The sequence below is a fragment of the Liolophura sinensis genome, chromosome 8 (assembly GCF_032854445.1).
Source record: "Liolophura sinensis isolate JHLJ2023 chromosome 8, CUHK_Ljap_v2, whole genome shotgun sequence".
NCBI classification, from domain to species: domain Eukaryota; kingdom Metazoa; phylum Mollusca; class Polyplacophora; order Chitonida; family Chitonidae; genus Liolophura; species Liolophura sinensis.
The window spans coordinates 30,168,320-30,235,112 of NC_088302.1; the positions used below are offsets into that span (position 1 = coordinate 30,168,320).

General features: G+C 40.4%; 4 protein-coding genes across 4 annotated transcripts in view; 2 read left to right on the forward strand and 2 right to left on the reverse strand.

Annotated features, from left to right (window-relative positions):
• The window catches only part of LOC135473403 (glycine receptor subunit alpha-3-like), a 9,014-nt gene extending 257 nt beyond the window's left edge, over positions 1-8,757 (forward strand). The window contains exons 2-8 of the mRNA XM_064753252.1: positions 2,320-2,414; positions 3,114-3,178; positions 3,623-3,690; positions 5,841-6,070; positions 6,584-6,666; positions 7,074-7,208; positions 8,369-8,757. Of these exons, the coding sequence (XP_064609322.1) occupies positions 2,332-2,414; positions 3,114-3,178; positions 3,623-3,690; positions 5,841-6,070; positions 6,584-6,666; positions 7,074-7,208; positions 8,369-8,757 (1,053 nt within the window). The 5' untranslated portion in view covers positions 2,320-2,331. The remainder of the gene's footprint in view (positions 1-2,319; positions 2,415-3,113; positions 3,179-3,622; positions 3,691-5,840; positions 6,071-6,583; positions 6,667-7,073; positions 7,209-8,368) is intronic.
• A 15,646-nt stretch (positions 8,758-24,403) lies between these two features.
• On the reverse strand, positions 24,404-44,020 carry LOC135473404 (glycine receptor subunit alpha-2-like). The gene is made up of 7 exons (XM_064753254.1): positions 43,953-44,020; positions 30,924-30,988; positions 30,338-30,405; positions 28,250-28,410; positions 27,682-27,764; positions 27,125-27,259; positions 24,404-24,792 (listed from the first exon to the last, which is right to left on the reverse strand). The coding sequence occupies exons 1-7, from the start codon at positions 44,018-44,020 to the stop codon at positions 24,404-24,406; spliced, it is 969 nt and encodes a 322-aa protein (XP_064609324.1).
• On the forward strand, positions 43,960-52,009 carry LOC135473405 (glycine receptor subunit alpha-2-like). Its single transcript, XM_064753255.1, has 7 exons — positions 43,960-44,140; positions 45,314-45,378; positions 45,775-45,842; positions 46,587-46,816; positions 47,284-47,366; positions 47,682-47,816; positions 51,612-52,009. Exons 1-7 carry the CDS (start codon positions 44,019-44,021, stop codon positions 52,007-52,009), a joined length of 1,101 nt encoding a protein of 366 aa, XP_064609325.1. The 5' UTR covers positions 43,960-44,018.
• A 4,571-nt stretch (positions 52,010-56,580) lies between these two features.
• On the reverse strand, positions 56,581-58,893 carry LOC135472615 (uncharacterized). Its single transcript, XM_064752199.1, has 2 exons — positions 58,669-58,893; positions 56,581-58,066 (listed from the first exon to the last, which is right to left on the reverse strand). The coding sequence occupies exons 1-2, from the start codon at positions 58,843-58,845 to the stop codon at positions 56,906-56,908; spliced, it is 1,338 nt and encodes a 445-aa protein (XP_064608269.1). The 5' UTR covers positions 58,846-58,893; the 3' UTR covers positions 56,581-56,905.
• Positions 58,894-66,793: the final 7,900 nt, after the last annotated feature.

Consider the following 66,793-nt stretch of genomic DNA (forward strand, 5'->3'; position numbering starts at 1 on the left):
CTATCGTTGTGGGGAGAATCTCGATTTTGTCGCCAGTATTATTGAATTAATCCAAATGGCATTTCAACGTAGAGTCGTTTATCCAATGATGACCCGTGTTCTGAACAAGAACAGCCGAAAACACTGATTCAGTGGTCTCTTTCATTTACTTAGACAGAGGACCTATATCAAGATCTATCTATCGGCGACCATTTTGTTCCGGTAAAACAGGTTGTATGCCACATGTCTGTGTGTCTGTCGTACACTTTATGGTATGGTGTTATTACTACAGCCGTTGTTACTGGTCTAAAAACATTGGGTTACACATATAACTAAAGCAACCGTTCGACTTTTACATGGATTTTTCATTACATGTAGCATTTCACTCTCAGCATGATAGTAGCCTTCGTTGTCCCAGTAGGATTTTGCGCCGTATTGTTTTTAGTCATTTCACACGGGAATTACTTTTTTCTTGTCTAATGTCGGGGTGAGATCCAGTCTTGCAATATACCATGATATTAATGATGCAATGACCGTCAGTTATCATTGCGAAGTGTCTTGAACGTTAACAGCAAAGTACATTTATATGGAAGATTATATTTCTATTACTTCCCTCCCTAAAGGATTTTTCAAAGAATTGATGTTATGGGTTATTACGGTGTGAATTGGTCATAGGTGTACCCTACCCTGTGTATGTTTCACGAGAATTATAGACATTTTGGAACAAGGTTAGATCTGACACTTAAAGATACATTTTATTAAATGCAGTAAATAGCTCAAAGAAAAACTAGTATTTGAAATATTAAACCATTTATTCATATATTTCTTCATTTGATTAATGTTGTTTATTTTTAAGTCTGACGTACAATATTTCACTTATGATACAACAATCGGTCGTACGTGGGAAGGTCTTCCAGCAACCTGCGTATGGTCGAGGGTTTCCATCGGGCTCTGCCCGGTTTCTTCCCACAATAATGCTGGCCGCCGTCGTATAAGTGAAATATTCTTGAGCATGGTGTAAAACAGCAATCAAATAAATAAATGATTTTTACAGCAATCTGATTTACGAGTGAAGGAAAATGGGCTCGAGGACAATTTAAATAATTTAAATAAATTTAAAATAAATTAAATATCTCTGCTTGAAACCAGCTTTATACCACAAATACCTAAAACACAGAAGGCTGCATGAAACCATCCTTGTAGGCTAACCACAATGCCTGGATATCTGTATGCCATCCTTCTCGACTGACCACATTGTCTGGGTATGCGTATACCACCCTTCTAGACTGACCACATCGTCTGGGTATGCGTATGCCACTCTTCCAGACATACCACATTGTCTGGGTATGCGTATACCATCCTTCTAGACTGACCACATTCTCTGGATATCCGTAAACCATCCCCCCAGACTGACCACATTGTCTGGGTATTCGTATACCATGCTTTCAGACTTAACACATTCTTTGGATATCCGTATACCGTCCTTCCAGACTGACAACGTTTGTAACACCTGGCTTTCTATAAGGAGGTACCTCATCCAACTGCAACATAGGTCATCTGCTTTGCCTCTCATAACTGTCGTATCACGACACTGGGAAGTGTTCTTCGGTACATCCTCTTCAGAGCGATCCATCTATCAACAACTCAGAAACAGCTGTCTGTCGTTCTGTTCGCATTGGAAAAGCAGGATGTTTATAATGTAGATCTGTGTGTTGATATTTTGGATACCATCACTCCGTATTCACTTGCCCATTGATCCCCCATAAACAGGTATAATTCTTTCCAGACTGTTTTCAAGCATTTGCATAAATTCCAGGTCATGAACTTTCATGTTGGATAATCCGTTATAGATAATTAACGAACAATCATCATCAACACGCCATGGATTTATCGAAAGAGGAAATAACCTACCATACAGGAATGCATTAACGTCGAAACAATTTCTTCGATTCACTTTCTCCAAATGGAGCAAGCTATATTAGCAAATATGTGGATAAAAGCTCGCTTGAAGCCATGCACTGCCAACCAGTATTTAATATATTTTCAGGCATATTTGTACAGATAGTTATTGAGTTATATTGTGTTTACGAAATAGCAGTATACGCACCTCATCAAGGGAACAGCTCTAAAGCTCGTACAAGTCAAGGATGTGAGAGAAAAGCCTTACCAATCAAATAAATAAAAATATATACATATTATTTATTTACTTTTTGTGGTATTTATTTAATATTTATTTGTAGGTATAATGTGCTCACCTTATTCACGTTTCCAACGTTGATTGTCTATATACATCGAAATTATTATTGTTATCTCTGTTTCATTCAGCCTTCTGTGTTTTAGGCATTTACGGAGATGTGGGGTGCAGCCACCGTCCTTATCTTACTGGCAATTGTTCGATGCCGGGGCAGCAATGACACAGGAGAGCTCCCTTCCAGGTACTAAGACTTTACGTTGATTGCCTACATGATTCCATGACTTGTTAAATTCTATAAATACCATGGCAAAACATGGGGGTACATTGAAAAGACCATGTGCTTTTTTTCACACAAAAAATTGGATTTACAGTTATGGGGTTAAGATAACAGTTTATGTTATACTCGCCACACATAACGATCAGAGGTAATTTGTACAGTTCACACGTGTATGTAACTTTGGTTCTTGAGAAATTTCGTATTTCGAACTGTGATTTTTTTCTTCAAATTTTCTCCTAATGTGTAGCGAACGAATGTGTGTACAGTGTGTGCATATGTCGAAGGGAGTGGGGTTTGGTTTGTTGGCCTTTATGATATCGCAAAAAAAGAGAGAATTTTATCGAAATGTGCTAGAAAATCTCAAAAGCAAACAATTAATGGAATAAACTGATTCTAGCTGAAGAAATTTGGTATTCGTCTAATGCATTATTGCTCGTGGTATTATTTCGCGACTATATGCGAAAAAATTCCTATGCTTTAAGTGTTCAAAAATATTCAGACTCCTATGTATTTATATTTACTGTGCCAGATCCACAGAAATCTACATCGAGTACAGATGCGATCAGTATTCGTGTATCTCCCTATAACAGGCCCTGATGTAACGGTGAAGAAAGTGTTTTCATACAAAATATTTAATGGCGTCGTTATTGTTTACATTGACAGGAGATTCCTTGTGAAACACATACTAGCGGACTATGACCCTAACGTGGCACCTGGCGATTTGGAGAGTAAGTTATTTTGTTTCAGCCCAGTTTTCATTTAAACCGAAACAATGGAAAGTAACAAAGACGAGAGTCTGTCTTGTTATGTTATCTTGTTATCACCTATACAGAAACAACTTTTTGTTGTTCTTGTTATTACCACAAGTTATTTAAAGTTTGTTTTCACTAGCTAATGTGTATCCATGTTGGCTGGGATTCCTGTGCTGTGCCACCACGATTTGATATTTAACATCCCCAACCAAATTATTATTATTGTGACCTATATAAAGCATACTACCCTGACTACTAATATCAGTCAAGTCCTTATATTATACAAATGACACTGATACATCCTCTTATCCACACAGGTGAGGTGTGCATGGAACTGTTGAGGCTTGACGTCAAGGGTTCTCGCGTGATTCATGTACATTTCCATTCATGCAAACTATGTTTCATTCTTCTTTGCTTCAGTGAAGCCGACTGAAGTGGGAGTGCAGATGTACCTGCGACACCTCGACTCCTTTAACGAGGTAACCATGGTAAGTATCGATGGAAATTGAACCTTAGCGAAGCGACCAGGACGTGGCTGATAATGAAATTTAACGAAACCACCATGGTGAGCATAATACGAAAGTGAAACCTAAGATGACCACCATGATGAGTATAGGTCGAAAGTGAAACCTTGAAACCCACCATGATGAGTAGCGATATAGGTCGAAAATGAAACTTAACGAAGTCACCATGATGAGTGGAACTCAATGAGTTCTAGTTGTGAGTACAGGTAAATGTCGAACGTGGAACCATGATAAGTATGCATCGAAAGTTTAACTTAGCGAAGGCACAGTGGTAAGTATAAGTGAAAGAGAAATTTTACGAAGCCATCTTAGTTGGTTTGTATTTACTTACACCTCAAGTCGTGGCATACAGTAGTGACAAATTGCATACATTAATGAAAAACATAAACAAGTCATGCATTCACAGGCGACATAAACCATTTAGGTGAATTCAGAAATTACGCCCTTCAGCATAATCCCATTATGGCTATCCTACCACATTGATATGACGCTTTTCTTCATGTACCTAAATTTACCGTTTATGATAGCATGGAATTTTAAATTGTTTTTAGTCACGTATGGTTATAAACTGCAATGCAATAATTCAAAAGAATAAAATGGCATAAAATGTAGAAGCTATAGAAGACAACATACTCAGCAGAAATAACCTTCCTTTAACCCCTAAGTTAATAGAAAACACATGCATAAAGCTGCCCAAAATAGGCCGCGGCATGTGACAATTAAAAAATATTTCACAGGCGATCCCTACCTTGCCGCTGTTATTCAAAATGTAAGCAATTCGCTCGGCTTTGTATGGCCGTATATTCGTCTTAATAGCTACATGGTATAATCGAAACCCGCTTTTCTAGACTTTCACTTAAGTTTAAAATTTCGTCACTGGAAATCACCAGAATCTTCTTCAGAATGGGAAACAGGTGAGATTTTAGGCAAAAAATTCGATCAATCCAAATTCAGTCGATTATCTTGCGCTTGCCGAAATAATTACGTTTAACAAAAGATGAACCTCGTCTTTGCACATTGTATCGTTCAAAACCGGTCATGAAAATCGTAAAATTTAAAATGCGACCCACTTTATAACTTTTTCAACCATTGTAACCGGTTTAATATTACAATAATACAGGTATTATAGTATGATAATTTGAGCAATTCTTTGCGAATGGAGCAAATTTGATCTGATTGGCGTATATGACTTTTTCACCAAAATCTAGGCACTTTAAGAATGCGAGCATACGAAGAATGCTCTGAGGCCAACCTTTGGCCATGATTATGAATGAGAAGAAAGGAAAAGGAGAGGACTGACATGAAACTTGTTGGCTAATCTCCACCAGTTAAAGCTGCTAGTACTTTCAATTTGTTTGAATGATCTTTTAAGAGATATCATACTGTTTCACTAATATCGTGTTAAGATTTTAGATCTTTTCATCAGCCCTTCGGGAAGATTACCCTTATTGGCTTCGTTATCATTTGTTATTGCGACAATGTTAATTAACATAAAAAAACATCTGAAGAGGCAATAAATAATGTAAATTCATCTAGAATGGCTACAGAAGGACATTTTGTCAAACATTATTAGTTTTACTAAGTAACTATGACATTCTGAGTGGCCCTTGTTTTAAAGAAGAAGAGACAAGAAAGCATACATGTACCAGCCAATTATCATATTATCAAATATCAACTGGGGGCCTCCGTGGCTCAGTCGGTTAGCGCGCCAGCGCGGCGTAATGACCCAGGAGCCTCTCACCAATGCGGTCGCATAACCAACTGAGCCACGGAGGCCCCACTCCTTCAAACGAAAGAGTGTCATCATGTATGCATGACCATTTGTGTTAAAGAAGAATGTTCTTTATATATATATATATATATATATATATATATATATATATATATATATATATATAGACATAGCGCGAACAGCCTGTAGATATATATATATATATATATATATATATATATATATATATATATAAAAGAAAGGGTAATGGTTGGGGAAGATTGAGGGCAAGGATATGAAGGAATGGATAATAGAGGAAGACCAGATAAATGGGCTACAGGAGAGAACAGTAAGGGAATTGTTAATTACGGTGAGTTACCTTTACTCTTTAATACTATTGTAGGATTTTGACGTGACTTTGTTCTTGCGTCTGATTTGGCTGGATCCTCGCCTAAATTACGGTAACTACAGCCACATCCCTGAGCCCCTGGAGCTGAATGTCAATGTGATGGACAGCTTGTGGGTGCCTGACTTGTTCTTCGCCAATGAGAAGACCGCCATGGTTCATGACGTCACGGTTCCCAACCGATTAATGCACGTGTACAGGAATGGCACAGTTCGATACAGCGTGAGGTGAGAAGTCAAGCCAGAGGTCAAAAACAGGCTGTTCGCGCTATGTTTACAGGAGATGAGTAATGTCTTACAGCATTTTTATAATTCATTTGCTCAGTGCCATTTGACCGTGGTAATGCTAACGCCAGGGAAAATCCTCTGCGCTTATTCAGTTATGAAATTCGATAATGCATTTAATTTCAACACAGTTAGCCATGTTGTCGCATGTTCATCCATATGCAAAATCAGTGGTGTTGGTACCTTCGTGCTTTCAAACGAGAAATACAGCTTTGGTGCTCTGATTTGTCTAAATACATGTTCGTAGTTCTTGGCTTAAACCAGGAAAAAGAAATGACACAATCAATGACTTAATCGATACATAATCAAGGCTCTTGCAGTTGTTTGAATAACAACGTCTATATTCATCACACAATTTGTTTACATTGTCTACTTTCAGGCATCTGCCGAATTTAGACAGTTCTTGGTTTGTAATGTCAATGTATTTATTTTGCCATTACAATTTCTTTCCGTCAGACTTTCCATGAAATTAGGCTGTGAGATGAGTTTACAGTACTACCCATTTGACAGTCAGATATGCCCTGTGGAGGCTGAAAGTTGTGAGTTTCCTACCATCATAACTACCTGTGTCACAATACTTCATGGATACAATTAAATGATCAAAGAAGTTTCAACATAAATGCTTTGTTGTCGCACATAATGTAGATCTTGTTAACGCCGGTTATGCTTCCCATTTTTAAATGATTTAGCTTTTCCTATAATATTCTTGAGCAAATACATGAAATGAATAAGATTTTCTATTCTGTATACTGTATAATGGTTTTGGAAGGAATTTTCCGCCCAAGCCTGTGCCAAAGGTTGCAAATCCGGTACGTGCCTGTTGCATACCCTTGTATTACATGATCCCAGTGTTTAATAGCAAAAATTTGAACAAAAAATTTGTTCTTTATGTTCATCGCGTTTTCTTCTCAGCTCGTTTTATTTCTCAGCCTGATGCTTATTTCAGACGGACACACCACGGATTCTGTGTTATTCTCCTGGTACGGAGACTCTCCTTTTGTTACTCCTGATGATACGCTCGTCGCACAGTTTCATTTATTGAAAGTGGAAACAATCGATTGCACAAAAGGTTATGGGACAGGTAAGTTAAAAGAAAAGACAACAAGTAATATATAAGTTATTCAAGGCGAGGTATGGGAATCAGACCTGAACGGCCACAGCCTTTTTTCTGATGCGGTTGGTAATCTATGAATCAATGTATATGTGATGCACCATATTAAAACAACCGGATATATGATATAACGTCACTTGTACCCCCACGTACTAGGGTGACGTAAGCGGAAATAGCTACGGTCTTGGGTTATTGAGCTAACTTGCACCTGATTCATCAAAATTAGTAACAGGGCGATGCTTTCGATTCTCTCGATGTGTTCGGTTTTGCTTACATTGAACCGCGTATAACATCACAAAGAAAAAAGTTATGTTTTTTTAAGCCTCACGCGGTATACCTTATCAATAGCCGATGTATGTACAGTCAGTGTGGTGTTATCGATTCTTTTAATATGACATGTATACACTCCCGATATTTATTTATTTATTTATTTGATTTGTGTTTTACACCTTGGGCTGGGGAAGAAACCAGCATGAGCTGGACATGAACGCACAATGACCAGTTGCCAGTTGTCACAGTGTCAAGAGACTGTATTTGACAATGTCACAAGGTTGCATTTCAGTGAAAATGTGTGACCAGTTGCCAATTTTCACAATGTCAAGAGATTGTATTTCAGTGATTACGGATGACCAGACGTCAGTTGTCACAATGTCAAGTGGTCGTATACCACTGATAATATGTGACCAGTTGCCAATTGTCACGGTGTCACACGGTCGTATTTCACTGATAATGTGTGACCAGTTGCCAGTTGTCACAATGTCAAGAGGCCGTATTCCACTGATAATATGTGACCAGTTGCCAATTGTCACGGTGTCATGCGGTCGTATTTCAGTGATAATGTGTGACCAGTTGCCAGTTGTCACAATGTCAAAAGGCCATATTCCACTGAAAATGTGTGACCAGTTGTCACGGTGTCAAAAGGTCGTATTTCAGTGATAATGTGTGACCAGTTGCCAGTTGTGACAATGTCGAGAGGCCGTATTTCACTGATTATCAGAATGTTATATGGTCTTATTTCACCTGTTATGTGCGACGGATACCATGAAGTTACCGCTAATCTATTCGGTCTCTTTTCTCTACATGTACAAGTATACATAAACTATGTCTACCTGTTCTGAATTTGTCTACAGCAGACGAGTTTACGTGTCTGAGATCGAATATCTATCTGGAAAGAGACCACGGCTATTTCATCCTCCAGGTGTACATTCCCAGTGCTCTGATTGTCCTCCTGAGTTGGGTCTCCTTCTTCTTGAACGTGGACGCCGTACCTGCCCGGATCTCCCTTGGGGTACTCACCGTGCTTACCCTCACCACCCAGAGCTCCACCCTACAGGCCAGCCTCCCTCAGGTCTCCTACGTCAAGGCCCTGGACGCTTGGCTGGCCACCTGTCTGTGTTTTGTATTTGCTGCGCTCCTTGAGTTTGCCGCTGTTAATGTCCTGAGCAGGCAAAACAAGTCTGAGAGCACCGCAAGCCTTAAGCAGGTGAGCTGTGACAAACATAGCCAGACATACACGTAGGGTGGCAGATAAACGGAAGGGCAATGACACAGGACAGCAGATAAACCGTGGATCAAGGGCACAAAGCAGTAGCAGCAATGGCACAGGGCAGGGGACAGACATTAGGGCAATGACACGGTGCAGCAGATAAAAGGTGGAGCAATGACACGGGGCAGTAGACAAACGGTTGTGCGATGACACATGACAGCAGATAAACGGTGGGGCAATCTGTGCATAGAAACATACATTCGTATACCACCCGTCAACCAATAAGGGCGTTCCAGGTCAATAATCGCTAAGGCCAGTTCCCAAAATGACGTATAACACAAACCACCAAAACTAAGAAAGTATATGAAGTACGAAAATAGGACTCAATCACACAAAGAGCTGCAGTCAACAGTTTTCAATGATGCTGGAAAAACGCAAGGTATGTTCTCGGCAGCAGAATGAAATTAGTATCCAAATCGCATACCATGCTAGAATATCAGTGGCCGTTAACAAAATATGTATCTCAGTTGCAATTTGCCTGCAACTGTTCATATATCCAACAAGGCGACCTAATTCGACACGATGAGTATACAGCCCTTAGCCCCGGGGTTAAGTAGAATTAGACTCAGTCATGAAACAGGGTGCCGCAGATTCTGGACGCTCTGTCCGTATTTACGTACAAGAGAGTTATAATCATTCTAACTTGAAGTGAACATGAAGTCAGCCACTAAAGTCGAATTAATTAATAAGGTTCCAGAAATGTTCTAAAAATGCTTTTAAAATTCTACACCTCTTAAAAACAAAATAGATAACAAATGGTCGTCAGTACCTAGCCATTCATTTGGTGACGAAGTTTTGCCATGCTATAGCTAGCTAGAGTGAGGTCACAAAACCTAGGAGCTCTCCGGTACCGTGGGTATTAAATAATATATCAGAAAATACAAAAAATCACAACACACCCAACTTAAGAGTATTAGTTCTGTACCGTTTTCAGAGGACTGGTGTTTCTTTCAATCTGGTGCTTAGTCTGGGCGATCTCCGTGGGCAAAAGTGTCATGTTTTAGCAGTCCTGCTCTTCCTCGTTTTCGACCTGCATTAGACCTACCTGGCTATACCGACATCAGGAAATTTACAGAACATAGCAGAACCTTCTGATTCATAAGAGACTCTTTCATGAAGATTTCGGGAAGATACCTCCGTAATAAATCTGACCTCTCTAAGGAAAAATAATGCAACGTCTATACTGTTCTTCCAGTAATGGCTCTCGCGAGGTGGTTTTCTTGTCAGCTCACCCTGACAAGTTACTGCAGTCTGCTACCCAACATGTACGCATTGTGACACGGGCGGCCGTACTCAGTTCCCTGTTCATAAATGTGTGGTCCAAAAAGCATCACTTTAACACTTGAACTAAGCGCAAAATCCGATCTGTTGCATCGATATATCGATATCTTTCTGTCAACTATAAGAAACCTCACTGACAATCGAGAGCTAATAGGTTTTTTGACGTCACAACCAATTATCACGTGACTCTTTCAGCTCTAATGATTTGCAAAATTCATAAGGGCTTCTACAGCATGGCTACTCGGAGTGAATTGCCGTCAGTGCCATATTGCTGAACTCATCTTCTCGGCTTTCAAAATTTCATGGAATTTTTTAGATATTTCTCTGTGATAACCGAGTGAGTGAGTGCTTGGGATTTAACGTGGCACTTAACAATTTTTCAGTCATATGACGACGAAGGAATCCTCTGAGTGCAAGTAACATGCCTACTTGTTGCAGGACGGATTTCCTGCCGCTCTTTTATCTAGTGCTGCTTCCCTGAGAAGGCTTAATGAAAGCAAGTAAGCCGTCCCGCCTAAGCCACTATCCCCTTCATGCTGAACGCCAAGCGAGGATTGATCCTGGATCTACCACTCCCGAAGCGGACGCTCTACCAACTATGCCATCGGGGCCGGTCTGTGATAACTGTGTCCTATATCGTTACAAGGGCACAAGGCAGTAGATAAACGGTGGGGCCATGACACAAGGCAGTAGATAAACCGTGGGGCGATGACACAAGGCAGTAGATAAACCGTGGGGCAATGACAAAGGATAGCAGATACACGATGGTGCAATGACACAGTGCAGCAGATAAACGATGGGAAAATGACACAGGGCAGGGACAAACAGGGTAATGCAGATAAACGGACAGTAGATGAATGGTGGTACAATAACACAAGGCAACTGATAAACGGTGGGGCCATGACACAAGGCAGTACAAGGCACAGGACAGTAGATGAACGGTGGTGCAATAACACAAGGCAACTGATAAACGGTGGGGCCATGACACAAGGCAGTACAAGGCACAGGACAGTAGATGAACGGTGGTGCAATAACACAAGGCAACAGATAAACGGTGGGGCCATGACACAAGGCAGTACAAGGCACAGGACAGTAGATGAACGGTGGTGCAATGACACAGGGCAGCAGATAAACGATGTGAGCAATGACACAGGGCAGCAGATTAACGATGTGAGCAATGACACAGGGCAGCAGATAAACGATGTGAGCAATGACACAGGGCAGCAGATAAACGATGTGAGCAATGACACAGGGCAGCAGATTAACGATGTGAGCAATGACACAGGGCAGCAGATAAACGATGTGAGCAATGACACAGGGCAGCAGATTAACGATGTGAGCAATGACACAGGGCAGCAGGTACACTGAGGGCATATGTACTGACTCTTTGGCCTTGGACAGTAATTATGCAGCTGAATTCTAATACCTGAATAGTAATTCTGGAATACTGAGTTGAAATCCGCTTTTGGTATGAATACCAATAATTTGACTGATTGATGGATTTACGAAATCTTACGGGGGCTTCAGTAATTATAGGCTCCCATGCTTATATGTTGTTGCTTGTGTGTCTGTCTTTTATTTTTGTTTTGATCCGGAAATTAACCTTGTATCGACCTGGAACGTCTCATTCTTAGTTGACGGGTTGGTAATGTTAGGTTTGTTTCTCAGATTTAAAGTTTAGTCTGCTCCATTCATTTCGCTGTATGAGAATTTATTATTGTTTATTGTCAAGTCGCATAGCTATCCAACAAGGTCAGATTTCTGATAAAACTGCAAGATGTTAGAGGAGAACATACCGACATGTGATCCAACCATCGCTCAGATTTGACATGGAAAAAGCTGTTGATATGTTGTATCCCTCCACAGTAGCCTCCAGTGGATAAGTAGCTTGTCAAATATTCGGCAGTGTTTTGTTCCTAAACCACTCATTAAGACTTTAAATCACAAGACCCCAGGAGATAGCTATGGTTCGCTTAAGACACACATTGAATCAGAGATATCTAGGGGCCTCCGTGGCTCAGTCGGTTAGCCCGCTAGCGCAGCGTAATGACCGAGGAGCCTCTCACCAATGCGGTCGCTGTGAGTTCAAGTCCAGCTCATGCTGGCTTCCTCTCCGGCCGTAAGTGGGAAGGTCTGCAGCAACCCGCGGATGGTCGTTTCCACCCACCATAATGCTGACCGCCGTCGTATAAGTGAAATATTCTTGAGTACGGTGTAAAACACCAATCAAACAAACAAACAAACAAATCAAAGACATCTATGTTATAAGATAACATTGCAATTTTCTACCTTTTCAGACGAGTAAGGCTCAGCAAAATTCATCATCATCCAGGGAAAAACCATTTGGCAAACATAAGGCACTGATGCTGGATAAATTCTCCCGAGTGGCTTTCCCATTGGTGTTCTTTTTGTTTAACGTGATTTATTGGATGATCTACTTGAACAATGAGGCGGTCACATCCTGACCAACGTGATTTATGGGATGATTTATGTGAAGGATGTAGCGGTCATATCCTGACTATAACGTGATTTATTGCATGATCTACGTGCAAGATGAAGCAGTCATATCCTGACTAACGTGACTTATTGCATAATCTACTTAAATTGTGAGGCGGTAATATCCTGACTAACGTGATTTATTGCATGGTGTGCGTGAAGAATGAGGAGGTCATATCCTGATTAACGGGATTTATTGCATGATTTACTTGAAGGGTGGAGCGGTCATATCCTGATTCATTACATGATCTGCTCAATGCTGGGGCGGTCATATCCTGTCGAATTTTCACCTGCGCCTGGTGCAAATGTCAACGGTTCATGTAATTGATATAAAATATGTGACCCCACAGACACTGAAGATATTACGCTCTTGGACGCTGGATGGGACTGTCATTTGTGATCCATGGGTCTGTTCTTGGTTCAGACCGAGATATCGTTAGCACTGTCCTGTTTTTTTGTGACCGTCTTAATGAGAATTTCTTCACCTTTTTTTAGTGACGAACGTTTAAGCTCATAAACATATACAGGTGAAAGTCATTTAATCTGTAGGTCACAAATCCACACCTTTACTTATAGCATGCTGTATGTAGACAAAACGCAATAAAAAAACATAGTCGTTATTTTGTTGGATAAGCTTTCTTTTTTTCCTGATCTGAATAATCAAAAACAGAACCGTGTCATTTAAATCTGATATTATGAAACATGGGGGGGGGGGGATCTTGGCGGGGGCATGGCCCATCATATTTTCCCACGGGTCATTGTCCAACTCACATCCATGACAGGCAAACATACATGTTTCACAGGTCATCGTCACTCTAAGTCCACCTGTGCCCACTTAGGTGATGACCTGAAGTCTAAAGCGTCTTAATCCAAACCGAACACTGACATAATCATTTATATATACCCTTGTTGCGTCCATGCATTATTCTATCTGTTTAATAGCCTTAAAGCTACCCTTTTTTGAGATATTAACGGGAAATTCTGCGCAAGGGAATGACTCGCTATGGTGCATTCATTCTACAGGTACACTTATGTCTTAATCAACGATAGCCTTAGAGTGCCTGGCATGAGTGAAATATATAATGGATGGAGTCTGTAGCACTTGCTCTGAAATTTGCTCTGAAGCCGGAACTTAGTATGTGGCCACGTTTTCTTCAAAATAATAATCCTTTACAAAAATATTTTTTCTCCTTTTTTCACATCATGGCGAAGACATATATATATATATATATATATATATATAATCATCATTCGTGTGGGTAACATATACATGTATTCTATCTATAAAATAAAACTAACAGGTGCAAGTGTTACAGATTGGTCATTCAGTATTTTTCCGGGGATATTCAAAATGAGGTTTCCTGTACAAACAAATACTATAGTGAACTTGTGGGATAACATCACACAATGGCATGTCAAAGTGTTACAGACTGGTCATTTAGTGCTTTCCTAGGATGCTTAATATGAGGTTTCCTCTACAAACAAATATTGTAGATAATTTGTGAGGTAACATCAAATAATGGCATATCAAGTGTTAGACAGGTCAGTGTTTTGCTGAAATACTTATGAGGTTTCCAATATATACAAATACTACAGTGAACTTACGAGATAACACCACACAATGGCATATCAAGTGTTTACATGAGATATATATCAGGTTTCCTCTATATACAAATACTATAGTGAATTTACAAGGTAACATCACACAATGGCATATCAATGGCGTTTACCTGGGATATTTATGAGGTTTCCTCTATATACGGATACTGTGGTAAACTTGTGAGGCACCAACACACAATGGCACGCATGGACCATGTAATGATCACTTACATGCAGCGTAATTACTACAGCAGCTACGGAAGGGTTCAGTCACAAGTATGAAATCATGTCCCCTCAACACATCTTCTACATTTCAATGGGTCCGCGATGGGTAGGCGACTGGAAGGAGGCTGGAAAACAGGACATCGTCTCAGTTCAGTTTGATTTTACACGTACAATATCTACCATAGGATAAACTCACACACATGTACGTATATGTACATGTACAAGTGCCTTTATTTGACTTCTTTCATGCCATATTCAAGCAACTGTATACTTTTATCTTGTATCGTTTTATACTGTTTTTTCACTATATTCAGATTCAAAGCATTTTGTTCACGCGACAAACGTGACCACGTTTTCGAGAAGAAATACTTGTAAGAGCTTTCTGGTAGCAATATGGCGGCAAACGTGGGAAAAATTCTGCTGAAAATATCCACGCTTGTCTTTGTATACAAAGCAAACTGGATTTGAACACCAGTCTGATAGCGATAGTACAGAAGAAAGAAAATGGAGACAAAAAGAGAAAAAAATGTTTTCAGGATGTAAAGGAAGAGACTGGATTTGAACTGGAGATTTGATTCCAAATAGCAGTGCTCGACCACGTGTGCAGTGATATTGTGCCTTTGATCTACAGCCGGCAGAATTAGAATACATTCCCTGTAGCCTGCTGACCTGCAGGTGGAGTGCATCATCCCTGTTTGGACTTGGAAAACGCCAAATATTCAAATCCAGTCACTTACTTACTCACTCACTCACTGCTGAACTACAGTGATTAGTTTCACGCAGTCTTACACAAAGCCATGGCCATCGTATGTACTGGGTTAGGTTGTTGTACATGCCGTGAACCAAATTTCAGAATAATTGGTTCAGTGGTTATAATGGAGCACACGTTTATTAAAGTTTTTGGACAAAAATCAATATGACCGCTAAGTCACGTTTATCTACATCACTCAGAATGCTTAGCCCGTCATGCGCTCACAGAATTTTCTATAATTCACTCAAACTGTATCCATTTTATAAGCGTTTACGTTGAGGAAGACGTCGGTGGTGAAAACATTGCCTTTATAACAAGGGAGTTTGTAATTATACAAAACTTCACGACCTCACTCCCAAAACCAGATTTTAATGCAGTTCATATTTCACATATATGCTGTACAAACTGTTCTGTTGTCTAACACAGCCTACTGTAATTTTTGGAGCCGTAGTTCTGAGATCATCGATCAGTGTTCTTCGTCCATGTGATCCTTTACCTCGTCGTCTGCTCGCCGCTGCCTCTTGCGAATAAAGCGCGGTCTCGAATAAACATGGCAACATGTCCACTGGCCAAAAAGCCTCAAAGTTGCTGACGCTGTTGTAACGTGTTAAAACTTTTTACTATTAATTTTTAGGTAATACCTTTTTTCTCGTGTCATGACGATTATATCTGCGTCTATATTATCATTAGAGTGCTTTAATTTATGTGATAAAAATTCATACCAGTATTGTGTAGTGTCGCATTCAGGGCCAGGGCTTCGGCAGGGGGCCTCTGTGGCTCAGTTGTTAGCGCGCTAGCGCAGCGTAGTGACCCAGAAGCCTCCCACCATGTGGTCGCTGTGAGTTCAAGTCCAGCTCATGCTGGTTTCCTCTCCGGCCGTAATTGGGAAGGTCTGTCAACAACCTGCGGATGGTTGTGGGTTTTCGCCAGGCTCTGCCTGGTTTCTTCCCACCATAATGCTGGCCGCCGTCGTATAAGTGAAATATTCTTGAGTACAACGTAAAAACACCAATCAAATGAATAAATAAAATCGTACTCGGCAACCTCTTCATTTCCTTTAAGATTAATTGTTAATGTTAAATACTTTTAAATATTAGTGTCATTGTTTGCAGAGATGAGTAGGAGGGGTTTTGGGTCATTTCATTTTTTAATGCAGAAGAAATGCTTCAGATTTAGGCTCTATTAGTTTTGTAGTGGTATTTCGTAGTTGATTGTGGTCTATGTATAGCCTAGTAGTACATGAAGGGCCTATCATTATTTAATTTGACAATGTTTGCCATACTCAAAAATTTCTCACATATCGATGATGTATGGATATGCACGCCCATTTAAGCTCGCCACAAGCTACCTCAGCTAGCTGAGGTGTTAGCTAACCACTAGCTATACCTAAGCGCCCATCTGAAACATAGCTAAAGTCTATTTCTTTTAGCGAGTCGTCTGTATTCATTTGTCTGTAAAATCGGTCATACTCGCTACCAAAATTGCCTTTAGTCACTGACACGTAACAACACAAGCTCTACTCAAGTGCCTGGCAGATCCAACAGGAAGTCGAAATTTCGACTTTATGACTCCCAATATTTTTTTTCACCGTAAGACTAATGGGCTTCCGTTGAAAACAGTCAATATGTGTGAAATTTCAATAAACTGTGAACGAAATCTGACAAAGAAAAGACCAAGACTTAATGATATAGATACTTCAGTACTGTTCTCAGTTAAATTCCCAATGCACAATAGGCAGGTAAATGGGTATGATTGTGGACTGTTTGTCATAACAAGTTAAACAGAGTTTCGTTTTGATAGATATTGTGGTATGACTGTAGTAATCTGTGGTAGGGAATCTTTTGTGAGAACACTATTAAAGGATTAGGAAATATATAAATATTGATAAAGAGTACAATAATGTACCAGATAATGAGGCTGATTTTATGTAGTTTTTCCGGCCAACACTCGGTAGTCTCCGCCGAATTACGTCATACAAGTTCAACCTTTATTGGCAGTCAGAGTTTCGCATTTAGTTGATAAGCATATCGAATTTCTCCACGAAATGGTTTGTTGTTCTGCATACGTTTGTAAAAACGGGTGGTTGAAGGACCCTGGAGTTTCCAGACGATTTGGCCCTCAGGAAGACGTGGATTTACAGCACAAGTAGTAAGGATTTTTACATTCTCTCGCAATTTTGCAGCTGGAAGCTGCGACAGGAATGCAGCTGAATTTCTACAACGGCACTTGCACACAGTACTTATAAAATACTGTTAACTGAACTGAAAAGTGGTAGATAGTAAATCTCTGTACACTGTAACGGAGACGTCCACATCGTACATTTATCCCTCCGGAAATAAAATGATATTTTGTTGTGAAGGGGAACAGAGAGAAAGAATAGCATATATATTAAATTTTAAAATGAACACACGAAATGTACAGTGTAACACAGGTAAAGCTGAAGCTTTCTAGGTCGTATTGCCACTAAGGTTGGAAGTGACTGGACAAAGATCAAATCCAGCGTCTAAACACTGGAAATCTGAAATCTGTCCAGATGTCTGTGTCATACATCGGAACTTCAACGTCGTCCCCTATGGGTTCAAACTGATACGGCAGTAAATTTGCTTGTGTGTAGTTAGAATCCATCTCAGAAATGACATCGTCTTGATACGAATTCTCAGATTATTTACCGCCACTTAGACGTCCACCTGCTGAGCAGTAAAGGGTGGAGATTAGGGCCAGTAACTAAATCTGGGCGGCAGTAATCCTTTAATTCCATATTTGATTTTGGATGAACTGAAGCGTTTTCCAAACATATTCCTCAAATAAACCTACATTCAGAATTATTTGTCATTGCTCTTGTGGTGGTCCTTACCGTCTTGAAGGCATGGTTGGACGTGACTGGCACAAGGACGAGAAGGAATTGCAAACTGGAAACAACTGTCTTGAGCAGAGCTCTTGTGGTGGTCCTGACCGTCTTGAAGGCATGGTTGGACGTGACTGGCACAAGGACGAGAAGGAATTGCAAACTGGAAACAACTGTCTTGAGCAGAGCTCTTGTGGTGGTCCTGACCGTCTTGAAGGCATGGTTGGACGTGACTGGCACAAGGACGAGAAGGAATTGCAAACCGGAAACAACTGTCTTGAGCAGAGCTCTTGTGGTGGTCCTGACCGTCTTGAAGGCATGGTTGGACGTGACTGGCACAAGGACGAGAAGGAATTGCAAACTGGAAACAACTGTCTTGAGCAGAGCTCTTGTGGTGGTCCTGACCGTCTTGAAGGCATGGTTGGACGTGACTGGCACAAGGACGAGAAGGAATTGCAGACTGGAAACAACTGTCTTGAGCAGAGCTCTTGTGGTGGTCCTGACCGTCTTGAAGGCATGGTTGGACGTGACTGGCACAAGGACGAGAAGGAATTGCAAACTGGAAACAACTGTCTTGAGCAGAGCTCTTGTGGTGGTCCTGGCCGTCTTGAAGGCATGGTTGGACGTGACTGGCACAAGGACGAGAAGGAATTGCAAACCGGAAACAACTGTCTTGAGCAGAGCTCTTGTGGTGGTCCTGACCGTCTTGAAGGCATTGGTTGGACGTGACTGGCACAAGGACGAGAAGGAATTGCAAACTGGAAACAACTGTCTTGAGCAGAGCTCTTGTGGTGGTCCTGACCGTCTTGAAGGCATGGTTGGACGTGACTGGCACAAGGACGAGAAGGAATTGCAAACTGGAAACAACTGTCTTGAGCAGAGCTCTTGTGGTGGTCCTTACCGTCTTGAAGGCATGGTTGAACGTGACTGGCACAAGGACGAGAAGGAATTGCAAACTGGAAACAACTGTCTTGAGCAGAGCTCTTGTGGTGGTCCTTACCGTCTTGAAGGCATGGTTGGACGTGACTGGCACAAGGACGAGAAGGAATTGCAAACTGGAAACAACTGTCTTGAGCAGAGCTCTTGTGGTGGTCCTTACCGTCTTGAAGGCATGGTTGGACGTGACTGGCACAAGGACGAGAAGGAATTGCAAACTGGAAACAACTGTCTTGAGCAGAGCTCTTGTGGTGGTCCTGACCGTCTGAAGGCATGGTTGGACGTGACTGGCACAAGGACGAGAAGGAATTGCAGACTGGAAACAACTGTCTTGAGCAGAGCTCTTGTGGTGGTCCTGACCGTCTTGAAGGCATGTTGGACGTGGACTGGCACAAGGACGAGAAGGAATTGCAAACTGGAAACAACTGTCTTGAGCAGAGCTCTTGTGGTGGTCCTGACCGTCTTGAAGGCAGGTTGGACGTGACTGGCACAAGGACGAGAAGGAATTGCAAACTGGAAACAACTGTCTTGAGCAGAGCTCTTGTGGTGGTCCTGACCGTCTTGAAGGCATGGTTGGACGTGACTGGCACAAGGACGAGAAGGAATTGCAAACTGGAAACAACTGTCTTGAGCAGAGCTCTTGTGGTGGTCCTGGCCGTCTTGAAGGCATGGTTGGACGTGACTGGCACAAGGACGAGAAGGAATTGCAAACCGGAAACAACTGTCTTGAGCAGAGCTCTGTGGTGGTCCTGACCCGTCTTGAAGGGCATTGGTTGGACGTGACTGGCACAAGGACGAGAAGGAATTGCAAACTGGAAACAACTGTCTTGAGCAGAGCTCTTGTGGTGGTCCTGACCGTCTTGAAGGCATGGTTGGACGTGACTGGCACAAGGACGAGAAGGAATTGCAAACTGGAAACAACTGTCTTGAGCAGAGCTCTTGTGGTGGTCCTGACCGCCTTGAAGGCATGGTTGGACGTGACTGGCACAAAGGACGAGAAGGAATTGCAAACTGGAAACAACTGTCTGAGCAGAGCTCTTGTGGTGTCCTGACCGTCTTGAAGGCATGGTTGGACGTGACTGGCACAAGGACGAGAAGGAATTGCAAACTGGAAACAACTGTCTTGAGCAGAGCTCTTGTGGTGGTCCTGACCGTCTTGAAGGCATGGTTGGACGTGACTGGCACAAGGACGAGAAGGAATTGCAAACTGGAAACAACTGTCTTGAGCAGAGCTCTTGTGGTGGTCCTTACCGTCTTGAAGGCATGGTTGAACGTGACTGGCACAAGGACGAGAAGGAATTGCAAACTGGAAACAACTGTCTTGAGCAGAGCTCTTGTGGTGGTCCTTACCGTCTTGAAGGCATGGTTGGACGTGACTGGCACAAGGACGAGAAGGAATTGCAAACTGGAAACAACTGTCTTGAGCAGAGCTCTTGTGGTGGTCCTTACCGTCTTGAAGGCATGGTTGGACGTGACTGGCACAAGGACGAGAAGGAATTGCAAACTGGAAACAACTGTCTTGAGCAGAGCTCTTGTGGTGGTCCTGACCGTCTTGAAGGCATGGTTGGACGTGACTGGCACAAGGACGAGAAGGAATTGCAGACTGGAAACAACTGTCTTGAGCAGAGCTCTTGTGGTGGTCCTGACCGTCTTGAAGGCATGGTTGGACGTGACTGGCACAAGGACGAGAAGGAATTGCAAACTGGAAACAACTGTCTTGAGCAGAGCTCTTGTGGTGGTCCTGACCGTCTTGAAGGCATGGTTGGACGTGACTGGCACAAGGACGAGAAGGAATTGCAAACTGGAAACAACTGTCTTGAGCAGAGCTCTTGTGGTGGTCCTGACCGTCTTGAAGGCATGGTTGGACGTGACTGGCACAAGGACGAGAAGGAATTGCAAACTGGAAACAACTGTCTTGAGCAGAGCTCTTGTGGTGGTCCTGGCCGTCTTGAAGGCATGGTTGGACGTGACTGGCACAAGGACGAGAAGGAATTGCAAACCGGAAACAACTGTCTTGAGCAGAGCTCTTGTGGTGGTCCTGACCGTCTTGAAGGCATTGGTTGGACGTGACTGGCACAAGGACGAGAAGGAATTGCAAACTGGAAACAACTGTCTTGAGCAGAGCTCTTGTGGTGGTCCTGACCGCCTTGAAGGCATGGTTGGACGTGACTGGCACAAGGACGAGAAGGAATTGCAAACTGGAAACAACTGTCTTGAGCAGAGCTCTTGTGGTGGTCCTGACCGCCTTGAAGGCATGGTTGGACGTGACTGGCACAAGGACGAGAAGGAATTGCAGACTGGAAACAACTGTCTTGAGCAGAGCTCTTGTGGTGGTCCTGACCGTCTTGAAGGCATGGTTGGACGTGACTGGCACAAGGACGAGAAGGAATTGCAAACTGGAAACAACTGTCTTGAGCAGAGCTCTTGTGGTGGTCCTGACCGTCTTGAAGGCATGGTTGGACGTGACTGGCACAAGGACGAGAAGGAATTGCAAACCGGAAACAACTGTCTTGAGCAGAGAGGTCTGGTCAAAAATTAAGTAAGGCCTGAATTTCCGACAGCAATTAGTGTATATATTCACTCGCACCTGTACATCACAGTTAATGTCTTTATAGCGTTTGTAGTCGGTTTTGCGCAGGGAAATATTTGTAAAAAACATTTTTATCCCCGTAATATATAATACAAAGTGGGGTGAGGTGAGGTTTGCCAACGGGTTTCCTACAGTTTTTGTCGTAATAGTAGAGAGAAATCTCAGGGTATGTTCGAGTACGGGAAGTCATGAACTTAATTTACAGTTACGTTAATCCCTTTTTGCACTGCAACATTAAACAAATTATAATTAAACAAATTTGACAGTCTTATTTGTGACACTTTTTTCCCATATGTTGTTCCGAGTCTCACAGGTACTTATATAATTAGATGTATGCACATAATTAAAAATAATATGCATATAATTTAGGATCCATCGACCCATAAATAAAAACTGGGATGTCTTTAATGGAGAAAGTACGAGTAACCGTACCTTCCTATAAAAAAAAAAAGACTCGCGCCTCGTCGATTCTCTTTGGATAATATCCAGTGCTGTCAGCTACATAATAATTTTCATTCAGTTTTAAGAAAATATTAAAACAAATTCAAGTCTTTTAAAATCAAGAACTTCGATAATCGTTGTGATGATTATATAATAACTATTTTTATTCTCTTAAGATATATGTATATAAATATGCTTGAGGTTTTACGTTGTGCCAAGGAACCTTATGATCACGTGACTGCGGCATCCCGCTTCGTGTCACCATCGACTCCCTTTGATTGGAAAGATGCTGAAGCAAAGAAAGTGAGTTTACTATGTTTATGAGTTTATCAATTCCTGTCACCAAAAACGTGAAGAAATTCTCACCAAGATGGCCACCAAACCATGGATCACAAATGACAATCCCATCCAGCGTGCAAGAGCGGAATATCTTCAGTGTCTATATGGTGTCACGTATTTTATGCTAATTATACGAACCGTTGATATTTGCACCAGGCGGATGTTAAGATTCGTCACGTTGAGCGCACCAGCATCCAGTTGGTCATGTGCAATAAATCACGTTAGTCAGGATATGACCGCTTCATCCTGCACGTAGATCATGCAATGAATCACGTTAGTCAGGATATGACCGCTTCATCCTGCACGTAGATCATGCAATAAATCACGTTAGTCAGGATATGACCGCTTCATCCTGCACGTAGATCATGCAATAAATCACGTTAGTCAGGATATGACCACCTCATCCTGCACCGTAGATCATGCAATAAATCACGTTAGTCAGGATATGACCACCTCATCCTGCACGTAGATCATGCAATAAATCACGTTAGTCAGGATATGACCGCTTCATCCTGCACGTAGATCATCCAGGAAATGATGTTAGTCAGGACATGACCGCCCATCCTTCGAATACATCATGCAATAAATCACGTTAGTCAGGATATGTCCTCTGTACCCGTCACATAGACCATCCAGGAAATCACGTTAGTCAGGATATGACCACCTCATCCTGCACGTAGATCATGCAATAAATCACGTTAGTCAGGATATGACCGCTTCATCCTGCACGTAGATCATCCAGGAAATGATGTTAGTCAGGACATGACCGCCCCATCCTTCGAATACATCATGCAATAAATCACGTTAGTCAGGATATGTCCTCTGTACCCGTCACATAGACCATCCAGGAAATCACGTTAGTCAGGATATGACCACCTCATCCTGCACGTAGATCATGCAATAAATCACGTTAGTCAGGATATGACCGCTTCATCCTGCACGTAGATCATCAGGAAATGATGTTAGTCAGGACATGACCGCCCCATCCTTCGAATACATCATGCAATAAATCACGTTAGTCAGGATATGTCCTCTGTACCCGTCACATAGACCATCCAGGAAATCACGCTAGTTAGAATATGACCGCCCCATTCTTCAAGTAGATCGTGCAATAAATCACGTTAGTCAGACCGCCACATCCTTCACACAGAACATTCTATAAATCTCATTAGTCACGATATGGCCGCCTCACTTCAAGTAGATCATGCAATAAATCATGTTGGTTAGGATGTGACCGCCTCATTCTTCAAGTAGATCATCCAATAAATCACGTTAAACAAGAAGAACACCAACGGGAAGGCCACCCGTGAGAATTTATCCAGCATCAGTGCTTTGTGTTTGCCAGCTGATTTTTCCTTGGTAAACGGCGTTGAATTACCGTCTGAAAAGGTAGAAAATTGCACTGTTATCTGATTACAAAGACATCTTAGATTGAATGTGTGTCTTAAGAACACCGCATCACCCTTATGTATGTCTCTATACGATGCATTCTGATTTTATGTCTTAATGAGTTGTTCAGGAAGAAAACAGTGCCAAATATTTGACAAACTACTTATTTATTAATGGTTACTGTGCAAGGAGCCGGACGTAGTATGTCAACTGCTTCTTCCATGTCAAATCTGAACTATGCTTGGATCACGTGTCGGTATGTTCTCCCCTAACATCCTGCATATTTCACATCTGACACTGTTGAATGGTTATGCGATTGCGACTTGACAATTAACAGTAATAAATTTTGATATAGTGTTAATGATTTGTGCACGTTATACTTTAAGTCTAAGAACCAAGTCAAACATTCGTATACCACACGGCAAGTCAGAATGGGACGTTCCAGGTCGGTACAATTTTAATTTCCAGATCAAAACAAAAAGAAAAGACCGCAACAACGTAAAAGCATAGACCCACATAACACAGTCCTCATACGATTTCATAAAGCCATCAACCAGTAAAATTATTAATTATTCATACCAAAAGCGGATTTCAATTGTCATTATAATTCAGTTATTTTTAGTCGCTGGGAATTACTGCCCAAGTCAAAAAGAGTCTCCTGATCCACCACGTTTGCCCTTAGGGTACCTGCTGCCCTGTGTCATTGCCCTTCCGTTTATCTGCCACCCTACGTGTATGTCTGGCTATGTTTGTCACAGCTCACCTGTTTAAGGCTTGCGGTGCTCTCAGACTTGTTTTGCCTGCTTAGGACATTAACAGCGGCAAACTCAAGGAGCGCAGCAAATACAAAACACAGACAGGTGGCCAGCCAAGCGTCCAGGGCCTTGACGTAGGAGACCTGAGGGAGGCTGGCCTGTAGGGTGGAGCTCTGGGTGGTGAGGGTAAGCACGGTGAGCACCCCGAGGGAGATCCGGGCGGGCACGGCGTCCACGTTCAAGAAGAAGGAGACCCAACTCAGGAGGACAATCAGAGCACTGGGAATGTACACCTGAAGGATGAAATAGCCGTGGTCTCTTTCCAGATAGATATTCGATCTCAGACACGTAAACTTGTCTGCTGTTGACAAAATCAATGTAAAGGACAAGGTAGACATAGTTTATGTACACTTGTACATGTAGACAAAGGAGACCGAATAACTTAACGATAACTGCATGGTATCCGTGGCACTTTCTCTCCGGCCGCAAGTGGGAAGATCTGCCAGCAGCCTGCTGAAGGCTGCGGAGGGCTTTCCTCCGGGCTCCGTCCGGTTTCCTCCCACCATAACGCTAGCTGCCGTCGTATAAGTGAAATATTCTTGAGTACGGCGTAAAACACCAATCAAATAAATAAATAAATATCCGTCGCACATAACAGGACCAAATATTCTGATAATTGGCATTTGGTCATCCGAAATCAATGAAATACGACCTCTTGACATAGTGACAACTGACAACTGGTCACACATTATCAGTGGTATACGGCCTCTTGACATTGTGGCAACTGGCAACTTTTCACACATTGTCACTGAAATACGATCTCTTGACATTGTGGAAACTGACAACTGATCACACATTATCAGTGGAATACGAGCTCTTGACATTGTGACAACTGGCAACTGGTCACACAATATCGGTGGAATACGGTCTCTTGACATTGTGACAACTGGCAACTAGTCACACATTATAAATGCAATACGACCTCTTGACATTGTGACAACTGGCAACTGGTCACACATTATCACTGAAATACGACCTTTTGACATTGTGACAACTGGCAACTAGTCATACATTATCAGTGCAATACGACATCGTGACATTGTGACAACTGGTATCTGGTTATATATGCAACCATTGAAATACGGTCACATAACATTGTAATAAATTATAATTGGCATTAGTGACATGTAACACCAGTGAAATACGGACATCTGACTTTGTAATAAATTATAACTGGCATTAGCCACACATATAACCTTTGAAATACGGTCACTTGATATTGTAATAAGTTATAACTGGCATTAGTCACATATACAAGTAGTTAAATACGGCCACTTGACACCGTGATAATTGGCATGTGATAACATATAAAACCAGTAAATACAGCCAGTCGTAAATACAGCCATCAATGTGATAATTTCATTGAAATACGGCCACTAGACAATGTCTTAACTGGCATCTCGTCATATAAGTAACCAGTGAAATAAGTATAAAAGATTACAGCATAGAGACCAGTGATGACAGAGTGCTAAATAGTCATACGTAACCAAAGTACGATCTCCTGTTAGTTTACTTCAGCTGGGGTTTTATTTTAACTGGTAAAGTAAATGCTTCAAGAGTAAAAGTTTACACGCCCCCAGCGTCATGGCTTATTCGAATTCGATATCAAAAAATGCAGCGATGTTAATTTCAGTTCTATCAGGCCATTAAGTTTACTCAAAATTCTGTACTGTCATCACCTCTGACATACAAAAACATTAAAGCATTAGGCCACTTGGCATTGTGATCAGCGTTATCTAATCACACATATAAACAAAGAATTAAGCATTCTTGACGTAGTGATAACTTGATGGTATTTATTCAAACCTAACCGATGTGGCCGAGGTTTTATTTATGGGAAGCAGGGATCCATAGGAGATTATTCACATGGGGAACAGGAAGCCTGCCAACTTAGCAATTAACACAACGACATCATCTACAGGCGTGTTCGATCCCACAAGTCTTCTCGGAGCATGACAGGAAAGGCTTGTACTGTGAAATTTGCTTGATTCAGATTTTATCCTGTCTGAGAAGGATAACGTGTATTATGCAATGGAGATTCAGACCCTATGTAGAATTGCAACTATTGGTGAATATATCTATACAATCTTCACACGTATGAACGGGTGGATTGTGATGGCATACCTTGCACGGGGGCTACATCTCATAAATCACGGGGAATAATCGGGAGTGTATACATGCTGATTGAAAGAAACACCGCAGTGAATGTTCATCGATAAGGTAAACTGTATGAAACTTAAAAAGACATAACTTTTTTCTTTGTGATGTTGTATAACGGAGATATCACAGTTCAATATAAGCAAAACCGAACACAATGAGAGAATCGAAAGCGATGTTATTAATTTTCGTCAGTCAGGCGCGAGTTATCTCTATAACCCACAAACACAGCTGTTTCCGCTTACGTCACCTGAACCCTAGTTTGCCCTTAAACCATAGGTGCCTGGGGTATAAGTGGGGCGACATCATACATCCAGTTGTTTTATTATGGCACATCTCATGATCTCGTACGAATTCCAGATAAGAAATCGATTTCTTGAGTAACCAAGTACATTAGAACAATGGCTATGACCCTTCAGGTATGTTTCCACACCTATTTCTGAATAACTTATTTGTTGTCTTTTCTTTTAACTTACCTGTCCCATAACCTCTTGTGCAATCGATTGTGTCCACTTTCATTATGTGAAAATGTGCGACGAGCATATCATCAGGAGTAATAAACGGGTTGTCTCCGTACCAGGAGAATAACATAGAATCCGTTGTGTGTCCGTCTGAAATAAGCATCAAGCTGAGGAATAAAACGAGCTGAGAAGAAAACGCGATAAACATAAAGAACAAATTTTTTGTCGGGGATGGAGAGGAGGGGAGGGGGTCTATTAAACACTGGACTCATGATATACAAGGGTATGTAACAGGCACGTACCGGATCTGCAACCTTTGGCACAGACTTGGGCGGACAATTCCTCCCAAAACTATTATACGGTATACAGAATAGAAAATCTAATTCATTTCATGTATTTGCTCAAGAATATTATAGGAAAAGCTAAATCATTTAAAAATGGGAAACATAACCGGCGTTAACAAGATCTACATTATGTGCGACAACAAAGCATGTCCGATGAAACTTCTTTGATCATTTAATTGTATCCATGAAGTATTGTGACACAGGTAGTTATGATGGTAGGAAACTCACAACTTTCAGCCTCCACAAGGCATGTCTGACTGTCAAACGGGTAGTACTGTAAGCTCATCTCACAGCCTAATTTCATGGAAAGTCTGACGGAAAGAAATTGTAAAGGCAAAATAAATACATTGACATTACAAACCAAGAACTGTTTCCATTCCGCTGATGCATTAAAGTAGACAATGTAAACAAATTGTGTCATAAATATAGCCGTTGTTATTCAAACAATTGCAAGAGCATTGATTATGTATTGATTAAGCCATTGATTGGGTCATTTCTTTAACCTGGTTTAAGCCAAAAACTACGAATATGTATTTAGACAAAGCAGTGCACCAACGCCGTATTTCTCGTTTGAAAGCACGAAGATGTGGACGAACATGCGCCAACAAGGCGAACTGTGTTGAAATTAAAATACATTATCGAATTTCATAACTGAAGAAGGGCAAAGGGTTGTCCCGTTAGGTTTGTCCTACCACAGCCAAATGTCACTGAGCAAATGAATTATAAAAATGCTGTAAGACATTACTAATCATAGCGTGAACAGTCTTTGTTTGGACCCTCTGGCTTGACCTCTCACCTCACGCTGTATCTAACTGTGCCATTCCTGTACACGTGCATTAATCGATTGGGAACCGTGACGTCATGAACCATGGCGGTCTTCTCATTGGCGAAGAACAAGTCAGGCACCCACAAGCTGTCCATCACATTGACATTCAGCTCCAAGGGCTCAGGATGTGGCTGTAGTTACCGTAACTTAGGCGAGGATCAAGCCAAATCAGACGCAAGAACAAGGTCACATCAAAATCCTACAATAGTATTAATGAGTAAAGGTAACTCACCGTAATTAACAATTCCCTTACCCTTCACTCCTGTTGCCCATTTATCTGGTCTTCCTCTATTATTCATTCCTTCATATCCTGCCTCCCACTTTTACCCTTTCTTTGTCCTTTTACTCTAAATTGCCTTTTTTACTCCCTCTCTTCTTTTATCTGATGTGTATACTCGCTGTGTCCATTCATTCATATATTTTTCAATCATCATTATCATTCCATTCCTTTGTATAACCCCAGTGTTCATAAACGCTTGTTCTAGTTTTTATATTCGTGCATATATATATATATATATATTGTGTGTGTGTAACATCTTCTTTAACACAACCCACTCTGTCGTCTTTAAGGTTCCTTCATTTACAAATTCATTCATTCAGGTCGTCAAACTGATGACTGGCGAAAAGGTGGAAAGAGCTTGATAAATGATAAGTAAGGTCGTCTTAATAACAAAATACAACGATGCCAATCATGGTGATCTTCATAAACATACAGGACTGATGGAAAGATCTAAAAACTTATTACATTTAACACGAAATAAGGCAGACAAGATGATGTATCGTAAAAGATCATTTAAACAAATTGAAAGCATTAGCAGCAATATCGGCTGGATATTACCAACAGGCTTGATATCAGTGTATCTCTTCCTGTCACCCGTAGTCACGACCTTTGTTTGAAGGTAATCCTTCTTGCTTTTGATGCTACATAGGGTACACCGGGGATTTTTGCCCTCAAATTATTTCCTTTTAGAAAATATCAGACTTGTACCTGTGTTATTTATAGTATTAAAATGATCACCAAGTTTGAATAAGTCAAAAAGTGAGGCGCATTATAAATTTTAGGAATATTATTACCTGTAATACGTCCAGAGACAAGGTTCATATTTTGTCAAAGATGACTGTGTAGGCCATTCCAGAATAAACAGCAAAAAATCGATTTAAGTTGTGCTGATTGATTTTTAGGCAAAACTCGCCATTATAAACTCCGTAAGGAATTAAATGTGGTGACTGTCTACAAGATGTCAATTTATTCTTCGTTTCCCAAATTTTATGGTTTTCGAAATGTGTAATATAGTGGCCATAAAGTTCAGTGTGCTGTGCTTGGACTTGTCGGCTGCTTTTGTCATCTGGAGGAGGAACAGCTTTGACTAAAAGAGTAGTTCGGAACTACTTAAAATGGAAGTTTTAGATTGCTGGATGCACGCATTTCCCAATCTCACAAAGATTCTGACGACTTGAATTCATCCAGTGATGAGATTGAATATTCATTTCATGCGATATACTTTCAATATTAAAATAATTCTTTTACGCCGAAATGAATTATTGCATTGCAGTTTATAAGCACACGTGGTGAAAAAATTGTCTTCTGTCATAAACGCGGTTTGTATTTCTTCACATTAATTTAGACACATTAAGAAAAGCGGCATTTCGATACTTTGTTGGATAGCTATAATGAGATTATGCTGAAGGACGTACTTTCTCTGCTCACCTTAATGGTTTATGTCGAGTATGAATGTATGAATTGCTTAAATATGACTTGTTTGAGAATTATCAATATTGTATGACGTTAAATTTCACTTTCGACCTGCACCGGTACTCATCATGGTGACCTCGGTGAGTTTTAATTTCGACCAAAAATCCTCATGGTGGCCTAGTTAAGTTTCACTGTCGACCTATATCCATCATGGTAGCCTCGTTAATTTCACTTTCGACCTATGCTCACCATGATGCCACCGTTAAGCTTCGCTTTCGATCCATACTCACCATACTGGTTTCGTTAAGTTTCATTATCGGCCAATGCTTGTCCTGTTGGCTTCGTTAAGTTTCCTCTATACTCACCATGGTAGCCTCGTTAAATGAATCGAGGTGTCGTAGGTACATCTGCACTCCCACTTCAGTCGGCTTGACTGAATCAAAGAAAAATGAAACACATGAATGTACATGAATCACGTGAGAACTGCCTGACGTCAAGTCTCAACAGTTGCACGCACACCTCACCTGTGTGGACGCCAGTGGTCTCCAAATGTGTGTATCCAAGGATAAATGGACGTAACAGTGTCATTTGAATAATGTGAAGGATTATTATGACAACCTGGTTAAGAGGTTGTGTGATTGATACTAGTACTTGAATTTATATAGGTCATAATAGTAATATTTTTGTTGTTGATGTTTCAAATCGTGCTGAAACAATACAGGAAATCCAGTAATTTTCGGTACATAGTGCATATTAATTAGTGAATTTCTTTAGTCTGTTGCATTAATTTACTGAATGTTGGCTTGATTGTTTACAACTGGCGTTTAATGACAAAAACATCAAATAGTTTTTTTCTGTATAGATAATGACTAGACAACATAAAAAAGACAGAATGTCGTCTATTTTAGTTTCCATTATTTGGGTTTAAATGAAAATTGGGCGGAAACTTACTCTCCAAATCGCCAGGTGCCACGTTAGGGTCATAGTCGGCTAGTATGTGTTTTACAAGGAATCGCCTGTCAATTCAAATAGTAACGACGCCATTAAATATTTTGTATGAAAACACTTTCTTCACCTTTACACCAGGGCCTGTTATAGGCAGATACACGAATACTTAAGTGATCGCATCTGTACTCAATTATGTAGATTAATGAGGAGTTTTGGTAGCAACAAACATAAATTCAGAGACGCCTGGATTTTTTGAGCACTTTAAATACATGATTTTTTCTTGATGCGTATATATTCTTGAAATGACACAACGATAATAATTCGAATTAGACGAATACCAAAATGCTTCAGCTAGAAAGACATTTTATTCTAATATTTGCCTGTTTTTTTTTTGTTTTTTTTTTGTTTTTTTTTAGATTTTTTATCACATTTCGATAAAATTATTCTTTTTGCAACATCATACACATTCACCAACCGAAAATCCCCACAATTCATGGAATCATGTAGGCAAGTCTTAGTACCGGGAAGGGATCTCTCCTGTGTAGTTGTTACCCCGACATCGAACAATGGATAGTAAGACAAGGACTGTAGCTGCACCCCACATCACCATAAATGTCTAAAACACAGAGGACTACATCAGACATATAGACAGAGAACGTGAAAAATGTGAGCACATTATGATCTGCCTTTGACTGGTCAACAGAAAATTGGAGTTTATGCTACGAGTACAGATAAATAAAAAATATATATTTAGGGCCTATTTATTTGATTTTGGTTTTACGCCTTTCTCCCACATCTTTAACTGTACGAGCTTTAGAGCTGTTCCCTTTAACTTGGTGCGTATACCACTATGTTGTAAACACTTGAAGATGCTTACTTAATTACGTATAACGGGTGGTGGTATCCCAGATATCAACACAGAGATAACGATTATATACATCCTCTCTTTCAAGTATCTGCAAACAGAACGACAGACAGCTGTTCGGAGTTATTGATAGATCGATTGTACTGAAAACAAGGTACTAAGGAGCAGTGACCAGATTCGTGGTACAACAGTCATGCTAGACAAATTTTACCTGGATCGTACTCGGATGTGGTAAGGAAACCAGAAGTCACAAATGTGGTAAGTGTGGAAAGATGGTATACGGATATCCAGAGAATGCGGACAGCCTGAAAGGATGGTTTACGGATATCCAGAGAATGTCATCAGTCTGGAACGATGGTATACGGATATCCACAGGATGTGGTCAGCCTGGAACGATGGTATACAGATATCCACAGAATGGAAGGATGTTTACATGGATATCCAGAGAGAGCACACGTCGATGTAGGTAGGCCTACTTCCCCAAGTGAAATTATACAGTTTACCGTCAAACAGCTAGGTCAAAAGAAAATAAAAGGTCCGAATTATCAGAGTGAATCCACAATATTGTGACACAGTAAAATGTACGAGCCTCGTTGTATTTTATAATACCATTATCGGCATTACTGTTAAAAGCGGTTCGATAACAGTCACAACTCATCACATTTTCAGTTGTTACAAGAGCCAGTAAATGCTAAGATCAAATATAAACCATCATGGCCTCAAGTGTTTGATTTCCTAAGCTTATTTCATCTGGGAAAATCTCAATAATTCCGATGAGCTGATTTCAAAGCAGAGATATTCAATTATTTATATTGTCCTCGGGCTTAGCCCATTTTGCTTTACTCGTGAATCAGATTACTCTAACATAAACGAAATGTTGTGTTCAAGGCTTTAAAAAACGCTCATCAAATAAATGAATAAATAATTTAATATTTCAAATACTAGTTTTTCTTTGAGCTATTTACTGCATTTAATAAAATTTATCTTTAATTATCAGATCTAACCTTGTTCCAAAATGTCTATAATTCTCGTGAAACATACACAGGGTGGGGTACACCTATGACCAATTCACACTGTAATAACCCATAACATCAATTCTTTTAAGAACCCTTTAAGGCGGGAAGTAATAGAAATATAATCTTCCATATAAATGTACTTTGCTGTTAACGCTCAAGACACTTCACAAGGATAACTGGCGGTCATTGCATCATTAATATCATCTTCTTGGACAAACGATTTTACCTTGATATTGGATTTTGGATAATTCAATAATACGTGCGACAAAATCAAAGATTCTCTCCACATGGTTGAGCTCAGAATATTATAGTCTGAAAAAATGGATACTTTTTAATCACGAACGATTTCCGAGGTGTCTTTAACCTGAATGCGTTCAATGTTAAACATCCTGGAAAATGAGAAAACAATATGCACTCACCCTTTCCAGTAAATGATATCCCAAGTGCTGTTTCAGATGAAAAACTTTTATAAAATCGTGAACGTAGCTGAGGGAGCGAATGGACGACGCCCGTCTTGAAGTAATTCGTTAACCGATAGACAGGCGAATGTCATTTCTGTGTTCCTTGTGTAGGGTGATCAATGCCTGGGGCTAAGGCTGCTTATGCGCTCTCGTCGGACACGGGCCTGAAGCTTAATACACCCAATTGTCCCTGCCTTCGTTCTCCGTAGCCTCAGAGGAACATGTCCCAATGCGAACAACCATCACGTTCCATCAGGGTTCCTCTGCGTATTCTGTGACCCCACTCGTCTTAGTAAATCTATATCTCACCGTTATTTAAAGATGATCTGTAAAACCGGACCCCCCCCCCCCCTCCCGCTATACCTGATCAGTTTGATCAGCCACTGAATCCGTGTTAAGTGGCGGGTAATGTGCGGCCTGAGCATCGGACAAACATTAGGCTATCTGTGACAACGTCATTACAACTATGGACAATTGTGGTTGTGACTGTGGTTGTGGTGGTGATTGTGACGGTGGCGGTGGCGGTTGTGATGGTTGTGGTGGTGGTGGTGGTTGTGGTTATGGTGGCGGTGGGGATGGGAGGTGGACATATTGAAGATATTCGCTAATATGAGATTGAATACCCCAACAATGTCCCATATTTTTATACATCTCGACTTCGCCGTTGTGAAGAATTTTTTACCGTTCTGCACCACATTTCCCCGCTTAATTGCACATCGACATCAGGAGTTGTTAGAATCTGTACCAGCAAATACCATGCATGTACACCGAGTTGCCATTGCTAAATTATCTATCTATCATGATTCCATGCAGTACATGTGCATTATTCTATACAGTACATGTACATGATTCCACTCAGTACATGTACATGATTCCACGGAGTACATGTACATGATTCCACTCAGTACATGTACATGATTCCACTCAGTACATGTACATGATTCCACTCAGTACATGTACATGATTCCACGGAGTACATGTACATGATTCCACGGACTACATGCACATGATTCCATACAGTACATTAATTACTGAAACTACAGGGTCTGTATATATAACGAATACTCTCCGTGTATGCTTGGGGAAACAGTTTTATTTCGGAAAACATATTGGAATCATCGTCTTATTGCAGATACGCATGTTTACAAACCTTTCAAATAAATCCAATAAACATTCGAATGTGACCAGATTCGTCAATACGCCTGTATTATGTGTATAGTCGCCATAACGCTTAATACAGCAGTCTAACCTTAAAAAAAGAAAACTAGGTATAATTATGGTACAACAAATAGTCTTGTCTCAACAACCCCAGCTTCATTCTCCCTCCGTCTGTGTGTATAGCGGTCTAGATAACGGACCAGGAGTCCATTTATCTGCACACGGCAGCTCATCTCGCCGCTTCCACGCACGATCAATCTTTAATGAAACTTTTGTTATATTTTAAAAACCTCTGCGCGGCCTTCCGATAGAAAAACAGCAAGAAAAATCGGTTGTACATCAGCCAAAAATGTCATAATCCAGTATACAATATCACAAATAGGACCTACAGGTTTGTGACGATTTAGGGCGTTTTCAAGCGATTATAAGCGATAGCGGTTGATTCGTAGACAAATGTTGATTATTTAGGATGTTTCGGGTTTGACGACATCGATTTTGGGGTAAAATTAACTCAAGACTATTCTATACTCGCAGTGTGTTTTTTGTAATACAGTATAGTAGCATTCTTCTCCATGCAATATTCAGGATACGCTATCTTATTGCTTGGCTTTACTGTGACATCTATGCATAGCGTCTATGATTTATACTTGGCATTTCTTTTTGAACGAACAAGCATTATTTGCCCTACTCGCTCCGTTAACGGTAATTATTCCTTGGTGGAATGACTTCCATGGACGTTCAATTCACTACACCTCTCTTACTGGAACGGTTTATTAATTTATAGGTCGACCAATTGGACGTGCGTCGCAATTTAACGGTAACAACGTTGTTTGGCTTGATAATTCCGATTTCCTGACCGTCGGTAAATATTAAATGAACCTCAAACATTCGCCACGAAACATTTTCCCTGGATTTTTATCCTGTACAGTATACAGCAATCCGACCTTATTAATGACAGCTATTCCAAGATAAATACCGTTTGTGCGGCATTATGTACAGATAATAACGTGCAGCATGTGTAATCGATGTCTTAACATGCGCTCTGTGTAGTATGTGGTCAAAGTATGAGTTTCGCAAGGGAAGAGGGTTAGCAGCAAACGATTCATTGCCAGAGCCTGTTACAGGCTGGCACTTAATTGGTTGCATGTATAACAAAGGCACCCGCAATACCTGGTCATCACACAGTCAACTTACCAGGTAAGGTGTCCTATTTATCTATGACATAACACTTGGCTTTTGGCAGTATTTTGTTACAAATCTTCAACAAATCTTCAACTTTACGGTGAGCAAGCCACAACAGTGTTTATATATAAAACACTTGTCAAACGTGTTTGTAGTAATTGCGACCAGTAAAGCACTTCATACGTTTATGGTTCTATGATGTAAATTATCGCTTTCGGGCTAATGTATACCAAAACCATTCACTTCACGCTTCCCTTGGGTTGCATGTGAGATGAGTGAATGTAAAGAATTTTGTGAGGAAACCATTGCTGAACCATAAATGTGACATTTCTGTAAATAAGAAACATTGAGTTTTACAAATACAAAGGGAGGGAGGGGAGGGTAGTGGCTTGCTTTTTAATTGCTATAGCGATATATATTTCTCAGACACGGATTTTTTAATATTTCCCTGCTCCCTCGCGCCCCTTTACGACAAGAAACTGTCGACGTTGGTCTTTTCTGTGTGGTCGTTATCGTAACGTTTCAGTGGACAGTGGACATTTCAGGACAAAAGTTTAAAGAGATATTGCCAAAACAACGATTCTCACAGACCAGTGTATAAGATATGAATATTTATCTCATTTGGACTTTTATCTTTTCAACTGTTCACATAAAATCGTGGCGATTTATTAAACATGTTGAATACTTTGCCCCTATTGCAGTGAAAGCTCAAGTAAACACAATTGTGAAGCACAACGCCGTGCGCAAATTCTGGCTACATTTACTTACAAGAGAAGTGTAAAACGTAAGAAAGTGTAAAACGTAAGAAACTTAAATTGAAGGTATTTGATGACACATCCTTGACACACTATTTTTCTGTAATAATATGCGACCATGCATGACTGAGATCGACACAAGAGTGCTAAGAAACGCTACTAAACGTAGTATGTGCCCGCTACATACAGGGCTATATTGCTACTTAATGAAAGAGGGGCCTCCGTGAGTTCAAGTCCAGCTCATGCTGGCTTCCTCTACGGCGGTACGTGGGAAGGTCTCCCATCAACCTGCGGATGGCCGTGGATTTCCCAAGGGCTCTGCCCGGTTTCCACCCACCATAATGCGGGTCGCCGTCGTATAAGTGAGATATTCTGTGACAGTAAACCCTTGTATTTGTACGTATGTACGTCTCTGCAATATACGCCATCCGTTTCCATTAAATCTAATGAAAGTGGATATATGCTCACGTCCAAAGAAACAATACAAATAAAAAATGGGCTCAACTTTATTACATTTATTACTTTAAATATGATTGCTCATCAAAATATTTTTCCTGTCAAGAAGTGTCATCTGCTTCATATCATGCTAAAAACCTCACTTGAATACAAATCAGTTGCATGTGCAACATGTGTTTCTTTTTCGTTCTCTCGCCCCCCCCCCCAAAAAAAAAAAAACCTTAGTAACGTTTCTACTGGACGGCAGAAGATTTCTTTTGAAGCCATTGCTACCTACACAAGTTATTTAAGGCTTCTAGATTATCAGTATACCGTTTGGTAAATGAGAGTAAGCGTGCTTGAAAAAGATTCATTTTTGTTTCCCGCCAAGCAGACATTTTTTTGTGTTATTGCCTTTGTCCATTATGTCTAGTTAGATTACAAACTGCTATAACACAGTGGGTCATGTTTATTTGTTCTTCAGACATCACAGACGCAGGCTGACGCCATTGTATCTCTTTAGTAGTTCTAGGTTAAATGTCCATGCACAATATCATTTAATTAAGGATGGCGGTAACGCGGAAAAAGCTATTCTTGTCTAAAATGTAATTTGTGGAAAATCATGCACACCAACCAGATAATTTACCTATGTCTTTATTCTATTTCCCCAAGTAATGGACAATGATAACGATTCATGTTCATTTACGAGTGTATAATACAATTAAAATTTGCTGTTTGCTTCCTCTTTGCATGGTTTTTGTTACTTTACTTCGTTTCTGACATTTTCTGATATTTATGGTGATTGTTATTTGTGATGGGTAATTATTTAAACAGGGTTTTCTTAAGAATTCCTTTAGTTTCTGGGAACGTCTATTATGTTTGATGATTGGTATATGCCAATGTCTGTTATGTCGCTTACACCTTTTTACATTCTGTAGAACCCCTAGTTTACTAGTAATGCGAAGCCTCTATATACCTAAGCGCATGTTACAATTTAACCCACTCTTGAAGTTTCGACTTCAATTACAACACAAGATCATAAATCGCTGGAGAGTGTAACAGATAGACATGAGGTAAACATCCTCAGCGCAAAGCACATCATCTTGTGATCTTAACGAACTCTTGACGCACGGTATACACAACCAGCTAACGGATCTTTGTACAGAGCAGGACTGCTTATATATAATTATACTATTCTGTATGGTTAATTGTCAAGGGGTTAATCTCTGCTGCCTAACAATTGTGTGTCCACTCTGTACAGACGTGTACATAAATTTACACGTTAACGTTACAAAGGTATGTATACTGCGGTAGGGCAAACCTAATTTTAAACTTTCGTTAATTGGCCACGTTTTGTTAACATTCGTGATTACGTAAATGAGACCTAGTATTAACTGCCGATCCCTTTACTATACCTGGCAATAAATATCTTGCCGCTGTTAACCCAAGTCGTTTGGATTTGTCTTCGAAACTGAATAGGATAATTAGTTGGCTGTGCCATCTTACGTTCTTCTAAGCTTTGTTTATCTAAAGCCAATGACAATGTACCATCTGGCATTTTCACCAAGAACTAGCTTACCGGGAGAAGACCATCAGTTTATAGGTAGATAATAGGCTAAATTGGCTGGAAGCAAAGACATACACAAAAATCTCAAAGGCTTGTCATTATTACGTGTATCTTTTTATTATTATGTGAGCAGTATTAGCACTAACATTCTATTCTACATTCTTGGTATCGCTTACTGACTAGGTGAAAATCCAGAACCACTGGAGTTGTACTGAAATGGACTGGTGGCGTAAATGAACAATCTACATGACTTATTGGAGCCGTATTGGAGCCGTATAAGTCAAGAGGTCTGTCCAGTTTAGATTCGGGTCCAAGCGAGTGACCGTATTGCATGTCATTTAAGGATCTTATAGATTCTTCATTATTTAATAAACGGCAACAAGAGTTGTAAAACCGTAACTGTTGAGCAACAATGTGAACCCCCTCAAGTTAGGCGCACAGTTGATTGTTAAACAGCAGTCGGTAGTACAAATCGTAAATAAGACGATTTTGTTAAGCTAAGTCACCTTCATTATCATAATGACTGAGCAGGTAATCTCATTTTCGTACTGAGTTTCATATCCAACCACTTATTCTTCGTCTTGCGCCAAAGCTAATTCATTTTCAATAATTTGAAGTTAATTGGATCTGAATTTGAGCCTGTGTTAAGAGTCGAATGTAGTTCATCTCTAAACACATTGGCACACGTTGTGATTTTCCTATCTCAAATTTGCACAAATAACTGACGGTGTGATACAAGCCAAATGGACTGGTTACTTTAAAGTGTGACTTGACAGGAACCAACCGGATGTACGTAAGCAGATCTGTGGACATTATCCCCACGGTAATATGTTCATATTAGTGATCATGTTTAGTGCATTGGGGTATCACCTTATATTAGTGTCGATCTATAACGCAGACGCCATTATCACGTTCAATAATATAAGTTGGTGTAAAGTATGTGAACAAAGGAATGACAGGGCTGGGCTGTAAAACTGTATGGACAAAGCAATGGGACAGGGCTTGGTTATAAAAATGTATGGACAAAGCAATGACAGGGCTGGGTTATAAAACTGTATGGGCAAAGCAATGACAGGGCTGGGTTATAAAACTGTACGGACAAAGGTATGACAGGGCTGGTTTGTAAAAGTGTATGGAATAAGGAATTACAGGGCTGTGTTATTAAAATGTATTGACAAAGGAATGACAGGGCTGGGTTATAAAACTGTATGGACAAAGCAATGCCAGGGCTGGGTTATAAAACTGTATGGACAAAGGAATGACAGGGCTGGGCTGTAAAACTGTATGGACAAAGCAATGACAGGGCTTGGTTATAAAAATTTATGGACAAAGCAATGACAGGGCTGGGTTATAAAACTGTATGGGCAATGCAATGACAGGGCTGGGTTATAAAACTGTACGGACAAAGGTATGACAGGGCTGGTTTGTAAAAGTGTATGGAATAAGGAATTACAGGGCTGTGTTATTAAAATGTATTGACAAAGGAATGACAGGGCTGGGTTATAAAACTGTATGGACAAAGCAATGACAGGGCTTGGTTATAAAAATGTATGGACAAAGCAATGACAGGGCTGGGTTATAAAACTGTATGGGCAAAGCAATGACAGGGCTGGGTTATAAAACTGTATGGGCAAAGCAATGACAGGGCTGGGTTATAAAACTGTACGGACAAAGGTATGACAGGGCTGGTTTGTAAAAGGGTATGGAATAAGGAATTACAGGGCTGTGTTATTAAAATGTATTGACAAAGGAATGACAGGGCTGGGTTATAAAACTGTATGGACAAAGCAATGCCAGGGCTGGGTTATAAAACTGTATGGAGAAAGGAATGACGGGGCTGGGTTATAAAACTGTATGGAGAAAGGAATGATAGGGCTGGGGTATAAAACTGTATGGAGAAAGGAATGATAGGGCTGGTGTATAAAAGTGTATCTGGAAAGAAATTTAACGGTAATTAATTAATCGATTTTTTGGTAAGGCTGTCGACAGCAATAAGGTCACCTTCAAGAATCATTGTCTTTTTTTTCTAACTAATCTTGAAAATCAGATTTATCGACAGAGAAATATATTATTTTTAAAAAATGAATAAATACCTGTATAAAAAAAGAAGGCAATAAATAAATAAATCAAACCTATGAATAAAATAAAATAAATTGTTTTCATGCCACTGCCGTGTGTATTCTTTTCCTTTATCTCGATATATTTTCGAAGCAGACTTTATGATGAACGTAAAAATGATTTTGAAATAACAGTGTATTCTGCACGCCGCTTTAAACTGAGGATAAATTTACTTCCCTTTATTTGTATAGCATAACATCATTGTAATGCGTTTAGGCACTACACAGTTTGCGAGACAATCTTTGGTACTGACTTGCCTTAGTCTCTATCATCTTTTCACATAGTAGACCATGAAAAGTTGCTTCATGACAGGTAGATAAATCCAGCATGCACATTTATGGATAGCTGAATTATGTATGTATATAGGTTGAGACATTGTTCGTAAGACAATAGGTATATTATAAGAGAATGTGGATTGCTGGAATAATGGATCAATCATGTCCAGATGATTTAGGCCATTTGGCATTTCATTGTGTATCCAACTGAAGGGTCAGAATCTGGCAGTGGCCAGAGGCAATACTGGTGCAAGTAAGATGGGAAACTAATGAAGACATACACGAGAACACAGCTCTGAGACAGTGATACATGACTGCAACCAGGCTATGTCCGAAATGTCATCTGTATTCTCTGAGGGTATAAGAGAGATAGATATGTGTAAAGCTTGAGAAATGTAGAAGTGAATTAAGATCGTGTATACACGGGATGAGAGGTTTATATTTGTCCAGTGTATACCATTTCTACACAGCCTATATAGAGTTCTCCCGTAACCACATTCACGTACTCGGGATTTACCTGTCAGCCAGTGGGTAGATTTTCTGGTGCGACTGCCAGACAGCTTACTTTAACCACGGGGACGCTGTTTGCCTCTATATCCATCACTGCCGACCTGTTGGTTTAGTCGGAGAGTGGAATTATTACTGAATGTCAAACATGCACAAAGCAGGCTGGTTTCCTGTGTGTGCACTGTGAGGGTTTTATTAGCAGAGTCGTTCCTCTCTTAGGAACAAAGCGTGTTGACTGACCGTATGCATCTTCCTTCATAAGGATCAACTCCTTTCGTCAGGTAGAACATTTGTCTCTTCGTTTCCAAATCAAACAACGTTAGTGTTGCATGTGATGGCATTATTCTGAAATATGATGTTAAAATGAAGTTTTCTTAACTGGACCAAAACGTATGTCATAATGTTTATTTATTTATTTATTTGATCGGTGTTTTACGCCGTACTCAGGAATATTTCACTTATACGACGGCGGCTAGCATTATGGTGGGTGGAAACCGGACAGAGCCCGGGGGAACCCCACCACCATCCGCAGGTTGCTGGCAGACCTTCCCACATACGGCCGGAGAGGAAGCCAGTATGAGCTGGACTTGAACTCACAGCGACCGCATTGGTGACTCCTGGGTCATTGCGCTGCGCTAGCGGGCAAACCAACGGAGGCCCCCTGTCATAATGGCTCCATGAAAGCAATTAACATAAGATAACATTGACATACTGAGGATGTCCTTCTAAATTTATTGCTTATGTTTTACATACTTCAGCAGTTTTAACGATATAAAGTTTTGCATATAAATAATCACTCTTTTAAGTTTCAGTACAACATTCAGTTTTTCTTTGATAAATGGTCCACAATACACCAAATCTCAAGTGGTTGCATTATACTGATTGGGATGATACCTTTTCGCTGGAGCCTTTGCATCACGACATCGGTCGGCCGTTAAAATCTATTAGGCGGGTATTGGACATAACACCAGTAATGATGAAGTATGGTACTCTGACTGCCCAATGTCTTCGAAAAGTTAGTATGTACGGCACATGTTTAAATGAAAGTAGACGCATGTAACATCAGACATTTGCTCAAGTAAATTAGTCTAAAAATTATGACCCCAGCCATAGACAAAAATTTGTCAGCTGTATTGATTGCAGTCGTGTTTATTAAACGCTGTGTACTGAATATTTTATACGCCATCAGTCAGGTTTACGGCTGTAAGTCCGGAGTAAATATCCGCTCTCCGTCAGGTACATAACAAATCTCCTTGCTTAAAGCCAAAGCCGAATTAGCGAGAGCTGGATTCGAACCTGTGACCTCATATAAAGTGCGAGAAGACATTTCAGTCAACTGAGCCAGTTATAAGAGCCTTATTCAGTTGCAATGACGTTCGGAAGAACGTTATGGATTGGTCAGTTAAAAATCCGAAATAAATACCAAGTAGAACACATATGCATGTATCTGTATCGTCTAGAAGTTAAGTATTTATGTCACTATGATAGGAGAAAAAAAAACACAATATCGTTTTATCGATGTCATTATGCAACTGTCAGCAGATTCTCGGCTCCACCCAGTATGAGCATGTTCATGGTTAACTTTATAGCCATATGCTTATCGACGCCTTATCCCTGTACCGTGCCATGTATGATCTCTCTGTTTTCTGGTGAACACAGCTTCCATTTAAAGCGCGTACCTGTCCACGCAGCCCTGCCACACTATAACGCAACGCTGTTGAATATACGATTATCGACGTTTGATCGCTAATGCCTCAGTGATAATGATACTAGATAATGTCCGTCGTCTAGACCACCTACAGATATTGCCTTTTATTATAATATTGACAGCTTTAGATATGTTTTACGTAACGTGCCATACTTATGCCAGTATTCTCATGGTGATTTCCTTTTTGACGTCAATGAATGGTTTTATATAGGTTTGTACAGCCTTAAGTTGAGGTGGCTTGCACTGACTTGCACTGTCACGAGTGTTTGTCAATATTACAGTTATGTACTGTATCCCCACTAAATCAAATCTATATACAAGTTTACATCTCAGTCAGACATCGCAACTTGTTGGCTTACAATATCTTGTATCAGAGACATTGCCCATCTTACCATATTTTCCAAACTGTATACAGGTGCACAATTACTACAAGCAGAAAGACAGTTATTGTTTTACCAGGTATAGATACGCGATATGCAGGTTTCCGTGTCTGTACACTGATTGTAAAGGGCAGTGGGGCCCAAATGGGTATGATTTCTTCATCTCTGAGATCACTCATTTATACACTTAAATCCCAAAACATCAACAGGCGAATAGGGAGAAAGCAACTGTACTTGAATACAAGCTGTTTTAAAACACCAACTTTCTTGCTTGATTTATTATCTGACACTGTTGCTGCAGTAAGTAGTTGCTTTTCTCTCAACGGAAACAAATCTCCTTGAGTTTCAGAAAAAAAAGCAAACACCCAAGGCTGTTGGATAACCTAGGAGTTCCTCACGTTTGAGGTGAAACGATACGGCAATTGACGCCGTTTTGATAAAGATAACAGCACGATTGGATGCTACTTGATCCCCAGGGGAAATCTGTTCTTCTCCTCCAATGCCCTCCAAGGCAAAATTGGTCGGATTCTTCTGATGGCCTTGATGTAAAAAATGGTAATGGAGACGTACATGCCTGAAAACGAGTGATGTCTGGAGGAACTCACCTGTGTATAACGCCTTCATTTCCTGGGTGAGCAGCGAAGATAAGTGTCTCTGTGTTCCACAAAGCCATGCTATCTACACTTCTAACAATGCACAGACTTCCTGTCCAACTGTTGTGTTTGGTGACGATGCTCTCATTGAGCGATGAATTCTCAACAACTGAAACATCAGCAAAAATGGCAAGTACCAGGTGAGGTTTGTTGATTAATTTATCGGCCTGTTGGATTGTGATCTGAATTGATTTTTTGACACGTGTGATCATTCTCTCATATAGACCTCAAAGAACGACACAGACTTAACTACGGTCAAGTACAGAGGCCATACTGTGCCGTCTTGTATACCTAACAATATTTCTAGGTAGAATGAGATTCCGAAAATATTTGTGTATAATGTCTGTACACACTGCGATTTGGAAACCTGTACACACAGAGTACACATATCTGTTGCTAAATGAAATGTTATCGAAACAGAAATAAGACAAAGTTTTGTCTCGGATGATCAGATTTAGAAGACGTTAGCTTTAACTTTTAATTTGTTTCTGTACAGACAAATCACTGAGAAATTTACAGGTAATATTTATAATTGTCACATATTAATGTATGATATATTCATTTTCTTTGAGATAGTTTTTTATTTACACCGGAATTGATTTGAGTGCTACACAATTTGCACCAATAAAATAAATAAATAAAATTCATTGTAATCATTTGAAATATATGTTGTGGCCTATCACAAACAAATTTTGTGAAATAAAGGAAAGAAAATTCCGTTTCAGGTTTGTCATCCTGCACTTTAAGATTAACTTTCCGCCATTTTGTTCATATCAGAAAATTAGGTCGGTGCTCAGTTCAGTGATAAATCTGGAACAGCTGGAGTACAACCTTGGTTTAATCAGAAGACGCGTATAGCCGCAGGTTCCCTGTGGTCCTATAATCTCTGATGTGGTTTATCTAATTTTAATGATGTATCTATATTTATTTATTTATTTATTTATTTATTTATTTATTTATTTATTTATTTATTTATTTATTTATTTATTTCATTGGTGTTTTACGCCGTACTCAAGAATATTTCACTTATACAACGGCGGCCAGCATTATGGTGGGTGGAAACCGGGCAGAGCCCTTGGGAAATCCACGGCCATCCGCAGGTTGCTGACAGACCTTCCCACGGATATATCTATAAATGCTTTTCTTAATTCTTCCTAAGCCATGGATCTAGCGTGCTATTACTTAATCATTTACACGAAAAGCTAGAATAAATCCCCAACTGAGGATTTTGTGAACATGAGAAAGAACTTTCCTTGCTGTTCTGGATTTACTCTCTTCAAAGTGGCCTTGTATATTGTATCTTTAATTCGCAGACGAACCATCTTTGACGACCTGTTGATTGACTACGATCCCAAGATTTCACCCCACTACGACGAAGGTATGTTCAAATCATGCAGAACTCTATGTCACTGGTGGTATGCTTCACACTTTTACTGTCTTGTAAGTTTCCGGATGTCCGGAGATCCCAGAGGCACGTAGAAGCACCGTCTTCAACACACCGTAACGGTTTTACATTAAATAAGGCTACATGGTATACACATTTTTGTAACGATAACCGATACTGTTCTCGCGGGAACTCCGGTTACGTCCATGGCAACCATAAAACCAACCCCAATGGTAGAAGTGAAAGATGCTTGAGTATGGGGCTAGACAGCAACAAACTAACTTAATAAATTAATAAATAATAAATATATCGGTTGCTTCTGTGTAAATTGGGCGTTATTACGATGCCATATCTTCCCTAACAGTTAAATATTAATTTTATACATTTCAGACATACCGACTAATGTCTCGGTGCAGATATACATCTACAGCATGGACACCTTTAACGAAGCTACGATGGTAAGAACAGTGAAACTTGGCCAGGTGTACGGGTGAATGTGGTCTTTTCTTTTTCGTGTAGCACTACAAATAGGCCACAGGAATAACAACAGCACCTGCACAACTTAATATCAGAAAAAAACTAAATACCGGTAAAAGAAAATCAGTAATCTGGTAACAACAAAAAACGAAGTTATTTATTTATTTGATTGGTGTTTTACTCCGTACTCAAGAATATTTCACTTACACGACGGCGGTCAGCATTATGGTTGAAGGAAACCGGGCAGTTGGCTGGGAAAACCCACGACATCCGCAGGTCGCTCTCAGACCTTCCCACGTACGGTCGGAGAGTAAAGCCAGCATGAGCTGGACTTGAACTCACAGCGACCGCATTGGCGGTGATCCTTTGGTGATGTGTGTTAAACGTCGTTTTGGGAATTGTCCCAGGGGTTATTAACTCGGAACGTTCAGTTTGGTTGACGGCTGGTATATGAATGTCTGTTTCGATGCAGAGATTCTATATGATAAAAGAAACTGAGGCCATAGCTTTGAAGAATACATCTACAACCATGTACCTTAAAGGGTTTTTTCCTTGAGATCATTCCATTGTTCATTTAATATCAAACATTCCCGGTTACCTTTCTTTTGTGAGCAGTACTTTAACTCAAGTTTAATATTAGTTTCTTTGATGCCGACCACCAGCTGTCAACCTTTGTTATCTATAATATCAACATGCGTCTTTGCACCTTTGGTGTCTTGCTTCAGGAATACTCTCTGACGATCTTCGTCCGTCAGAAGTGGCATGACGCCCGCTTGTCTTACTCCGACTTCCCTATTATCACAGAACCACTGGAGCTGGACACGAAGGTCATGGCCAGGGTCTGGGTACCGGATCTGTACTTTACTAACGAGAAGAGGGCAACCTTCCACATTGTCACCGTGCCCAACAAGCTTATGCACCTCTACCGGAACGGCACCATCTTATACAGCGTCAGGTAGAGAAAATGGGGGCAGTGGACGTGAAGCGTGAAGTAATGGTTGAATGCTTTAGTAAAATATAGTTATACTTTGCACAAATGAAATCAAGGAGGCTAAATTTAAAGAGTCAGGGCTGGTATTTGTCAACCAAGACTTTAATCACAAACTGCACATGCTTAGAAAGCCAAACTCGGAACAGGAAAGAATTCAAATTGCTACATTGAACATTGTTTTGCAGGAAAGAACAAGTGTGCAAAGTTTAAACTTCCTAGAGCAAAACATTTTGATTGCAGCTGAGTTTGAATTTCACAGTTAAGCCTTAAATTGACTGATACACATGATCTCTGATCTGTACCCAGTTTAGAATTGTAGGCATCGTAAATTCTTTTACTCCATTGTTTGAAAGAATTAGAAAACATGCCATTGATGTGACTTTTACTATATATGGTGAAAGTTTTAAACTTTCTAGTACTTCTGTTCACAGATTATCCGTGACGTTATTGTGTATGATGGAATTGCACAAATACCCATTCGACACCCAAATCTGTGACATTACTGCAGAAAGTTGTAAGTATGTGTGTGTTTTTTCCCATTCTATGACAAATAAAGACATGTGTGTGTTTCTCCTAATAGTTGATGATAGTTTATATCGCTTTGTTATTCGGTTTGTCAATCCAAGCAATCCATTATCTTTCTCAGCAAAACAGAAACATCAGCGCATAACCTAATGTGACAGAGGTTCCTGAAATGAGTGAATCTTGTAACCTGAAATACGCATTTCCTTGCTATATGTTTTGACGGGCTGCAATAGCTTTCACCGGAGTAGGAAATGCTTTAGAGTTCTGTAACTTTTTAACGTCATCCCGTCGTTCATTGTTACAGACAGTTACACGACGGACTCCTTGGTGTTCCACTGGTTTGATCACAAACCTATAGTGTATTCAGACAGTCTGTTAATACCACAGTTCAGGAAACAAGACACAACGGCCCTTGACTGCACAAAAACGTACGGCGAAGGTGAGTCTGGGAAATGTGTATGAGCCGTTAAACCGCAACTGTCCCGTTTTGATGCCGGATGTAGGGGTGTTGGTGGCTAGATTGACATACCTTTAAGCTGCATTCGTGGGATTCAACCGATTCCTGGAACCATTTAAATTTATTTTACAATATTTCAGTAGATGACAATGATATAAAGGGCACTAAAACACTCCAATTGCAGTGAACTTGATTAGTGAAGGACCTTTTTCAATCGAGAGAGTACATCGCATGTTTTGTTGGCACATCGGAAGAATTTGTAATTGTATCTCACAATTGCACATGAGTGGAAACATTTAGAATGGTTTTCGATGTTACAGTGGAATAATAATTCTTACCCCGATGGCATCCACAACTTATGAAAGATGTTAATTTATTCACTGATCATCACGGTAAACAAATACTCCTTGTTGAGGTGAAATGACCCCCTTCATTCAGACGGTACAAGCTGCATAGTTAATATTACGGTTACTTTACGGGAAAATGTATACCATTTTATCAATAAACCTTCTTAAAATCCGTCCATGTTTTCTTTGTGACTCCTGCCAAGGGACAGCGGATTAATGGGAAGTCAGTTCTCTCTCTTCTACCAAGAATGCTTTGATGCAGAATTTTACAAACCAGGCCTTATTTTCGAATCTTTGGATAGTAATTTCCTTTATCTCTGATTTCAAAATATTACACATTATTCCTCTTCCCTAACCGTGCTTATCCAAAAAAATGGTATAATTTCAGTACAGATTCCGCATGTGCCAATTTATGTTTCTCGTTAAACAACAATGGGGAATGATTCATATTTTCAGCGAGTTTTAGTTTAATGTTTACTGCTACTTGTGGTCGTATGTCTTCGGTTTGGTTAGTCGCATTCGCACAATGTACATATCACACCTGCATTTCTATGAACAATAAATATAGATACCAATATAGCTAGCATAAGCGGTATAGTTTGGCGCAATGTAGATATCACAGTTGCGTTTTTAAGGACAGTAAATATTATAGATATGAGGATAGCTGACACAACACTAAGACCAGCTGTACGTCTTCGGTTTCGGTTTCGGCATTCCCACAAGTGTTTTGGTTTGGCGAAATGTAGATATCACAGTTGCGTTTGTAAATATTATAGATATCAGTACACCTGATAGAACACTCAAACTGTACGTCTTCAGTATTAATAAACTTTTTCATTCTGTTTCATTGTCGGATGATAGAAACTAAATTCCAGAATTAACGTTAACCAACTGAGCCACGTAGGCCCCCCCCCCCCCCCCCCCCCTTGTAGGCATTATATTGGGTTGGCATAAAAATATGAGCCGTACTTTGACACTCAGCATCTCCGAAACCCTCTTACGTCAGCTTATTAAAATTTACACACTCAAAGGCCATTATGTCCAAAGTATACAGACCAAATTTCAATTTCACCCTTTAAGATTTCTGTTCATGGGACCAAAATCAAAATAGATTAATAAATGCATGTTCCGGACATTTCAAAATGATTTTCTATCTTCTTTTACTTGAAAAGGTGACCAATTCCTTGTCCACCGCAGAGAAAACCATCTTGATTCAGCAAAACTTGTGCCTATCTGGCAGCGCGCTCTACTCATACACCTGATAAGTGATGCAATGTGGATCACCGGAACGTGCGTTTTTTGAGGCAATGTTTTCATTTTAACCCTGCGTATAGACTACTCAAGCTATGACCTTGAAAATTGGTCAGTATATTAAAAAAATCATCCCATTTGAATGTCTAAAAGTTTGAAAGAGTTTGAACAAAGGATAATGTTTTATGCCCACCCGATATACAAGTTGGACGACTCTGTAACTTAGCACTAAATGTGAATCATGATTGGTTCAGTCTCTTAAACCTACTCAGTTTATTTCTTCGTAAATCGTACTCACAGATATATTAAGCGAAAACAAAAATTAAAACTACTGACGACTAATGCTCAGGAGCTATAGTTCATTAAACCAGACCGACATTATATTTTCGGGAATTAAAATAGGACAATTAAACTGGGCGTCTCTCGAAAGACTTAGTGGAATTTTGTATGCTGTTGATTGCCAAGGATGCCATTGTTACCATCTGTTTTAACAATTCTATCTGTTATGACTGCAGCTGAAAGAACCGTATAATGCCAGAGTAAACAAAAGTGGGAGTTCGCTTCAATGCGTTTCTGCTTTTTCAGTTTTCCTAGCAGTAAGTGTCTGTGGCACTCTGTTGTAATTTTTTTGTTATTCTGGTACGGCCTCCGGCCAGGATTTGACCCCCGATCCCCCAGCCACATAGGAGGCGTGTTTATTCACCTTTCCCCATGCTTTCTACTGCTCGTCTGACTTATACAGCTTTTCTCGTGCGAAGCTCATAGGTTGTGCGATCTATTCCATGCCGTCCTCGATACCCATTTTTTAGTAAAGAAACTAGTGAAGATTCTGTAATTCTGATTTCTACACTTTATATACATGCGTGAAGTCATAACTGTAATCATATCCAATAGAACTATACGCCATATCGTATACCGAGACATGCCGTAAAGAATCTACCTAACCTGAGCTATATAAAAACGTGGGGGTATCTCATATATAGACTGATGATACGCCTGAGCTAGCTGCCTTTGCAATGTTCTGTACCATCATTCAGCTATTTACCCATCTCACTTAGTTTGTGCCCGGTTGCTCAAAACTGGTTTAAGACTTAATACCAGATTTAACTTTAAGCCAAGTCTTCAATTTTGAATTTAACCTAAAAATTGTGTAACATTATATTAAATATGAACTGCAGCTGAGGAGACTTTGACTAAAAATTTAAATATAAAATATGACTTAATACTAGTGCTAGCTAACATACTTTCGAACAACAGGACGATGTCGATACATACCACAAATAATCTAATTCAATTTTTGCTATTATTTTAGAATATCCCAAATAACACATAAATAATAGTAACTTTTTCAAGTTTTAGAATGGTTTCAAAGCTATGAATAATACTGGTACGAGTCTGATATTGAGTGAAAGGCAATAATTTGAGCTGTCCTTGGTAAATACAGAGAACAATTTCATTGCGAGAGAATATGAATTTTTTGCCAAAAATCTCTAGTACTACCTCTTTAAAGCCGTATAGCCTACATGTATATGTAGTTGCTTTACGTGTGCAACTCTACAAAACACTTCCACTTTCCATGCGGTGTTTATACTGCAACTGTGGGGGCCTCCGTGGCTCAGTTGGTTAGCGCGCTAGCGCAGCGTAATGACCCAGGAGTCTCTCACCAATGCGGTCGCTGTGAGTTCAAGTCCAGCTCATGCTGGCTTCCTCCCCGGCCGTACGTGGGAAGGTCTATCAACAACCTGCGGATGGTCGTGGGTTTCCCCCGGGCTCTGCCCGGTTTCCTCCCTCCATAATGCTGGCCGCTGTCGTATAAGTGAAATATTCTTGAGTACGGCGTAAAACACCAATAAAATAAATAAATAAATGTACTGCAACCGTAGCTGGAGGGAATTTCCCATAGCTCAGTTATTGGAATAATTGATTTCAAATGTAAAAATCCGAGTTCAACATTAAATGAACTGAAGTCAGTGTATAACAAAGGGAAACAAGCTTGTAGCATTTTGTATTGAACAGAGTTATATAAACAGTCTTACAGCTTAATTTCGTTATGTATAATTTTTACATGTTTTATATATAATATAATAGAATATACAGTCACCTGATATATTATGAAACAGTAAAACAATAAAACCATTCAATTTAAACACTAAATGTCTGGTTTTCGTTTTTCATGCAGTCGGAAATTTCACGTGCATCCGGGCGTCCATCGTTCTGGAAAGAGACATCTGGTATTACGTCTTTCAGGTATACATCCCCAGTACCTTGATCGTTATCCTCTCCTGGGTCTCCTTCTGGCTCGATGTGGACGCCATCCCCGCCAGAATCACGCTCGGAGTGCTCACAGTGCTGACTCTCACTACCCAGAGCTCCAGTCTCCGCAACACGCTACCTAAGGTTTCCTACATCAAGGCTATAGACGTCTGGATGGCCCTGTGTCTGGGCTTCGTCTTCTCTGCTCTGCTCGAGTTTGCTTTTGTAAACGTTCTCTCTAGACGGAAGAAGAGCGACCCCAAAACGGAGAGCAAAACCGGAAGTAAGGTGGACGACACCAAACAGGTTAGCCATAACTGTTGAAATGGTTCAAAAAAACGTGGATAAAGCATTTATTTGTCGCCAGTGCTGCCTGATGTAAATTATTATATTTAATTCAACTCAAAATTTATTCATCCACAAAATGAGATTTTTACACAGATGTACACCACACTTTATGATGTAGTAATACAAGAGCGTTTGTTGGAATAAGGCTTCATGGGGCTGTTATATCGCCTAAAACTGTAGTACAGGTACACGGTAAAATAAACTGGTGAACGAAACTACGTAAGTTAAGTCCCTAGATGACACAGCCTTTTGGAGAAGAATAACCTAAAAACGACTATTTGCCGGAGCGGCCTTGCTTAAGAACAGCAACAGAATAATAGTAACTGTATGTGCTTAGGTGGCAGTTGTCTTATTGCGATCTAACTGGTCTCCACACATATGATTCATTTTCCAAACTTCCAATAAATTTTCATATAAGGAAATATCCAAAGGCTACTTATCGTAAGTTCTCAAAAGACCGATGGAAATCCGTTCTGCAACAAGGAGGCACAATACATGCACTCTAAGGATTGAATGGTTAAGTACAACGTTAAACCACTCACTCACTCAAATTGCGTTCATGCCATTAACGTTAGTATTGTAAGACTTTATTACGACCAAATACGTCACTTTACCTCACCGTTTACATGCGACACTTTTCCTTGCCGAACCTGTGTTTCTATGTTATACAGGAAGACGAGAAGTGTGGATCGAAGACTAGTCTGACTTTAGTGGGCCGGAAACGAGCGTTATGTTTGGATCGAGTCTCGCGGGTTTTATTTCCCGCCGTGTTCTCCTTTCTGAACATATTTTACTGGCTTTCCTACACGGTCTGGCTATAATGACAACATGTCAAAAAGAAAACCAAATCGTGTCAAACACCTTTAACCATATCCAACCAGCGTCATTTTTAATACACGTTCATCATGAATGCGATTTTACACGTTAGAAACGTTAGGGGATCCGTGACTGTGAAAGATATGGGCAAACCTGGAATTAAAACCCAGTGATGTAGGCTAGCAACTTTTATACATTAGATCAACCGAACACGTTCAATGAAAGTGGTTTTGTCTTTGAAAATACAAAAATAAAGACAATGGAGATTAATTATGGGTAAATAAATAATCATATTGTAACTTTAAGATTAAATATTCTTTCTAGAAAATACGATTAAGTTCTAGAAAGAATAGTTAGTCTTCAAGGTACTACCTACATAAATCTATTCATTGTACTGATAGACTGAGACGGCTACCTACGCAATTTTATTATTATATACGGTGTAGTTTCAGTTTTGTGTCATGTACATTTGTAATTCAACCACAGTTCCTTCACTCACAGCTTTTATGAGAGGAGGGAAAATAGCAATTTTGATAATGAAAATTATCCTAACTTGGATAAAATATACCCCACCCACCTCCCAGACATATGCTATTCTCACAGCAAAGTTTGTAGCCATTGTTACAGGTGATTTAGATTGTGGTATGACTTCTGTCTACGTCAGGAGTTACTTTCACAAAAAATTAACGTGTGACAGATTCTGGTGGAACCTAGATGGTCTTTACTGATATATTTCTCTTTGTATTTACTTCCCTCTAATTCAGCTGCTACGGCAGTTTCATAAGCATCGTTTTGAACGGCAGAGTAATGTGAATACATGTGAATAGTTGTAATTCCAGCGTCACTGAATACATTGATGTGTTTAAATGTCAACTGAAAACCATGACCTTGGAAATGGAAACTAACAGTAAATTCCATGCCTTGAACACCAAATGCCATTCCGACATCTTCTAAGAAACTGCAAATCGTCTTTGTATGATACTGGCTTAATTTTCTTTAAATTAAATTTTCGGCATCTTTGTTATATTCATGTTTTACCTTGTTTTGGTAATTTGTCCTGCGATTATTCACCTCTTATATTACTTTGCACGTACAAATGTCTGTGGTAATTGTTTGGGCCTGTCATTTATAAGGTAATGTTTTTATAAAAATTTATACCTTCGACTTTTGTGGAAATCCACAGTTTAAATCCGTCCGAGATTTCGTGCAGTGGCACAGGGAACGACGTTGTTTTATCATGATCACACCAGAGGAGAAAATAGGCTATGTAGTGGAGAAACGACAAACAACAGCCGATTCTCGCCTTGTCAAGAAAATAATACGTAGCATGGTTGATTTTTCATGACGGTGTTAAATGAAGTTTTAGTGCAACACCGTTAAGTTGGAGGTTTCAGCCATTGGGACAGCGGTCGGTTGTACTCTATATAGGTCCCTTAGGGTGTAAGATTATGAACAGTGACTCGGTGTGTGATTAATTATATGGGAAAGTAAATCTGAATTGATTGATACTTTTTTTATAATCTGGGGAAGTCTGACAGTAGATATTACAATTTCTGTCACATTTACATAAGCACTCCTCCAGATATCCAAAATGTTCGTAATAAGACAGCCACAAATTAGACCCACCAATTCACCTTAGCACAAATTCTCTGTTGGTGTTCATATTTATGCTTAACAGAAATGATGACGTCACTCTGACTTTTCTCACACTGGCAACATTTGTTGAATTTGAAATGAACTTTGTTAGGGGGCTGATAGTTTATGAAAGGAAGTTATTTGGGCTACTCCAAAACAATAGCAAAAATTAATTGCTATTATAACCGCAGGTATAGTACAAAATTCCCCTTATAGCCTCTGTAAAACATTCAACAAATTATATAGGACTGTGTACAAGTTAACAGTTGTGTTCACACCTCACAGCAGTATCACAACAGCTCACACAAGTATCACGAGTCGCCTCCTCACATCGGTATCACGACTCCTCGCACCAGTATCACGACATCTCGCACCAATATTACCACAAATGACACCATTATGACAACACCTGACACTAGTATCACGACTACTCACACCAGTATCACGACTACTCAAACCAGTATCATGATACCTTACACCATTATCACGACACCTCAGGTCAGTATCACGACTACTCAAGCCAGTATCATGACACCTTACACCATTTTCGCGACACCTCTGGTCAGTATCAGGACTCCTGACACAAGAAACACGACACCTGACACCAGTATTACGACATATCACGATTAATAATACCAGTATGACAACACCTGACATCAGTATCACGAATCCTCATACCAGTGTCACGACACATCATACCGTATAACGACTCCTCACACCAGTATCGCGACACCTCACAAGAGTATCGACCTCACTCCAGTATCACGATTTCTGACATCAGAATCATGACCCCTCACTCCAATATCACGACTCCTCCCACCCAAATCACAGTTCACACCAAAATCACGACTCCTCACAATGGCATGACACCTCACGCCAGTATCAGACCTCACACCAGTATCACGACATCGCACACCAGTATCACCAAACCTCGCACCAGTATCACATCTCACACCAGTAGGAAGCTTCGATTCACTGACGCTATTTTTCTTTAACAGGACAAAGAATAATTATCAAAGGATAACTCTAATATAAGATTAGATATTTTGTCAGAAAGCCCAATTGTCCTGTTTACTTTATTTGTTTTCTCTATCACATTAAAACTTTATTGGCGATAAGAAATGGCTGGTGACTTTAGACTCAAGTGCCTCGGATGCTTACCGAAATTGAAAAATGTACATGAGATATATTCCAATAAACAACAAAAGGTAATTGCCGCTTTCTAGCCTCCTTTTATGTACATGTGTATGTCTCGAGCTTAGCAAATTATGATTTGTTGATGATGTGGTGTGTTCTTTACATTAACTGGCTCTCAGGACTAGAGAAAAAATTGGGAGGATCTGGTGGAAACTACCGCGTCTCTCCAGGTACCCTAACTAACCATCCTGTGGGTGGAGGAAACCAAACCGTCTTTGACAATTTTCATCAGGTGAGGCCGCATCCAGGGCAGTTTATATCCCGGATTCGAACAGGCCACCACCTTCCTCCACATCCTGTCGTTAATAGAGAGAGCCATTATTTCATAGCATGGGTACAGTTCCATAAACCAGCATTATGTTATCCTAACCCATAACACTTGGGTATTTATATACATGGGATAAAAATGAACATGCTCAGTTAATGACTGAGGGTGGAAGTATAAGTTTTTCAAGGGTTTAAAATGGAAGAAACAAATGTATGTCAGCCGCAATGGAGTCGGCGGGGATTCTACAACCAAACCACGTTAGGGATGGCCAGTGGAACACGAAGAAAGCGATACTGGTATACAATGTATTAGGAAAAATATGTGTTACAAGGCATAAAAGAATTAAGAGTAGAAGAAAATACACAACAAACACTCCAGTTGTCGAGAAATAAAAGATCATAGTGTTTTTATCAAGAATGTATATATATACACATAATTTCCATATAAATAAATGGTTTCTTTATAGTAGAAAGACACTTTAGTGTAACACTTAACGAATTCATCAAAATTTTGACGTCTATATAGAAATGATGTTCATAACAGGTATTAATTAGTACAATGTAATAAAAATTAGATATACATCTATATCCGAACCAGCGGAAATTAATACTTCTATCGAAGGCGTACATTTATTTCTCAATAATAAAAACATACTAAGAAAGAGACCGTAATACTTTTGTCTAGTTCCATACAAAGACGCCTTTGAACATTTTTAGAATAAATATGTATCTTCACGATTTGCTTCGTTGTAATGAACACCTGACCTGAACGTGTGGGTGTTTCAAGGTGCTATATGTGTTTAAGGCTCAGTGGAAAAGCATTCTCGTTTTTAGCACTTTTTTTAACGCCTCCGTAAAAATGAAAAATAACAAAACAGAGCAACAGTCCGAGGTAGATTTTGTTGCACCTTCGTTTCTATCACAGACAATATTATCAGGTGAATTAACTCCGAGCACTCAGTTACAAGAATTCATGAAAAATTCCACACACTTCACGAAAACTGGAAGACTCAGTCGTTGTGCAGGATTGTCACACATCAACAAAGACCCCAACATTTCCAAGTCTGGCAGATGAGCATCCTCCCCGATCACACGCAAGACGTAACCCAGGCTGTACAGGTCTGACTTGACGCTAGACGGCGCTTGATTAACAACTTCCGGGGCAATGTGATGGCAGTCCACCATGTCTTCGGGGTTCACAGTACTGGTGTAGCTGGAGTTAAACGTTGCCATACCCATGTCCACGAATTTCACCTTGAGGGACTCTTGACTGTCGTCCAAGAGGATGTTGTCGAACTTTATGTCGTTCAGAAGGACGCCTTTCTGGTGGATTTTCTGCAGTCCCTGGGCCGCTTGTAGAGTAAATTGCAGCCATGTCTTTCTGTCGGCCCCTCTGGCCATTAAATCCTCTACAGTTGTTCCCTGACCAACACACTCCTGGACCAGAATGGGATCGCCGCCTTTGCTAGCCATGTTGATGAGCCCGTGGACTTTGGGTACAGCTCCGGTGTCTTGTAGGTACCGCTGTATCTTTGCCTCCCTTTCGATTTCCTCCACAGACGCCCGGTTCGGCTTAAAGAATTTAGCGGCAATGTTCGTCGCCATCTCGTCATGTTCAAGCCTGCCGCGCTGGACGTATCCATAGCCGCCTTCACCAAGAATGTCACAGGCTCCATCGTCCAGGTATTCCAAGTCCAGATCGGTGCGGGAAATACTAGGGATGGACACAGTACTTAGTGAAGCCGTAAGTGTGAACTGTCTTGGCTGAGTCGGGGAGTCACATCGGGAAGGGGCTGGTGGTGTGGGGACGGATGGTACTCTAAGCTCTGGACGTTTGGGCTCTGGCTGGGTCCCAGGGGAGATAGACTTTGGTCTCTGTCGTTTTCGAGGGACCGGATCTTTACTGCTCTCCGCAACTCCCTTCACTGACAAATCCAAGAATGATATCTGGGTAGAGCCTTTACTTGGCGGTACTCCTCGTGGCAGATTTGCCAGACCTTGGGTTGGCCCTGTAGAATGTACCGTACGGTTAACGTGGACAGCATCAGGTTTGTGGACAAACAGCCGCCTGACCACAGGCCTTGTTGATGATGACAGTTCCTCACCGCCAAGATTTACCTGTGAAGCAGAAAAGGAAACAAAAACCAACTATTTATTATAACATATTATTTATTACTGCATGGTTCTGATTCTTGCCAGCGAAAAGTTCTGCGCTTCGTTCACCTGAAATCCACTGGACTACAACATGGAAATTTGTCTGCATCAATATGTACAACAGGCATCTCAGCTGAGCTGGAAAACCTTGGAAAAATAATCCTATGCATTTTAATGGACTTGCTGCATACATTTACTTTGATTATATTATTATATGTGTTATCTATGTCTGTCAATTTACAAATCATGTCACGTGATTTTATCTAAATTAAAAAGGTGCTATCACTTTTGAAATGCCCATTTCTAGTTTAGACACAGGATTATATACTTGTCATTGATTTAAATTTGGACTGAAATGGTTTTGGTTGTAACTGAAGACTCTAAATTGCTCTTTTAATCTGAACTTTAATTTTCGAAAATGGTTGTGTATTTGTGTACATAAAAGCCAGGAATTTTGCGATCATATTATAAGTAAGAGGCAACACCTTTATAGACAGACCTGAACTAAATGCACTATGTCTGACAGATGAAACTTTGTCTCTTACATAAACACAAAGTGAGCCTACCTGGTCAGACCTGTGGTATTCTGCCCGAGGGTGAGAGTTCCGGGCTTGCCGCGAGCCATGGTACTGGCGCTGTACAGAGGGGTCAGAGTACACAGGGCTCTGATACCAGTCCACCTCCTCCATAACTCTGGGGACAAACAGCCTGAGGGTGAGCATTCCAGGCCTGCCGTGACCCATGGTACTGGCGCTGTACAGAGGGGTCAGAGTACACAGGGCTCTGATACCAGTCACCTCCTCCATAACTCTGGGGACAAACAACCTGGGGGTGAGTGTTCCAGGCCTGCTGCGAGCCATGGTACTGGCGCTGAACAGAGGGGTCAGGATGTGTAGGGCTCTGATACCAGTCACCTCCATAACTCTGGGGACAAGCAACCTGGGGGTGAGTGTTCCAGGCCTGCCGTGAACTACGGTACTGCGGCAGTACATTGGGGTCAGGGTACACAGGGTTCTGATACAGTCACCTTTTCCATAACCCTGAGGATATAGGCCTACAGTTAATATATATATATATATATATATATATATATATATATATATATATATATATATATATATTATATATATATATATATATACGTGTGAGAAAACTGTTTGCAGGACTTATATATATAGTGTATATATATATACAGTATATATGATAAAATTATCCCCTTTTTTTTTTGCTTTTTATATGTATGTACATTTCAACTGTTTTATAGTTAATTTCAGTCATGAACAAACGGGGTACGGAGACATTCAAAGATCGATGCCAAAAATATACCGTGGGGAATTCGGATTTTTTCAACGGAGTAGTGAACATCTAGCACACAAAGTATGACAGTGCATATACCGTATAGGCTTACCTGATAGTAGTTGTAGGGGTGTCTTGGATAGTCACGTGCCCCCCGTGGGTGGATATGATGGTAGTAAGGGGGCATCCTAGGATAAGATGTACGATTCCAAGGAGTGTCGAAATCGACATGTCGTCTTGTTTGGTACTGCTGTGGACCAGATCGATCTGATCCAACCCACTGTGGAAAAGAAAACAATGATATCGAATATGTTGACAATTAAGTCGACCAATGTAATACTGGCAGTGACTTTTCAAAGTGAAAACCACGACTAGGAATTATATAAATTAATTACAATATATATACGACATTGCACCATAAAACTGTCGTTTCTGATTTCAAAAACAAGGCATTTTCTCTACTTGACTCTGAAATAATTATGAATTGATGTGTATGCCGACTATACTTGTAGAATAACGTTGTAAGGCTATCGTTGTTTAAACTCTGATTTATCTAGACGTTGTTTATAAAAAAAAAAAAACTCCGCCAAGATGTGAAAGACACTCTGCCTCAGTTTCCATCACGTCCGCGCTGGAACAATAGCTACAACAACAACAATATAGATGCGGACGTTCTTTGAATTTATGCCGAGTTAATATAAAGACAAATATATGTAGTATGAATGTCTTCACTTATTTACGATCCCCTTATGAATGTCTGCACCTTTATTTTATAGTTATTCCACTTTTGTTAGGGTCCCGAGGAAAATCTGGGATCGGAATATACAAGATAGTCAGGCACATCCATCACATCGTTACTGTTAGGTCTAACCAGCTTAACAATCAAACATTTAACATTAGTCTCACATTTATTGTTGGGTTGTTAAGTATGTTTTCAGTGGTTTTCATGAGGAATCTCAGCACACTGTTTGCGTAAAGTTGTCAGATCCTTGTTAGCTGAAATTATTCCTGTGCCATTGACTATTTTCCGTACAAAACACCGAGTAACTAAACGTTGACCACACGTAGATTTGGATGTATTCCTGAACCCGTAATACTTTTGTTATTTAGATGGACAAAATATTTTATTTTCGACTGATCTACATCACTAAGGATAGTTCTGAAAGATCATCTAGAGATGTGAATGTCAGATTCACAAATTAAGCCTAGCCTTTTGTCTGTAACCTCGAGCTAGGTAAAATGCAAAGTAAACAATGAGCAATATCATTCATTTCATATTCTATTAACGTGAAAATTTGATGTTAATATGGATTAACCTATATGATACTTAGTCGCACTGACCTTTCGTGCATCATTTGATTCCATTTCTGATGATGGTTTCTGTCAAAAATCGCTACTAAGATCAGATTTAAGAGAGCGAGCTTAAAACCGTGTGGTTTTCACTTCCATATCTTTGAGAAATGGCAACACTCTCGCTTCTAATTTATGACGTCATAAAGATCCGACGTCATCTCACGCGCTTAACGTCATCGCTCTCCATTCAAAGAATGTTTCGTCGTCATTTCAGCATGACGGCATGATAATCACCCGTTAGACTTGTCTGGATCCCTGCCCTGACCTCAGATGGCGCAAATCGCTTTAGCATATTCAACGTGCGCAGAATACGTTAGGAACCAGACTACAGTTAGACAGGAATATCTTCCTATTAGCTGACTAGGTCTCATACATCCGGCCCATACATGACCTATCGGTCGGAGACCGCTGATTCTCTTTATTTATTTATTTGATTTGTGTTTTACGCCGTACTGCAGAATATTTCACTTATACGGCAGGTAAGTCGGCAGGGCAGAGCCTGAGGGAAACCCACGACCATCCACAGGTTGCTCGCAGACCTTCTCATGTAATAAGGCTGGGGAGGAAGCCAGCATGGGCTGGACTGGAACTCACAGCGGTCGCATTCGTCGGAGGCACGCCGATTCTAGGAGAACCAAGCTTAAGTCCCTGGGTGATATAGGCACCTATGATGTAGCCCGTGCAATTATAAGATATGGAACGCATTATCAGAATTCAAATCAAAGAATTCAAATCAAAGAATTCAAATCAAAGTATATTTATGGAATGTCAGGGGTAAATAACATGGGCCGATACGAGGTCAGGGTACAACATACATACATACATTAGTAAACATTCCACTGCTTGGAAAATACAAACATAGTAAAGCCACTGACACGATGGCCACTTAACGGTATGGAGAACACCAGAGTGTCCTGGGTAAAACAGCCACCTTTGGCAAGTTGTTGACGAACTTTCCCACATGTGAGACATTATACATGTTGGTGGGAATTAAGTGGTCTTTAACGAAGGTACGAGCCATAATAGATACCACATACGACTGATCGGTACTTAATGATTTTTCCATCAGGTGTAGAATTGCAGAAGAAAAGGAGAAAACACAAAAAAACACTGATTTCTGTTGAAATTTTTGTCTAGTCTAACTCACCCTATTCACAGTAGGTCATGGAATATAAAAAAAAAACAACTAAGGCGTACTTGTAAGAAAATGGTTTATTATATACAGAAATATATTCAAATCACAAAAAGGGTTTATATTTGGCGCATTTGTCACTGTATTTGTGTTACCATAACCTGAACAGAAATCATCAACTGAACAAACAAACTACAAGTTATAGTACCATGTTTAGGAAGAATGAAACAGGTGTATTAGAAATTTAAAGTAAAAGAAAGTCAAAATAATCATGGACTATTGTGTATGTCGACTAAGCCATATATATTTATAGAATGATATTTTAAGGTTATTGTTGTTTAAAATCTGATTTATCAGACGTTTTGATGTAGAATATATTTAAGAAAATAATAAACTCGGCCAACAAGTGAAAGATATTCTGTCTGAATTTCTATCACGTCCGCGCTGGAACAATAACCACAACGGATGCGGATGTTCTTTGAATTAATTATTCATGAATAGTTAATATAAAGACAAATATTAGTGTGAATGTCTGCAGCTTTACTTATATTCCCCTTTTGAGTAAACAAGAGATATCAGGAAAACCTATAGCATCGGGAAATACAAGATATAGTTCGGGCAAATCCTTCTGGTAAAATGTATACCGGTACAAGATATCAAACTGCTAACCATCTTAACGACAAAAACATCGAACACTGGTTTCAGATTTATTGAAGTGCATTATTAGTGATTTCGACAAATTATCATAGTACACTGTTTGCGTAAAGTATTCCTGTCCCTATTAACTGAAATTATGTTTGTGTCAATGACGATTTGGAGAATAAAAGGTTGAGTACCGGTAACTAACAAAAAATAACATTGACCACATGCAGACTTCGAGGTACTCCCTAGCCGGTAATACTTTTGCTTAAAGGTTAAGTTTAGATGGAAAAAGTATTTATTCTGTTTCAGTGACTATAGAGTATCGACTGATCTACATCACTAAAGCTAATTTTCAAAGATCAAGTAGGGAAGTGAATGTCTGATTTACTAAAGTAAACATAACCTTTTGTTTGGATCAGTAACCTCGAGGAAAAGTGCAAAGTAAAAGATGGACATTATCAGGCATTTCATATTTTATCAACTTGATGGAAAGTCGATGTTAATATGGATTATCATGTATCATAATTAGTTGCACTAACCTTTCGTGCATCATTTGACTTGATTTCGACTGATGATGCCAAAAATCACTGTTTTCGCTCAGATTTAAAAGAGCGAACTTCAAACCGTGTGGTTTTGACTTCCATATTCCTTGAGAAATGGCATGCATAAAGGTCCGACGTCACCTCACGCGTCATACGTCATCTCCCTCCTTTAAAAGAATGTTGTGACCTAATTTTTGCATGACGTCACGCTAATCAGACTTACCTTTCCACCTATCATTAATAATGACTTCGATACCCTTGATGCAGTACGCACTCAAAGATATGGAGTATCGTATCGGAATTCAGATTAATGTTTTAGGGTACTTTCTTCATGGAGTGTCAGTAATAAAAAAAATTGGTTGACATGCCATTACAATAAAGCCACCGTGTTTCTTTACGTTTTGTGTACATGTTTCCTTTCATTGTTATTTAATGCAGTTTCACCCAATTTGGTTATGTGAGACACCATACAACCTACTATCCGTCCAGCTATTACATATACATTTGAAACAGCACGAAGCATATGGTCTCGTCTCGCCCAGTTATACCCGCATTGTTGTAAAATGTGATTCCATCTGAATAACCTGATTATCGTTGTCCCAACATGCTCTCATACCGAGGCAATATTTCAACATGCTCACATCAGCCTCAAACATCAATTACCGAGTAATTCTCATGTGACAACACATGTAGGCAAGGTGCGATAAAACCAAACGATGGTTAACCTATCCACACTGAAAACAAGCCAAAGAAATGTAATGCTGCAACAAACAACTGACAGCCATTATCGATAATAGCTTAAAGCGTTACTCTGACTCACTGAGTTAATATTTGTTATAATCAGGGGGTAATGAAAGAGAAACTATATCGCACAATGTCATACCCTTAGTAGGCCTATACACGTACCACAGAAATTTAATATATTATGGTGATGCTCAATTAATAGTAATAACATCACAGTCTGCTTAATGGGAGGGAAGGTAGAATTTCCGGTAAACGCAATGATTATGAGAGGGAGGGATCATCACAATGCCATCTGATCAATGGATAACATCAAAGATAGTAGTAGGTGGAGTATAGGTTCTGGCACACCCTCTATTTGGTAAATAGAGTTACCTGCATATGGCGCCGGGCTCTACGCACTTCTAAGGAATCTCTGCAACTTTCGACAGTTTCGGGGGCAGAGAGACCTTACCAAGGGGTGTTGTAGATGGCCCAAAGGTAGTGGGATGTGTCAGCCCCAATTAACCCCCCTAACGGTGGGTCGTTAGCGCAAAAAATTAATTTTTTAAATGATTAATTGGTAAAAGGCTGAGCTATAAACCAGGCCTTTTGCTTTTTTGGACCATGGGTTCGAACCCCACACCGGGCAGAATTTTTTTTACCCCAAATCCAGCCAAAGGGGGTATTTTTGACAGGTAAAATTTTGAATCAACAGCCCACAGACCAGTACACTGTTTCAAAGTGTATTAATATTATATGTATGTATACTAGTAGTATAAAGAACAAAATATAGGCCCCAGCCCCAGCCGAGGGTCTGATGGCTATCGAAATTTCTTATTAGGTATACAGCGAATACAATGAATAATCATGGGATCTCCCACGATGGAAACGACCAGCCAGCCTATTGGGGCGAAGTTAGTCGGCACGGTGCAAGACTTGCGAGGCTACAAAGAAGTCACCAACAGCATGGGTGGTGGTTAATTGGTAACAGGTTGAGCTATAAACCAGGCCTTTTGCTTTTTTGGACCATGGGTTCGAACCCCACACCGGGCAGAATTTTTTTTACCCCCGCCAGGCTACCAGGCTAGCCAAACATCCGTCCAGTTGGACGGGCAATCCAGCCAAAGGGGGTATTTTTGACGGGTAAAATTTTTAATCAACAGCCCACAGACCAGTACACTGTTTCAAAGTGTATTAATATTATATGTATGTTTACTAGATTGTGAATATTTTTCTAACATGTAGGTTTACAAAGTGTATTCAGATGACAGAAATGATGTTTGACATGCACTACTGTGCCCACAGTTAATTTCTCGACATAGATAGTACATGTATTTGAATTGTTTTTTAAAAAGTTTATTTCTACCTACTGTGACTTAGGCGCTCAAAAACGTATGGTGCCACTACTCTTTTAGTGAGTGTCTCAGAGCGATGTATACTGTATTCTGATTTGGTTCCGCTGCATGTGAAGTAGTGTAACAAGTTCCCCCTGGGCACCTCCCCAGGACATCATTTGGAAAGAGCGTTTTTCAGCTCTTGCCGAGCTAGTTTTCGGCCGCGATCTATAAGCTGTTTTTTCGTGCTTTCATCGATCTCTACGGCGTTGAATGCCTTACGACACTTAGCGCGTATCTCATGCTTCAGATTAGAGTAGTTCTTGAGCTCCTGAACGACTTGCTTGAACTCTACGTCCGAAATAACACCATCAGATAATGTCGTAGATACCTGCGCACGGATGCTGTTAAGTTTGGCCTCGGCCAACAGCCGTATATCGTTATGTTTCTTGGCCTTTGCGTGAAGTCGGCGGCTAACGATTTCCGGCGACATTTAAGACACCGCAGGCTAGGGCCGCAGCTTCCATGGCCAAGACAGCAGGGGCTGCAATTATTGTTGTGAGTAGTCCCACGCCTGCAACCCCTAGTCTCAAACCGGCCGTGAGCATGGCCGAATCAAGGGCCTCGGCGGCTAAGACACCGCTCCAGTACTTTTTGTACAGGGCCCGGCGGAGATCTCGCTCAGATTCAAGCTGCCTCTGTATTTCGCTGATATACGCCCTCAGGGTGGTTTTCAACCATCGGTGCGGTCGGGGTCAAGGGGTGGTCATCCGTCGGCTCTTCATCCGTGATCGCTGGGTACAGTCGTCCCATATTGCTCGTCCTACGAATCAATAACGTCGGTAAACTCTAAATCGTCATCGGGAATACTAACACGAAAGCTGCGAAGGCGTATACCGGACTCTAAATAGATTTTCTCAAGATTGATATCGCGCCCTGCAAAGACCCGTATATCCTCGAGAGAGCTCCGGATGACTGGGTCGCCCTGGGCCGGTGATTTGATCATAAGTCTGAGCTCCTTTCCATTGTGCTCTGCAGGCCACTTTACTCTCACCCCGTTAATCAAGGAGGAACGGCGCTGAGAGTCCGCGCCAAGTATGATGTTGAAGATAAGTATAGATCCAGGATTTATTTCTAACATGGACATAGATGGGACGTGCGCTGTAAGAAATTCGGCCTCTACACCATCCGCCGCAGCTAGTGTGTAGATACCTGCACCTGGTCTACTACCCCGAGTTACTATACAGCCGTTGTTTGGCATCCACGACACGAAATAGGTTCCGCAGTTGAAAACTTTTTTCACTTCGCCACTAACGCCCCTGAAGATCGGGACCGTCATCGGGGTCACCTTCAAATCTACAACCCAAGTGGGGTCGCGAGCTCTGGTAAGAACAAAGCGGTCTTCAAAGCGAATTAATGAGAGTTTTTGTTCTTCAATCACCTCAGAAGTAGTGTTGAACCGCCACCGAAATCTGAGGTTATTCTCACGTTTTCTGAGGTGCTCAGTTCATCCAAATGGACGAAGACTTCTTTGTGTGTGGCCAAGTTAGGTAGATTTTCACCCTCCATAGTCCCCCCTATGGGCGCAATCCCGTCGGAGAACCCTAAGATGGGGCAAGCTCCGAGCGATATGGTGGTATTTCTAAGGAGGGTAAGGACTAAGCGACCC

Excerpts from the sequence above, each read along its gene's own strand:
- LOC135473405 (XM_064753255.1), top strand. The coding sequence starts at position 44,019 with ATGCTATCTACACTTCTAACAATGCACAGACTTCCTGTCCAACTGTTG. Across the intron at positions 44,141-45,313 it reads GCAAAAATGGCAAGTACCAG|ACGAACCATCTTTGACGACC; the intron begins GTGAGGTTTGTT and ends TTTAATTCGCAG. Across the intron at positions 46,817-47,283 it reads ACCATCTTATACAGCGTCAG|ATTATCCGTGACGTTATTGT; the intron begins GTAGAGAAAATG and ends TTCTGTTCACAG.
- LOC135473404 (XM_064753254.1), bottom strand. The coding sequence starts at position 44,020 with ATGGCTTTGTGGAACACAGAGACACTTATCTTCGCTGCTCACCCAGGA. Across the intron at positions 30,406-30,923 it reads GGCACCTGGCGATTTGGAGA|TCAAGCCGACTGAAGTGGGA; the intron begins GTAAGTTTCCGC and ends TCTTTGATTCAG. Across the intron at positions 24,793-27,124 it reads CACAAGAGGTTATGGGACAG|CAGACAAGTTTACGTGTCTG; the intron begins GTAAGTTAAAAG and ends TTTTGTCAACAG.
- LOC135472615 (XM_064752199.1), bottom strand. The coding sequence starts at position 58,845 with ATGGGTCACGGCAGGCCTGGAATGCTCACCCTCAGGCTGTTTGTCCCC. Across the intron at positions 58,067-58,668 it reads AATACCACAGGTCTGACCAG|GTAAATCTTGGCGGTGAGGA; the intron begins GTAGGCTCACTT and ends TCTGCTTCACAG.